This window comes from Lactuca virosa, chromosome 1 (assembly GCF_052849685.1).
Source record: "Lactuca virosa cultivar CGN04683 chromosome 1, Lactuca_virosa_CGN04683_v6, whole genome shotgun sequence".
Taxonomy (NCBI): Eukaryota; Viridiplantae; Streptophyta; class Magnoliopsida; order Asterales; family Asteraceae; genus Lactuca; species Lactuca virosa.
Window position 1 is genome coordinate 1,704,994 of NC_136426.1, and position 72,089 is coordinate 1,777,082.

The following is a 72,089-nucleotide window of genomic DNA, read 5'->3' on the forward strand; positions in this document are numbered from 1 at the left end:
GCCTATAAAATAACAGTTTAATGGGTGTCCACTCTCACCCACCGCTTCCTTGACTAGTGGAGGGTCGTTAGCCGAACGGGTAGGACAAGGACTATAATTCTCTCTTCATTAAAAGTATTAATGATAAATACTAAGTAACTAAACACTTATAAATTCCCAATCTTAGTTACTTAGGAAAATGTGAATAAGGTGCTAATCCATGAAATTACACTTTGCACTTTGTTTAAACCGTTAGTGGAGCGTGTGTGGTTAACCGGCACACTAACCTGGATTTAACAAAGTAGGCAAAGGGTAACTTAATATTTATGATAGTATCGGTAGAGCTCGTGTGGTTAACCGACACATCGATTGAGGGGTAAATATTAAGGGTACCAAGTATATTTGCATGGTTACTTCACACCTTGTTTTGTGATCCTCGGCATCCCAGTCACAAAACCTGAAGGGCACACTCGAGATTGAAACATGCCATTGAAAAGTTCAATGAATCTCAAAAGATCTAGGAGTTTCAAATCCAATTAAAAACCTAATTACATTATTTCGTTTTTCATGGTGGAAATTGGTAAATCGTCATTTACCTACCTTCAACTATTTTATAACTCGGATTACGACATCCCTCTTCCAGTTATAAATAGGTTGTTGGATCCTAGCCTTAATATTTCATATTGGGTGTTATATTAAGGACTTTAGATCAACTATCTTGAATATCTCCCAAAAGATGTCTAGTTCAGACATCTATGATCTTCCCAAATCTCTTGGAACTTTACTTCCTCCACCTCCTCCAATTATTCTCCCTAACCCACAAGTTCAAGGTCACTCAAGCCCTAATGGCAAGCAAGGTCTATGTGTGATCACATCTTAGAGATGAAGTCACATATTGACAAGCTGGGAGAGTTGGGTGTCAAAGTCTTGAGAAAGTTGGATGTTCAATCCCTTTCTAAGTCACATAGTGAGTTCCTTTGGGACTACTATGAAACAGACTATGACATGAACCTTAATGATCATATCCATTTGCTTGGTGCTGCTGAATCAGCAATGATTTGGAACGATAGTAAAGCAAATTTGATTAGAAGATCAACTTCCCAAAAACGTTATGGACAGTGACAATGGTGACACTGGAAATCTAGAAAAAGCATTCTCTTCCCAATGGAAAGGGATTGGCCATAGTCAACCCGGTTGACCAAATGGTAAAGAGAAAGGCTAAGTCTGAGATAGTCCCATTACCAAAGGGTCCATATGTTTATTTTGCCAAAGGAAGGGGCGTTGATTGCAAAGCTGCCAAATTTACCTAAGGATGTTAAAGTTAATAAGTTTGACTCTACATCAGGTAGAGCCCATTATCTAACTCTGTTAAGTTCTATTCTGAGATCCTCATTACATGATGTGACTGGGTCACGTGTTGATGTTTTAAGAATCAAAGAATAGAGAGAAATCTTAAAGGAAGTATATGTTGATTCTGATCGCGAAGGTGGATTTCGATCGCATCAGAATTTTGAGCAAGGAATAGATAAGAACAATTTTCCATGTGGATTGTAAGGATAAGTTTTTCCGCAAAGTTTTAAAATAAAAGAAAATTGTTTAATTTTATTTATTTGAAGTATCCTTACAATGACATTTGTGGAAAATTGTTGCTTATATGATTCCACTGACAGCAATATTGGAAAATGGATTTGATTCTTTCACTTGTGGTAGTGTCTAAATTTACCAAATCAGGAAAGTTCCTCATCGCCCAAGTTTCAATTGGACCGAAACTTGGAATCATGCAAGTTGAATAGTATGATGAATGAGAACTTTCAAGCATTGGAAAATCAAGACTAATTACTTGTTCACATGGATGTGTGAGTCAAGTGAAGGACTATATCCTCTCCCTTTTATTGTTAGTGTTGCAAGTTAGCAATGTTAATTATAGAAAACAAAAGTTTCAATTCGTGAGGCTGCAGGGATTGAAAAAGTTGTTTTGCTATAATTAAGGGAGAGGATATACTTCATTTCAGTTCTAAAGGCTTAGATTGAGACCTTAATCATCTTTAGTCAAGAATATATATATGAATTTCATGTTGGATTGGTTCAACTTAAGGAAATTCTATATATTGCATTCTCAAAATTCGATTATGATTACGGCATCCCTCTTCATAGTCAAATTTTGAAAACATGGCAAATAAAAATATTGTAGCAAAAGACTGGTCTAGAATCATGTCTTTATGTGAGACATCATGAATCGTGTACCATTTGCTTTGGGTACAGGATCGATTGCATGTGCTATAATATTTGTCATTTCTAAATTTTTCCAAATACCCAGAGGCATTAAGAAGGGAAAAGGTCTAGATTGGATATGACTAAAATGATTAAGCAATTGTCGAGGACAATCTGAGGTTTACCAAAGATTGGTTGCTCAGGGACAGTTGGAAGTATAGTGCTAATTTTGGAAGGACCATATTGACATATTCTGAAAAGAGGCATCTCTTATTCAGAAGTGATAGTCAAAATGAGAATATGGAGTTGTCTCCATAGGTGGAAGTTGTCTGTGTAAGATTAGAAAACTTAATGCAAGAAGCATGTCCAAAGCAATGTACTTTGAATATGAGACTTAGTTTCCATGGAGTTGATCTCCATTGGAATACCTTATAATGACTGTTGACAAGTCTTTGTGACTTTGTACATATTCATTACAGGAAGGTCAGTGCATATAAGTTTAAAATCTAAACAGATTTCGATAAATGATAGGAATTTGAAATTCTCACATTTTTCGATAAGCATTTGGGAGTGTGAAATTAGAATCATTGAAATTATGTTCAATTGGTTTATTTCACAAAGTAAGGATCATAGACAAACATAGAGTGCATACTTGGTGTATGGCAAAGCTATTGTTTAAGAAAAACATAGTGTACATGCTTGGAGCATGGGGCGACTAGTGTTTTTAATTCAAGTATAAAGTTGATAAAACCGAAACAATGAATAATGAGTAATCAGTATGGTGATAAATAAAAGTGTTTATTTATATTCATAGGGTTTGATACCATATTTGATTCATTTATTCTTGTGTTTCACTTTGCATGTTTTGACTTCCAGAATAACTAAGTCGCTCTTCCTGAATGATTAAGTTATTCAAACCATCCACAGTCGGTCATATGTTGGAAGTAGATATGAATCAAGACTGTCATGAGTTGGTTTGTAGAGGTCCAAGTTGGTGGACAAAGTGGTGCTACAACACTCAAGAGTGCTCATAAGTTCTGAGTATTGGATTCAACCCGCGCTCATTTGAATCACTTCATGGATTTTATCATGAGTGATCATGAGACGATAATATCTTATATTCTTCAAACCTAGAGATATGAGTTGTTACTATGAGTTGGTTGTACATTGATTGCACGAAAACGCATTCGGTAACTCGATGTTATAAAACGTGCCTTTGTGTATGATTCAACAAGTAGTAGAACAAGCCATATGAGTCGAAGTTTATCCATTCCTTTTACCTTCGGGATAAAAGCGATATATGTGGGCCCCTCGATGATTTAAAGATGATACATGTGAGTGCTTGGCCAAGCCAGGACTGATTTGATTTGTTCAATCAGTCAGTCATCATGAATCGGAAATCGGGAAACAACAAATGGACAGAGAGAATGATTGATAATCCATGTCTCAGTCCATATGGTATCTAGAATGGAGGAATATATGATCCCTTATCTAATGGACAAGTCATTGACAAAGGTCAGAGTTCATCGACAAGGTCAGAGTTCGACAGAAGCTTTTGAGAGCTACGATTGCTGATCGGTTCCTGAAGTCATACGCAATAATAGTTTTAGACTTATCCAAGTGGGAGACTGTTGGATTAATGTCTAATTCCATAACTATAATTGGTAAGACTTGACCCGACCCGACATGGTCCATTTGGGTTGCATGGCATCATGCATTTGGATAGACTATAATGAGAGAAATAACACTTAAGGTTGGTTAATATATTATAAGTTCTAATATATTAATAAGGTTATTTAATTAGTATTGATCAAGAATTAATTTGGAATTAATTAAGTGATCAAGAGGAGACTAATTAAATATATGGATTGATTGTGTAAATCATTCATTCTTATATATGTGGGCTTGTGATCCAAGATTCCTTATGTTGGACTAAGTCCATGGGGTGACCCATGGATACTCCATGGAGGTTAAAATCCATGGAGCATAAGAAATGGGTAAAGTTATGAGTTACATAGTGTAACCCTAATAGCCACCATATAAAAGAATCCCATGGCTCAAGAAATCGTGCACTAATGTGTGAATATGAGGGCTAGACGATTTCAAGGAGTGTTCCATTTCTCTCAAGTCATTCCATGTGCATTTGGTGTTGTGTGAACCATTTGAGGTGTCACACTTGGGGCACTAGGCACTCAAGCTTCATGGAGACAAGCTACATCAAACAAAGGTATGTATTCTATCCATTTGATTACCCAAGTATCAAGTATTGTATGCTAGATAGGGTAATACCTTGGAAAGTTTATAATTGCATGTATAATAGAGAAAACATAGATCCAAGGTATTTAGGGCTGCATGTACACTTAGGAGTGTTAGAATGCTCAAAACCCATCAAACTTGAGAGGTGATATAGACCATGAGATAAGGGTGAGAGGTGGACGATGTGAGAAGCCTTTTCCCAAACGATGTCCCCGTCATTCAGCAGAGTATGGATGACAACCACGGACTATTCTAGACAGTCCAGTGGAACACTAGCAGGCTCGCAACTTGTAGGTGTTGCGAATGATGTGTTCACCCGGTGTACTCTAAACCCTGGCGATCATGCCGACTCGGTGCCTAAACCTTGGCGATCATGCAGACTTGGTGCCAAAACCCTGGCGACTATGCGGACTTAGTGCCTGTTGTATAAACCCTGGCGACTATGCAGACTTAATGCTAAACCCTGGCGACTATGCGGACTTAGTGCCTGTTGTATAAATCCTGGCGACTATGCAGAATTAGTGCCTAAACCCCGGTGACGATGGACTTCATGCCGATTCCTTAGGATGATCCTTAGGAATGCATGAACGAGGAATAATTGATTCTTAGGGTAGATCCTTAAGAGTAAAGAAGATAATGGGGATGTGTAATTGGGTTGATTGTTTGATGTTTAAACATAATAATTATATTATTGTGGGTTGAAAACCCTATGTACTCACCAGGTTTCCCAACCTGACCCACTCAAGCTTATTTGTATCACAGGTGTCGATATGAAGCTACTTTACACTGAGAGATTTAAAAGGGATGTAGATCACTAGTGTAAATGAATGTAAGTTATGTTTATGCTTATGTTTCTATATTTACGATGACATCCCAAATGTTTTAAAATGAATAAAAATACATTTCTTCGGAAATGCTTTGATAATGTATTTATCATGTTTTTCTGGGAACAAATTCCGCAACATTTTTATTAAAAGAGATACTCTGATTTTTATAAAGCATAAACAAAATCGGTCTTTTCTGGCCGTGAAAATGGGGATGTCACAGTTGGTATCAGAGCATTAGTTTAAGCGAACTAGGAATTTGTAGGATTTCTAGACTTAAACTTAGAATGCTAAGCGATGATTGTGAGATGTGAGCACTAGCTTATTTAGGAAAGTATGCCTAATATGCTTTATGTGCTAAATGATTTATGCCTTATGTGTTGTTATTTGTTCGGATCTATGGTCTGTTGCCGACCGGATCTGGAAATCTTATGTGTTTAGGATTCTAAACGTACGACTACGATATTAGTAATCTAAATTCACCCTATTCGGTGTAAAGATCAAAATGGCAAGAACCCGCAGTGGAGCCGGGAATGCAAATGGGAACAGGAATCAACATCCAGTGATTGAGCAAATACCCATTATGGTAGCCGCTCCAGAGCCAATCACCATGGTCGGAGTACAAGCGATGATCCAAATGATGTTGGATCGTCAAATGGAGGAAACAAGGCATTTACTTCAACAAAATCGAGAGGAACTTACGGTGCCTATTGAACAGCCCGAGCTCAATGATGGGCAGTTAGAAGGAGGGAACTACAGTGGGACGGTTGGTCAAGCCAACCCACCGATAGTTAGACGAAACAATCAGGATGGAGCAAATAACGGACGTGGATGCAAGTACAAGGATTTCATGGCATCCAAACCCCCGAGTCTTTCTGGAAGCCCAACACCGGTGAAAGTTATGGACTGGATCTCCAAGATGGAGACAATGTTTGAGAGTTGCGAGTGTAGCAACAAACAGAAGACCGCTCTCGCGATCCCTCTGTTAAAGTCTGGAGTACTGAGCTGGTGGAAACTACTAGCTAACACGATGCCCAAGGGAGAAGCAAGCAAGATGTCTTGGGAAGATTTTGTGGTGCAACTGAAAATGCAGTACTGCTCTGAGCAGGATCTTCTAGAGATCAACAATGAGTTTCAAAATCTGAAGAAGGGAAGGATGAGTGTCACTGAGTATGCTGCAAGTTTTACGGAGAAGATGAAGCTTGTTCCTTACCTAGTTCCAACTGAGCTCTCCAAGGTCAACAAGTTTTCCCATGGATTACCAGCGGACTTTGGTCCAATGGTCAAGCAAGCAACCACTTTGAAAGCCGCCATCTGGGCAGCCAGGAATGTTGAGACTCAGATTAGGGAAAAGGGTCTGGAGAAAGCTGAAGTTGGCGAGAAAAGGAAGTATGAAGGATCTTCAAAATCCAACAAAGAAAGGAAATTCTCAAAGACTGAAGAAGGAGGAGGAGGAGGAGGTGAAGCTAAGTGGTGCGAGAAGTGTAAAAAGAAACACTTCGGGAAATGTAGCGAGGAGGTGACTTGCTACAAATGTGGAAAGACATGGCATTACGCCAGCAAGTGTACATCCAACAAGAGGGTGTGCTACAGATGTAACAAAGAAGGGCACGTTTCTAAAGACTGCCCGAAGAGAAACGAGGCTGCAAGCCCAGAAACGCCACCAAGGCCAAGGGCATTCCACATGCTCCTCGACGAAGCAGAGAACAACGCAAGGAATCGAGGATGAGGAATTCATACCCAAAGATCAAGTTAAGAAGTAACCAAGGGGATAGAATCATATGATGTAGCCTATTAGAGGCATAGTCTAGGGTGAACTTGAACACCTATGTAATAGTTTCAAGAAATAATAAAGCCTTCGTTTTGTTATCTGGTGTGTTAAACTGTTATATGATTTTCTTGTATGGTGAATTGGGGACTGCGAGACAATACTTGGGACGAGTATGAGTAGGTGTGAAAGGTAGTAGATGGATATACTACCGGAAGCACAGGACTCACGCTTGGATCAGGGAAAGTCACAAGGTTACCAAGAAGCTAGTAATTGATTCCGTTTTATTCAAGCATGTCGTTACCATCGATTCGGTAATGACTAAGAATATTGTTGTTATTCCGACCCTGGTGGTCATATCGAATTGACTCCGACTATGGTGAGTATGATACGTGGTTCAGAGAACCAAGTCCAATGTAGCATCTGACTTAAGCTAGAAGCTTGAAGTGAAAGACAATCAAATCGATCAGTAGAGGTATCGCGATAGTTGCTTGTAGCTAGGAATGCTACCTTTTAAGATGTGATTATATCCCATTAGAACATGAAGGAAGGTATAGTCTGTTCTAGAATTTGACTCTTAGAGACCTGAGTCTAAGCATTGCAACATATGATGATAGGTCATTAGAATATGACACATCGTTCCATTGTAATAATAAAAGTACTTATCTTAAGTTCGTATCCAGTGAGGATCGAGATTGTGACTTGAAGGTCATAATTTGGAGTCTAACGTCAGATAGGGAGCAAGTGCAAGATTAAGCACCGCCTACAGTCAACGAGTCCAAGAGTTAGATACTCGTTCGAAGAAACATCAAAGAAGTTACGATTATTACTTAGGATGAAGAGATAACGTATGGAGACATCATGTGAGCCCTGTTTCGTTGATGATTCCGGGACGTAATCATCCTAAGGGGGAGATAATTGTAACGCCCGTAGATCCGGGCTAGTCAATCTAGGAGATAATAGGGGTCGAAAACGGCTTTTCGACAAAATATTATTTAGAATAAATAATCTTAACAAAGTTGTAGAATATGTCTCAAGGGTTCCGTACATATAAAGAACGCCGGAATCCGAGTTATAACGAAGAAGTTATGACCCATCGAAGTTTCGCGACGGAACCGACACGACACCTGGAAGCGTAAATAGTGAATTTACTATAGAGCGACTTTTAGCCTTAGCGGCCTAAACGAAAGTCGTAGAATACGTTAAACCGAGAGCGTCCATAAAAAGAACGCCCAAATCTGACTTCGTATGAGGAAGTTATGATTTTTCGAAGTTTCGGCTTAGCGGTATACAGCCCGAAGTTCGAATATTAGATCGAACGGTTTTTAGCCGACAAAACCTAAACGAGAATCGAAGATCTCATTAATAGTAGCGTAACGATAAAAAGACAGACGAAAACGGACGTCGGATGAAGAAGTTATGAGATTTTAACGGACCAATCCTGTCCCGGCCTGTTAACAATATAACTTTTAAAATAAAGTCAAACTTTGCCGACGGAGTCTAAACGAAAATTGTACAGTACGTTCCCGCCTACGCGTGGATATAAATAACGTCGAAAACGGAGCTCGTACGAGGAAGATACGAATTTTAGAAGTTAAGGGGGCAATTTGCGAAGCTGATGCATGGATTGATGACGTGGCGTAAGTCCCAGCCGTCCAATGAGCTCGCTTCGGATTGTGACACGCCACCCCTCGCATTACGCCCAGCGTCTGAGATCTCGTACGCGCAGCGTACAGCTGGTCTCCTAGGCCCAGAAGCGAAAACGTCGCACCATCGAGCCTTCGCCACCTGTCGTTCCTATCTGAAGTTACGCCCTGCGTAACCTGCTGAACGCGCAGCGTAGTCCGAGCTGCTGGCCCTATAAATACCATGCGAATTCTCCCGGATTTCTCACACATTTCTCCACTCTTTCTCTCACTACTTTCTCTCTCTAGGGTTTCTAACCCCCCCTAAAGCCTAGGTGAACCCCTAGCACCCGAAGGAATCCCCGTGGCTCCCAGAGTCCCGAGAAAAAAAGGGTCTTTCGGTTTGGAAACGCTGCTCATAGCGAAGCCCAGTTTTCTATAAAACCCGTTGTAAGTGAGCTACGCCTACGCTATTTTTAATATAGCTTTTATTTAATTATAGAAACATTATTAGGACTTTAAAATAATTATTTGGGCTATTATTATGAGTTATATAGGGTGTTGTTTAACGCTTATATAATAATAATAATAGCTAGACTATTAATTAGTCACGGTTAACGTTAGACTAAACCCTAGTGGTATTGATACTAGGTTTTGTCAAGGGAAAATTGTTTTGAGATAACGAAGCGATGTCCAAGTTCCGAGTCACCACCTTTCAGGTGAGTGCATAGTTACTTTCATCTTACACATAGATACGAAGTATTTTATATAAATTACGTGCTATGTGTGCATATTATCTGTATACTTGCTATCTATGCTGGATGAACGATTTTATACAAGTTTTATATGATTTAAACTGTATATGTATATATGTCTACATAATATGTTGGGTAAAACATGGGTAGATGAAATATGAGTTAGATGATGAGTTGAGAGGTGATATAGACCATGAGATAAGGGTGAGAGGTGGACGATGTGAGAAGCCTTTTTCCCAAACGATGGCCCCGTCATTCAGCAGAGTATGGATGACAACCACGGACTATTCTAGACAGTCCAGTGGAACACTAGCAGGCTCACAACCAGTAGGTGTTGTGAATGATGTGTTCACCCGGTGTACTCTAAACCCTGGCGATCATGCAGACTGGGTGCCTAAACCTTGGCGATCATGCAGACTTGGTGCCAAAACCCTGGCGACTATGCGGACTTAGTGCCTGTTGTATAAACCCTGGCGACTATGCAGACTTAATGCTAAACCGTGGCGACTATGCGGACTTAGTGCCTGTTGTATAAATCATGGCGACTATGCAGAATTAGTGCCTAAACCCCGGTGACGATGGACTTCGTGCCGATTCCTTAGGATGATCCTTAGGAATGCATGAACGAGGAATAATTGATTCTTAGGGTAGATCCTTAAGAGTAAAGAAGATAATGGGGATGGGTAATTGGGTTGATTGTTTGATGTTTAAACATAATAATTATATTATTGTGGGTTGAAAACCCTATGTATTCACCAGGTTACCCAACCTGACCCACTCAAGCTTATTTGTATCACAGGTGTCGATATGAAGCTACTTTACACTGAGAGATTTAAAAGGGATGTAGATCACTAGTGTAAATGAATGTAAGTTCTGTTTATGCTTATGTTTCTATATTTTCGATGACATCCCAAATGTTTTAAAATGAATAAAAATACATTTATTCGGAAATGCTTTGAGAATGTATTTATCATGTTTTTCTGGGAACAAATTCCGCAACATTTTTATTAAAAGAGATACTCTAATTTTTATAAAGCATAAACAAAATCGGTCTTTTCTGGCCGTGAAAATGGGGATGTCACAATTTCACTAGAATAAAGGGGGGCACAAATGCACTAGAACGTGTATAGGCTCAACTAAACATTTGGGTCCTCAAAGAATAATCAAACACAATACTAGCATGAATCCTAATTGCTTTACCAAAATTTTCTAAATTAATCCTAGCAATTTTAATGCAAAATTTTCCAAACTATACCTAAATTAGGATTCTAATGTAAATAATATGATCAACCCCCTACCCCACACTTAATTTATGCATTGCCCTCATTGCATATTATGCATGATATAGAAAATGACAAAGTAAAGAGGGAGTTAGAACAAACTCCCCCGGGATAGTAGTCGCGAGGTTGATGTTCTTCATTTGAAGGTCCATCTTCAATTGACTTTAGACATGGGAACAGCTCATCCATGCCTTGGGTGTCATTTGTATTGTGTGGTATAGCTCCAATAATGCAAAAAAAGTCTCGGAAAATGCTCGGAAAATGATCTTCAAAGAATATAACCAATGGCCGTGTCAAATGTCATCAAATCATCAGCTTGATAGTAGAAGAATGTGAAACTCGTCGAGCAGGTATGGTAACTCGCCAAGTTGTAGCGTAATTGGCAGAAAAATCTTGGTTTTTAACTTGGACTCTTCGAGTCCATAAAGTGCACTCGGCGAGTAGACCGTTGAGTGGAAAAAATATAAATTCTGCCGAGGTCCATTTCTGATGTATGTGGGGAATATTAGACTAATATTTTCCCTCATTTTGCTTAAGTAAATAAGCTCCTAATAACTCCTCAATCAACCGGACTCAAAACTTGACTCCAAACTTCGTTTTCTCTCGCCTAGACTCGATTTCTCAGTTGGTTAGCCTAGACTCTAGACCCTTGCACGCATCCCTTAACCTCAACTGAAAAGTTCAAAAACAAAACAGAAATGATAGGAAAGGAAAACATTAAAAATTCCTACTTAATCCTAACTACTTAAAGTTTAAACATCAACCAAACAGACAAAAACAAATAAAAACAATTGTCTTTACAAAACCAAATAAATAGAAATCAAAAGATATCAATCTTCATCTTCTTCTTCATCCCCTCCAACTCCACTTCCTCCGGCTTGATTTCTCCTTTGACTCACCCTCTCTTCCCAACTTTGCACACAAGGATATTCGGGCCCGGGTCTTGGTGCAAGATTCAATTGTTCAAACAAATGGACAAATGACCCATGGTGGTAGTTCATGCTCCGACCAAGATCATCCTGGTACCTCCTCAACTCTGCATTATACCAGTCCATAGGCAGTTGGTCATCCACCGGAATTACCGGTTGGTCTTCTCGTACCGGCTCGTGCCTTGGTCGGACTCGCCTACCCGGTTCCTCGGGCGCTAAAACTGCATCATCATTAGGGATATCCATGTGGCCACCACCATAATCCTCGATAATCCTCGCCCTCCTATACAATGTAATGCTAAAAGGAGGTGTAGGAATCATTGTCAACACATTCGCGGCCCCTTGTTCCAAGATCCCATATGTCCTAGCCAATTTGATCACAAACATCCCACCATTAATTTTAGAGGTGATCCTCTCTTTAACTGACCCTTCCGCCAAGTATTTTGCCAAACAATAAGGAAAATTGCAAAACGTGTTAAGAGTAATGATACTCCACAAGTAGAAAATGTCGAGGGTCGGGACTTTGTCATTGTCCTTTCGCATATTGATGGTACTCGCGACAAGACGGTGGATCAAACGGTGAATGGGAGAACGGATGCTTCCCTCTTGAGCAAAAGAAGGAATATAAACCCGGTTAGCGATAGTGTTCCACCAGTTAGCAACAAGCACTTCCTCGGGCAGGTCTTTGTGGCAGTGTCCAAGGAAGGACTCGAAATTTTCAGACATGATTATATGTTGGTCATAGATCCCTATCCTCCATCCGAGCTCGGCTATACTACACGAGTGTAATTCCCCTCCAAGACAGAAAGTAATGATACTCGGATTGTAGTAATCACTACCACCTCGGAAGGAGATGGTAGAGAAAAATTCCCAGCACAATTCTTAATAAACTGGTTCTTGGATTCTAAACAGCCGGCTCCATCCATCACAAGTGATTGTCACCCCATTGTGCACAAAGGTCTTGACCAAGTACGGGGTCAATTCCTCCTCCAATCCCGCCTGGCCAATCCGATGCCAATTGATCTCATTAGGCACATAGATTTCCTTTCTCCTAAGTGTGTCCAACTTGTTCTTAGCACAGGCTAATCAGGATTTTGAAGTAATTTGTGGGAAGTTTAACCATGAGATGTCCCCATGGCCTCTTCCTCTTGAACTCTGGCCTCTCCTTGACATTTCTCTGCAAAACATCACAAAACAGAACAAACCAAGATGCCACAGAACATTAAAATATAAGAAATCTGGTAACTGCATCATGGACTCGTCGAGTCCAAGAACCGACTCGGCGAGTCGCATGAACTGTGCGAGTCAATCTTCTTAATCGGACAAAATTATCCATCCAAAGCCATAAATTAGTCCAATGGTTTGTCTAGGTATGTCTATTAAGCATTAATCCACAAACATTTCGTCTATAACAACCTAATTTGACCAAAAATCAAAACCCTAGAATTGGAGTAAACTCCAAAATCCGATTTTGCACAAATTATGATCATTAATATACCAAAGGTTGAAACTTTAACAAAATTAAACAGAAAATTGTTACCTTTTTGGTTAGATTGTGAGAAATCACAAGAAATTGGAGATGAAAGCTTGAGAGGAAACTCGCTCGTCGTGCGGCTGTGGCGGATGAATGAGAATGTGTTTTTACTATTAGGGTTAAAACCCTAATTTACATAATGTAATTATTTTTTCGGGTTAATACGTGGACTCGCCAAGTAGGGGTACCTACTCGCCGCGTAGATATGTGAGTCTGCAAAATATCGCGATTTTTCAAATGGACTCGCCGAGCAGTTAAATGGACTCGACGAGTTTTTCATTATGTTTGAATTTTTTTTTAGTTCTTAAATTTTATGCCACCATACCCCACACTTGAGCTTTGCTTGCCCTCAAGCAATCATTTTATGCAAAGAAGAAGAATGAAAAAGACAAATCCTAAAAAAAACGAAAATAAAATGAAAAAGAAAGGTAAAAAGAAAGCAAACTCTAAAATCGGGTTGCCTCCCGGAAGCGCTTCTTTTTGAGGAGTCGTTAGCTGGACTCCTTCCCGCGCTACGTTTCAGTGGTTTCCTCCAAATCTAGCCCTTCTTCAAGTCCTGCGTCTTTTGGGATTCCTTCTTCATATTTATGCACCCGATGCCCATTAACCTTGAAAGGGGTTCCATCTTTTGATATAAGCTCGATAGCTCCATGTGGGAAAACTTGTTTAACCACAAAAGGCCCATCCCACCTTGTTTTTAGCTTGCCCGGATAAAGCTTTAACCTTGAATTGAAGAGTAGCACCTTTTGTCCTTCTCTTTAGTCTCATGTCATGCCATTTCTTAGTCTTCTCTTTGTATATTAATGAATTTGTATATGCTTCATTTTTAAGTTCTTCAAGGGCATTCATTTGCATCAACCGGTTGGTACGAAGTTCAGCCAACTCAAAATTACACATCTTTAAAGCCCAAAATGCTTTATGCTCTATTTCAACCGGAAAGTGACAATTTTTTCCATAAACTAACCTATATGGTGTAGTACCAATAGGTGTTTTGAAAGCTGTTCGAAAAGCCCAAAGTGCATCATCAAGCTTATCTGACCACTGCTTTCTATTTGCTCCAACCGATCTCTCTAAAATTCATTTTAATGCCTGATTTGTCACTTCAGTTTGTCCACTCGTTTGTGGATGATAGGATGTCGAAAACCTATGGTGTACACCATATCTTTTTAACACCTTAGCTAATTTATCATTTGCAAAGTGAGTTCCCCGGTCACTAATAAGAGCTTTAGGAACTCCAAACCTTGAAAATAACTTTTTAAGAAAACGCACCACTACTCGAGCATCATTAGTAGGTAATGCTTGTGCTTCCGCCCATTTAGACATGTAGTCGACTGCCACAAGGATATATTTATTCCCTTTTGACATTGGGAAAGGTCACATAAAGTCAATCCCCCAAATATCAAATATCTCACAAACTTGAATATTATGTTGGAGCATCTCGTTTCAGGACGATATGTTCCCCGCTCTTTGGCACGAATCTCATTCTTTGACATATTGAGTAGCATCTTTAAATATTGTAGGCCAATAGAAACCAATATCAAAAATATTTTTAGCCGTATATTGTGCTCCACGATGTCCTCCAGTGGGCCCGCTATGACAATGTTCCAAGATTTCCCAACTCTCTTTCCCGAACACATATCTTCGTATCATCCCGTCCGCACAGCTTCCGAAAAGGTACGGCTCATCCCAAAAGTAATACTTTATTTCTGAAAAGAATTTCTTCTTTTGTTGTCGGGTTAAGTCTTTTGGAATGTATTCACTTGCTAAGTAATTAGCTGTATCCGCAAACCATGGTACCTCTCCTGCTATCACCAAAAGATATTCTTCGGGAAAATTATCTCTAATCTCGATTTCCTCTAATTCTTCCAAATACGGGTTCTCTAATCTTGATAAATGATCGGCAGCCAAGTTCTCCAGTCCCTTTTTATCTCGTATTTCAATATCAAATTCTTGTAGAAGTAAGACCCGACGTAGCAATCTTGGTTTTGCATCTTGTTTAGCAAATAAATACTTTATGGCAGAATGGCCGGTGAAAACAATTGTTTTGGACAAGACTAAATAGGGTCGGAATTTATCAAAAGCATATACCACTGCTAGCAACTCTTTCTCGATAGTAGTATAGTTTTCTTGAGTCGGGTTTAAAGTTTTACTTGCATAATATATAGGCTGAAAATGTTTGTCAATTCTTTGTCCCAAAACGGCTCCTATCGCTTATTCACTTGCATCACGCATTAGCTCAAAAGGAAGATTCCAATTTGGGGCTATCATTATAGGAGTAGTAGTCAACCTTTCTTTTAATAATTGAAATGCTTCATGACAATCTTTAGAGAAATTGAATGGAGCGTCCTTCAAGAGTAGTTGAGTCAAAGGCCTAATGATCTTTTAGAAGTCTTTAATGAAGCGACGATAAAATCCCGCATGGCCAAGAAAACTCCTTACCCCTTTTACATTTGTCGGAGGTGGTAACTTAGCTATTGTGTCAACCTTTTCTCTATCTACCTCGATCCCCATCCTTGAAACCTTGTGTCCTAAGACGATCCCTTCCTTTACCATGAAGTGGCACTTTTCCCAATTGAGTACCAGGTTTGTCTTCTCGCATCTTGCTAACATTAGATCCAAGTTAGATAATCAATCTTCAAAATAGGATCCAAAAACCGAGAAGTCATCCATGAAAACCTCTATAAATTTATCGATCATGTCATGGAAGATAGCCATCATGCACCTTTGGAATGTAGCAGGTGCATTGCATAACCCAAAAGGCATGCGTCGGTATGCAAAAGTCCCACTTGGGCATGTAAAAGTGGTATTCTCTTGGTCTTGTGGGTCGATTGGAATTTGAAAATACCCCGAAAAACCATCGAGAAAACAATAATATAGATGACCGGAAAGCCTTTCTAGCATTTGATCAATAAATGGCAACGGGAAGTGATCCTTGCATGTAGCATCATTAAGCTTTCTGTAGTCAATGCAAACGTGCCATCCGGTTACTGTTCTTGTTGGAATTAACTAGTTATCTTCATTGGTAACCACCGTCATTCCTCCTTTCTTCGGTACCACTTGCACCGGACTTACCCATGGGCTATCAGAGATTGAGTAAATGATACCAGCATCTAATAGTTTAACCACCTCCTTTTTCACCACTTCTTGCATGTTTGGGTTAAGTCTTCTTTGGCGTTGAACTACAGGTTTAGCTCCATCTTCTAGGTTAATCTTATGAGAACAATAGGCTGGACTTATCCCTTTGATATCGGTTATCTTCCATGCTATGGCCCCTTGTCTTTTCTTTAGCACTCCCACAAGGCTTTCTTTCTCATGTTTAGCTAGATCAAAAGCTATAATTACTGGTTTTTGTTGGCCATCTTCAAGAAATGCATATTCCAGGTGACCAGATAGAATTTTTAGTTCAGATTACGTGTTCTGTATGTTGAACACGTCGAGTCCAGTGAGGGGACTCGTCGAGTCCCAGGCTAAATTCGCGACTGATCGGGTTTTTTCGGATGGACTCGTCGAGTCGGTGGATGCTACTCAGCAAGTCGGGCTTTCAGCACTTATGATTAATTCATTATATTCAGCTTCCTCAAGCAATCTCTCTATCTCCATCAGGTCTCTTTCAGCATTAAATTCATCTTCAAAGGTAATGGTGGACTTGTTTGGTTTGTCTTCTTTCCATTCTTCCATTAATTCTTCCATCATATCAACCGAGAATGTCGTGTCATCACTATACCTTGCATGCTTCATTGCTTGATCAACTCCAAATGTAACTGAATCGTTTCCCACCCGGAGGGTAAGTTTAGAATCTCGCATGTCTACTATAGAACTCGCGGTGTTAAGGGAGGGTCTTCCAAGCATGATCGGGACTTGAGGGTCCGCTTCCATGTCTACTACTATGAAGTCCGCGGGGAACACAAACTTGTCACCTTTCACCAATAGATCTTCGCATATTCTCCTTGGAAATGTGACCGTTTTCTTTGCTAAGTGAATTGCCATTCGAATTGGCCTTGGCTCCGGAAGATTTAATTTCTTGAAGAATGAATATGGCATGAGGTTAACATTTTCCCCCAAATCAGCCAATGCATTTATAGTTGCTAGATTTCCGAATTGACAAGGTAATGTCAAACTTCCCGGATCACCCTTCTTCTTCGGTAATTTGTTCAATATGGCAGTTGAACAATTTTCATTTAAGACCACTTTCTTCACCTCTTCCATCTTCTTTCTATTAGTTAGAAGCTCCTTTAGGAATTTGGCATATTTAGGCATTTGTGCAACTGCCTCGATGAATGGCATATTAATTTGAAGGGCCTTTATGTGTTCCAGGAACTTTTGGTAATCAACATCATGCTTTTATTGTCTGGCTCGAGCCGGAAATGGCAGTGGAGGCTGATATGGCTTAACAGGAGGTTTGTTTTTCTGTTCAGATGGGGGACTCGTCGAGTCCATATTTGGGACTCAGCGAGTCGGATCGGGAATTTGCGATTTTTCAGTTTCTGCTTCTTCCTCTCGCACCAACTTAGGATATTCTTTCTGAATAGGGGCCAGAGGAGTTATAATCTTCCCACTCCTAGATGTCATGATGTTTATATGTGCGCCTTTCGGATTGTTTTCGGTAGTACTAGGAAGTCCACCCGGTCGTCTCTCATTAATTTGTAATGCAAGTTGGCCCAGCTGTTTTTCAATATTGAGAATGGAAGCTTGCTGGTTCCTAAGCAAGGTTGTTTGGTCTTTCATCATGATTTGGTGCTCTTTCATTAAGTTTTGTTGCTCCTTAACTGCAGCATCGGTATCGCTGTGCCTTTTCTCGGATGCGGCTGCAAATCTCGTAAGCATATCTTCAAAGTCTGACTTCTTTTCTTGCACCGGTTCCTCTTTTTGATAAAAACCTCTTCCTTTTTTCTTATACTTTTCCTCCTTTGCCTTCTTGTACTCATCATAAGGTAGCCATTCTTTCTTTTGTTTGCGCCAATCATCATCATATCTATCACCGCTTGAGTAACACACTTGTACTTTCCGGTTCCCGTTCTCGTCAAGGTCACAGTCTTTAGTAAGGTGGGGCCCTCTACAGTTTTCACATCCCACTCTAATGGCATGGATGGATTGGTCCATCTTAGTCATTATTCTATCCATACTTTCCAATTTTGCCATCATTGCTGCCATGTCATCCGAAATAGAATTCACCATCCCTCTAGTTGAGTCATTTCTTGGGTTATGATATTCTCTAGAGTGTTTAGAGAATTCTTCAATTAGCGCTTTTATCACCGGGGGTGGCTTCTTTGTGAGTGGTCCTTGCGAATCAAGGAGCTGCTTAGTTGTTACATTCACTCCATCAAAGAAAATGGAGACTTCTTGTTGACTGTTTAGATCATGGTGTGGGAAGTTCCTTAGTAGGCCTTTGTATCTCCCCCATGCCTCATAAAGTGACTATCCAACTTGTTGCTTAAAATTGGCTATGGTCTTCTTCAATTTTGCTATTTTTGAGGGAGGGCAAATTTGATCGATAAATTCCTTACGCATTTTAGTCCAAGTAGTAATGGATCCTGGAGGGAGTGATTTCAACCAATCTTTCGCGGCTCCCTTAAATGTAACCGCTAACATACGAAGCAAAACAGTATCACGAGTCACATTAGGAACATTGAAGTAGTCGGCTATGTCGTTGACCTTGTCAAGATGCTTGTATGCGTCTTCGTGATCCTTCCCGAAGAATGGGATTTCCTTTAGTTGAGCAAGTATGTGGCCCTTAAGTTCAAAGGTGGCAGTTGCGGGAATCGCGGGTTTCACGAGTCCTGGGCCAGTATCTTCGCGCATCCTTTTCTTCCATTCACCCATGGGAACTTCATCGATGTTAGCCATGGTGTTAGCTAGTTAGCCTTCTATGTCGCTTCCTTCTATGTCAGATTCGCTTCCTTCCCTTTCGGTTTCGTACTCGGTGTCTTCCTTCGTGTTGTTGGATTCTCCAACTTTCTGGCCCTTTTTCTTGCTAAAAGCTGATTTGAGGCTTTTAAATGGTGACTTCTTTGGTGCTGAAGATGATTCTACCGGTTTGTTCTTGTCCTTCCTAAGAGCTGATTTCGGGTTTGCGAGTGGTGGGATCAAGGGTGTGCCTGATCCTCGGGTCATAAAATACCTGAAAAAAAACAAGAAACACGCGTAAAAAGAACAAAAAACGAAATAAAAAACGAAACTGAAAATTTGCCTTGGACTCGTCGAGTAGCTTCGACTGCACACGACGAGTTCAACGGTAAGACATAAATTTTTTTAACAAAAATCCTAAAAACAGAAAAACTTAATACTTAAACCTAATAACTAAATTACTAAAGCAGTAACTTTGTGCAAGATAGATCTCACACAAAGGATCGATAACACTAGCAATTAGAATTAATTTTTGGACTGTTCCCTGGCAACGGCGCCAAAAACTTGATGTGTATATAAATGCACTAGTTTTAGTCCTACTTTTAAGATATAATTTAGACACACAAAAGCAGTGGACCTGTCAATTGGTGGTATAGTTGAATAAGCAGGGTATCGAACACAGGGAACGGTAATTAAACTAATGACTAGAATTAACTAAAACAATTAATAAAAGTAAAAGGTTTTCTCTAGTTTTGCAAGACTAGAAACTTAACAAATTAACTAACACGCAAATTAAGTAACTAACAGCTAAAGCAAGTAAAAACCAACTAAATTCAATAATAAGGAAGCTTATGTTTAGGTTCGATTCATTTACTCCTATGGTTGATTTTATGGAAAGTGCAATGGATTAATTGTTATTGGCTACGGATTAAAGTGATTAGGTTCACATTCGCTATTACCATTCCTTAGAAAACAGATTAATTTAAGCACTGATCAAGTGATTAAACTAATAAATTTCCTAGTTTATTGATTCGGGTTAAGTAAGACTTGTAGTTAGCTTATCAAATTACTAATTCAATTAACTTCTTGTTGATGGCTCGTCACACAAGCTCACACATTAACTTACCTATTTTCTACGTAACCCTAGTTTCACGTTCGCGATTCCTAGACATATAACAATGTTTTCACATAAATCATATGAGATAAGCAATTAAGAGATGTTCATGCAGCTTAATATACTTGTAATTAACAGAAAATAGTTGTTGTTAAGACATAAGGTTCTTTAACAAGCTTAACAAAACAAAACTCACCAAATTAAATTAATCCAACCATAAAATCAAGCCATATTCATAAAGTCATGTATCCTAAACAGAAGTTATGAGTTTTTAGCTCATATCTACAACAAATAACAACATAAATTCAAATTCTAATGATTCAAACATGGTTCAAAACAAAGATTAAGAAAAGAAGAATATTTATTTGCCTTTGATCTCTTCTAAATTGCTTCTTAGGTTGAATTCTCGAAAACTAAAGCTCCAAGAACCCTTCTGGCCTCCAAAAATCGTCCAAGGCTTCCCCCATTTGTTAGGGTTTGAATGAGAAGCGTTTCTATATATATATATATATATATATATATATATATATATATATATATATATATATATATATATATATATAATGAAAACAAGGGCGACTCGGCGAGTCCAGTGACCGACTCGACGAGTCCATCACTTAAAATCCGTGGACAGCAAGTCAGCGTAAAGAATCACGAAACTTCTGACCAACTCGTCGAGTTGATGGCCAAATCGTCGAGTACATTTGGAATCAACATTTTCTCAAAACACTAAAGTCGTCCTAAATTGTGTCTAGTTTTCAGAACATTTTGAATCTCGTCAATCAAAGTTACGGTTCATGAGATATGGCCAAAACACTGACGAGGGGTCAAGCTGTCCAGCAACATCCTTCTTTGTTCAAAATCCAAGATCCAAGCTTCCAATCTCCAATTCCGGTTCCTTTTTCTCCCGAGCACATATTTTAGGCTGAAAATACAATTTAAACAATATTAAGTACCTTTTGTCCATAAATTGCAAGAAATTAGCCAAAAAGTATTAAAATTCTACACAAAATATATAGCTAAATATGCACATATGAATCCCAGATCTGAGATATAAGTCACTTGGGACGTCCAAATCCCAAAGACCTTGGTCCTTCTCCTTGATATAAGAAATGAATTATCAAGTTAGAGACTTGATTACCAGAAAGTGATGAGGATGGAAGGAAATCCCAGGATCTACTATCTTCTCCTTGAACCTTCTAGCTCCTTCTCCTTCTTCTAGCTTCAAGAACACACCAAAGCACTCAAGAATGGCTCACAACTCACAAGATACTCTAGGGTTTCGTGGATTAGGGTTTAGGACTTGGAGGCTGGAAATGAGGCAAAAAGGTGGGGATTAAGATGCTTAAATAGGATGCAAAACCCCAAAATTAGGCTCTTGACTTGTCGAGTAGGTAGCTAAAATCCCGCGTCCAAACTCAATTCTACTCGACGAGTCTGGGGCTTCCAACTCGTCGAGTAGCTTTATAAAAATGAATAATTTGTAAATAAATGCGTACCAGAAACCGTGCATTACAACAACAGATGATGTTTCTACTATCGCTTGTGATTTTGGATAATCCTTTGTCCATTTCATCAATCGAGGATAACCCACGTCATATTCATGAATGATTTCAGAATTAACTTCTCCAAATTTCAAATGTTCATCATTATCCTTGGTTTTCGATCTCCCCCTGGTCATCATTAATCAAAGCATCTTCCACCTGAAGATAATCATTGATGGTTAAATTCTCCCCTGCAAACAATCATCATTAGAAAGATTATGCTCCTAAACATGAGTATTATTTATTTGATTCGCAGAAGAAGCAGAAACAACTTCACTTGAGGGAACTTCAGTGGTCGCAATATCCCCCCCCCCCCCCCCCCCCCCCGCGGAACTTGAGCATTCATAAAATTGACTTAAGTAGAAACGTCTTTATCAACATGAACTTCAACATTCTCTATAGCTTCATCAACCAATTTCAAAAATTCATCTGCTTAATTGTCTTCGATTTTAGATTCAGAAGATATTGACTTTTCATGTTCATCAAATATATTCAGAAAATCTTCATACAGTGATATGACAGGAATTGTCTTTGTACAAGATGAAGGAGATTTTTCACCCTATTAAACATCATTTTTCTAGAAATAATTTATGAAATTATCATCAAACGTAACATAATAGCTTTCCTCAATCATCTTTGATTTCTTGTTCCGAACTCTACATGCTTTAGATGTGAGAGAATAACCCAGAAATATTCCTTCATCAGCTTTAAATCAAACTTGTTGCGATGTTCCTTTGAATTGTAGAGAAAGAATCTATAAGCAAAAACATGAAAAAATTTAACGTTAGGCTTGTGATTATTTAAATTTTTATAAGGTATAATAAGAAATGTCTTATTAATATAAGAAAGATTTTGAGTAAAGTATGCGGCTCTGATAAATTCAATGTAGAAATATAATGGAAGATTTGGGAATGATAACATTGTCCTCGTAGCTTCACAGAGAGAACGGTTTCGCCTTTCAACTACACCATTTTGCTGTGGAGTGTAAGGAGAGAAAAAATTGTGACTAGTTCCCTTATTCGTCAAGAAATCTTCCAATGTTTGATTTTTTAAATTCAACTCCATTGCCACTTCTAATCTTCCAAACCTGCTTTCGCAATTGCAATTCAATTTGCTTCCCAATATCTATAAGCTTTTGCATTGTTTTTAACTTCTGTTTAAAAAAGAATACCCAAGTGAATCGATAAAAATCATCAACAATAACAAGTATATACTTATTACCACCAATGCTTTAAATTGAAGATGGACCACAAAGATCAATGTGTAACAATTCAAGTGGTTCGATGATCTTGGTTTTCATTATTGAAGAATGACTTTTTTTATTTTCTTTCCTAATTCGCAAATGGCACACAAATTATCTTTCTCAAATTTAAGTATAGGGAGAGATCGCACGATATCACCAAGAACAAGCTTCTTGATATCTTTAAAGTTAAGATGTGAGAGTCGTTTGTGCCATAACCAACTGTAATATCCCAAAATTTAAGACCAAAAATTCTATTTTCACAATATTAAAATCACCAATCAAACATGTTTATAAAACCATAAAGGAAAACGGAGTATGTCAATCAACATCCCAAATACATCAGAGTCAAGTAAGGCGGAAAATATGGTGTATGTGCGATGCGATCATCCTGAGCTCTTCCCTTCAATCTAGAAGTACCTGAAACATAAACTGAAAATCGTAACCACGAAGCTTAGTGAGTTCCCCAAAATACCGCATACCATACATATCTGCCAGCTCAAGGTTGTGCCGAGTTTATTTCAACCGTGGGTCTATTTAACTCCCGAGTCTATTTCAACTCATGAATCGGCCCAAGGCCGTACCAGGTCTATTTCACTCCTGAGTCTATTTCAACTCATGTATCAGCACAAGGCTGTACTAGGTCTATTTCCCACATACATATAGCAAACAGGCACACAAACATATAACACATACACCAGGAGTCACAAATACTACAAGCACATAACATATCCTAGTGTCCTATAGTATTGTGAACAAACTCACCTTAGTCTGCTGTCAGTCAAAAACTGATCGGGTTGCTGAACCGGAAAATCCCCGTGCTAATCAATAAAATAAAACCCCAATTAATAATTGGGCCATAAACCATAACTGGGAATCTAGTTCATTTGTCCAACATCCAGGGTAAAAGACCATTTTACCCTTTCCTCACTTGGCGCAATAACTGAGGCCCAACCTAGTGGCACCCAAAAGCCCAATATGGCCTAAATTCCTAAATGATACCCAAAGCCCATTATGGGCCTAAATCCTAACTATGGCCCAAAGTATGAAAGACTAGTAACCCAACAAGGCCCAAAACCCTAATAGTCCAAATATGGCCCAAATCACAAAAGTCAACGAAAGTCAATAGCTGATGAGTACGCCCAGCGTACTCAGACTTACGCCTTGCACATTCCACCTTTGGCCAGTACATGCTGCGTACGAGCTGGGTATGCCCAACGTACTCCACAACAAGCCCTACTCGCCATTAAGTGCTTAATTGGTTAATCCTCTGAGTCCACTTCTCAGATCTGATCCTAAATGATGTCTTAACACGTAAAGTTGGCAACTTCACTCCTTTGCATGTCTTAATGGGACCCAATACTCAATAAAACCCATAATAAGAACCCTTACTCATGCATGGTCCAATATAACACATCAAGATTGCATTTTTATGCACAAGGATCCTGAAAAATGCTAAGATCTATCATCCCTAGCTTCTGAAGTAGCTCATACTCTCAAGCATGACTTAAGAGACCTTAAAAAGCATAAAAGCAAGCCCTAACTAGATCTTTCAAAACGAACCATCAAGTTAAGAGCTTTATACCTTCAAAAGCTTTCAAAGTTGGTGATGATTTTGGATCCACAAGCTCTAGCCACACCAATGTAACTTCCAAGAGTTCTTCTTCCTTCAAGATCACCAAAAACACCTTCACAGTTCACTTCCAAGCTCAAAACATTCAAATGGAAATTAAGGTTTCATTCTTAGGGTTTAGAGAGGTGGAGGCTAGTCATAAGAAGGTCCAAGAGCAACTTAAGGTGTTTAAATAGGGCACAAACCCTAAAAATTAAGGTTTGAACTTGGTGACCGTACGCCCAACATACTTCCACATACACCCCACGTACGTGGGTGCCTCCGCGACCAATCTATCGAGCCAGTACGCCCAGCATACTCGGCTAGGGACCAAAATGCAAAGGTTTTAAGGTTAAGGGAAAAAAGGAAAAATACATGAAATGCAAATGTTACACCAACTATCTTCTAAAGATGCTTTTGCAAGCAAATAAATATAATGTCTTGCTTCAATGGGTTTCATGTTGAGTGAATACATTTCACCTTTCCTCTTAAATTTTAGAACAAGCTTTTTAGATAACTTATCAATGATTTCTGAACCTTCCTCATAAATATAAACTTTTAAACCAAAACCTACAACACGTTGAGAAACACTTATAAGATTATGTTGTAAGCCATCAACATATGTTACCTTCCATATTGTGAATTCACTATTAGAAATCATGTCATGTCCTTTGATTTCGCCAGTTGCACTGTTTCCAAACTTCACTCTTCCTGCATCCTTCAAACTATGAAACTCTTTTAACTGTAATTTCCTCCCAGTCATGCGACGCGAACAACCGCTATCAATATATCATTCCAAATCATATTGTTCGACACACATAACCTGTGAAAATATGTAACACCCCGGTTTTTAGGTATTTTCAAATTCATCCCTTGGTTTAATTATAAGTCAATTTGATCCCTAAGTCCAAGAATTATACCTTGAAGCCCTAGTGGCATTTTTGTAATTTTGTACTGGAGGAGTACGCTAAGCGTACATGTGTGTACGATGCGCGTACTAGGGCACACCCTAGTATGTTGGGCGTACACTCACGTACGTTGGGCGTACTCACGTCAGAAGGAAACCCGAAATTTTAGGGTTTGAAGGGTATTTAAGCATCATGTTGACTCATTTCCTTTCCACCTTTCAGCATCAATTCCTTTGGAACGTTTTATAAACCCTGTTAGGCGTTTTAAACCCAACAAATAAAGGGTACGATATACTCCAAAAGAACACTACAATATTGGACTAAAAGGTAGTACAAGGCAAGTAGGGTCGATCCAAAAAGACACAGGACAATCAGTCTATACCTCTTTGCGCAAGGTACTTTGGTCACCAACAGTAAAGAGGGGGTTTTAGAATGCAATGATTAGAACAACTAATTAAAAACAAAAGTAAGCGACTAAATAAGTGAATTAAATTCAGAAATTGTAAGGTCTCCAACTCTGTGTATGACAACTTAGCAATGCGATTCCAAAATGACATGATACTTGCTCAAATCTATCTAAGTTGGTACTTGAAAGTGTTAACAAGCTCTAACACTTCTCAATCACCACATTAATTAACCAAAACAAGCTCTTTGATTAACCCTAACCTTACTAACCTAATCTAAACAAGCTCTTAGAATTAGATTAAAAGATTGCATTAAGCTTTATGTGAATGTTCCCAACAACACCCAATACTCCTCACAAGCTCGGGAGTGTAAGAATGTGTGAATAAGATTTACACTAAATTCATTCAATGGAAATCAATTTAATGCTTGTTACTTAGTCCATATCACAAAACAATTATGGATTTTGCAAAATAGATAACTTGAATGACCTAACCCTAATTCAAATGGCCAATAAGAATCACAATTAGAATCAAACATTCGATTAAAGCAAAAGAAAATTTCACTAGATAGAAATTAAAAGCAAACATCAAGTCATATGATTGAAATCACAACCAAGAAGTCAAAACATGAAGTTGGAGAAACTAGGGTTCTAGCCACACATGGCTAGAACAAAATCACAAGTTGTAAAGATGGAAATGATGTGCAATTACAACTTACAAATAAGATAAATAATGTTTCCAAATGATAAATGATCAAATCCTTGCAAAAACCTTCAAAATTCCTTCACCAATAGTGCTCTGATATGATGTGTGTATGTCTAAAATAACCCAATTTCCGTCATATGAACAATAGGAAAAACTGCCAAAAGTTGGTTATATGGTCGAACACGGCCCGTGTCAAAATAGAAAAAATAAACACGGGTCGTGTTGAGTGGGAAATGGTCTGTGTCAAAATAGAACAAACTGACACGAGTCGTGCTTTTCTGCAATGTAAATCCAACACGCCCCGTGTACCCCTCTGACTCCGATTCCAAACTTCATTTTTTCAACTTTTCCGCTCTTCGCCCGATCATCCCAAAATCTTCACCAATGCTTCCCGGCACCTCCCAAAGGTCGTTCCAACCTTCGGTTTCCCTGAAAAGAACATGAAAGTGTGCAAATAAGTTTGTTCTAGAGACTAACATGAATATGATGAAATACAAGAAAAATGAAGAACAACTATAGTAAATAGATGCATAAAAAGGGACTAAAAGGTGTGCAAAAAGGTGCACAAATTTCACCTAACAAATCTCCCCAAGCTTAGACCTTTCTTGTCCACAAGAAAGAACAAGAACCGGAAAAACAGACGATTTCTAGATAGCAAAAAGAAACATATATTGCTGGTGATATGATGGGTGCCCAGCATGATGCGATGAGCTGGGTCCACCCATGGGAGGAGAATTTTGTGGCGCCGCCTCGCCACCCTCATCAGCCTCGTCACTTTCTTCACCTTCTTCATCTTCCTCACCGAAGGAGGAGACGGGGAAAAGATAAGGCGTGATTTGCCAGTCGGTGAAGTTGGTAGGCCGCATGAGGGCAAGGATGTTCCGGTTTTCGGGAGTGATGAGGAGCCTTGGGTCGTGGTTTTGGCCCACAGTCCAATTATGGTTTTCGTCCTCCGTCCGAAACATCCTCATGTACTCGAGTACTATCGTGGTAAGGTAGGGCTCACCGGGCAGAGGTTGGTGAATTCCGGGATATGGGGGCCGGACTGGAGCACTTTTATCAAACAATCTGACAATACCGCCACAATAGATTTTTCTGGACCGTGATGTGCTGAGGCGGGTGAGCTTGTTGCAAAGGAAGGAACCATAATGAGGAATGAGGTTATCATCCGGATGGGCCATAGCATAGAGTATTTTGAGCTCAAGAGCGCTAATGGTGCTTCTTTCTTCTCTAGGGACGACAAGCGAAGCAATAATCCTATGAGAGTTTTTCATCACAGGGTGGATGAGAGATGAGGCTTTAGTAGAACTTGAGACATAGGATATTGATGCGTAAGGTCAATCCACCACGTAAGATCATTGTATCCTGGTAGTGGGTCATTGGGGCCAAATGTGTTTTCTGTGGGGGCCCCAACAATGGCATTGATTTGGTCTAGGGATAGGGCATGATCATGGTTCATAAGCCGGAAATAGAGGACACTGTGGTCCAAATAGAGTGAAGACAAGAACTCGGTTGTCGGGAATTTATAACTGAGCTCGTGGACCTGCAACAACCCTTGCCATCCAATGTTCTGGAACAAGGTGTGGACTTGATTATAGATGTGAAAATCACAGAGAGATGGCACATGCGCAAATTTCTGAATGGTATGAGTGCGCCGGAGAAAGGCCTCAAGTTTGGCAACTTGAATTAGGCCAGAACAAACCACACCACCATGTGTCGGATCGGGTGGAGGTGGTGGCGGTGGTGATGGGGATCTACGACGACGGGCCGACGACTTAGTGTGTCTAGGTCGTTTAGAATGCTCGCCTTCCATATGCAAAAATTTTGGGGTAAAAAGTCAACCGGTCAACGGGTCAAAAAGTCAATTGTTGACGGGTCTAGTCAACACGAGTTTGGCCACCAAAAATTCGCGGGAAACTCAGTTTTGAATGATTTCCAAGTGATTGTCAAGTCTAATATGACCACAAATGCATGCAACTTGACGTTAAAAACACAAAATCCACAAGTGAAGAATTGGAAAGATTGTACCGAATCGTTGGTGGATATGTGTTGTTGTTGGTGAGAAATTGCTCTTCAACCTCCCCAAGCTTGCCTCTTGAAGATTTAAGCCAAAAAACACCAAAATCCTTAGTGATTTTCGGACCTAGGGTCTGTGAAAACCCCCAAATCCACCATGAAAGTGCAAGAAAATGGTGTGTGAGATGTAGGAGATGAAGTGTAGAAGATGAAAATCAAACCTCTTGAAGATTTAAGCCAAAATTGGTGAAGAATCAAGGGATTATTGAAGATAATCAGACCTTGGGGCTCTTGGGAGAGAGAGGCTGTTTGGGAAGTGTTTGTATAAGAATGACCCAAAAAAAATCCGATTTTTAGACTTAAAATACATCTGTTCTGCAGTGCGAACACGACCCGTGTTCTTTTAGTGTAAAATCACACGGCATGTGTTGGGTTTAAAAATGTTGAGAATGGCTGAACATGACCTGTGTTCGGTATAAGGCAAAAATGAACACGGGCCGTGTACTCCTCTGACTTCGAAATTTTTTTACCTCGCTTGAACACGACCCATGTTCTATATAAGGCAAAAATAAACACGGGCCGTGTACGGCTCTGTTTGCCACTTCCCAGTTTTTGAACCCAAAAATCCCCACTCGTTTAAAAGAAATCGCTTTGCATCCCGAGGTCTGTTTGGTGATTTGAAAACATGTTAAAATGCATTTGGAACATTAAAAACTAAAAACTTCAAAGAAATGGAAATGTTTTTTAAAGAAAAGACAAAAATACCCCCGGGTTGTCGCCCTTGTTTTAAGTTGTTGGCTCGACGTGGCCCCCGAATATGCTTCAGTCTTGGTACGTGGGGCTCCCAACCACTTCAATATCATCATTCTTCACCTCGAATCCCTCGTAAAACAGCTTCAATCTATGACCATTGAATTTGAATGTTTTTCCGGTTTGTTGGCTGGTGATTTCCACCGTACCATGGTCAAAGACCTTTGTTACCACGAAAGGACCAACCCATCTTGATCTTAACTTCCCGGATATCAACTTAAACCTCGAGTGGTAAAGAAGCACTTTTTGTCCTTTTGCAAAAGTCTTCCGGGAGATCATTTTGTCATGATACGCCTTTGTCTTCTCTTTGTAAATCATTTCACTTTCATACGCATCATTTCTGATCTCCTGTAGCTCTTGAATGTCTAGCTTCCTTTTGTTTCCCGCCTCATCTTCATTGAAGTTAAATTTCTTTACAGCCCAAAAAGCTTTGTGCTCGAGCTCAACCGGAAGGCGACATGATTTCCCAAACACTAGCCGGTATGGGGACATGCCGATGGGAGTTTTTTACGCGGTCCGGTATGCCCATAAGGCATCGTCCAACCTTACACTCCAGTCCTTACAGTTTGGATTGATTGTTTTCTCCAAAATGCTTTTGATTTGCCTATTTGAGACCTCTGCTTTCCCATTGGTTTGGGAGTGATAGGCTGTTGAGACTTTATGAGTCACCCCATACTTTTTCAAAACGGCTTCAAGCATCCGGTTGCAAAAATGAGTCCCACGATCACTTATGAGAGCCTTTGGAGTGCCAAACCGAGAGAAAATCTGTGCTTTAAGGAAATCCACAACAACTTTGGAATCATTAGTACGGGTGGCCTTGGCCTCCACCCATTTGGACACATAGTCCACCGCCAACAAGATATATGAACAACCAAAAGAGGGCGGAAATGGTCCCATAAAGTCAATACCCCATACATCTAATATCTCACATACTAAGATGGGGGTAAGGGGCATTTGATTCCTAGAGCTTAAGGACTCGAATCTTTTGCACTTATCACAATGTGCACATAACACATAAGAATCGTGAAAGATGGTAGGCCAATAGAATCCACTATCAAAGACTTTTCTAGTTGTCCTTTGGGGTCCGAAATGACCTCCACAAGCATAGGAATGACAAAAGTTAAGGATGGATTGTACCTCTTTTTGCTCAACGCACCTTCGGATCATTTGGTCTGCACAATACTTCCAAAGGTAAGGCTCATCCCATACATACCGCTTGGCCTCTTTCTTGATTTTATCCTTTTGCCAACGTGTGGAATATGGGGAAAATCGATTTGTTACCAAGTAGTTGACGATATCTGCATACCATGGTGCTTCTTTGGCTACGAATAAGTGTTCGTCTGGGAATGTGTCACGAATTGGTATACCATCTCTAGGTGATACAATGCGGCTTAGATGATCCTCAACTAAATTCTCCTTCCCACTTTTGTCCTTGATCTCAATATCGAACTCTTGCAAAAGCAATATCCACCGTATTAACCTCGGCTTCAAATCTTTCTTGGTAAGTAAATGCTTTATAGCTACATGGTCCGAATATATGATCACTTTGGTTCCAAGGAGGTACTGTCGGAACTTCTCTAATGCGAAGACAATAGCAAGCAACTCTTTCTCTGGTGTGGTATAGTTGATTTGTGCACTATCAAGGGTCTTGGATGCATAGTAAATGACATGCTGAGCTCGGTCCACCTTTTGTCCCAAAACCGCCCCAACCGCGGTATTGCTAGCATTGCACATGATCTCGAATGGAAGATCCCAAATTGGCAGTTGAATGATGGGGGCGGATGTCAACAAATCCTTCAAGCGATCAAATGCACTTTTACATGCATCACCAAACTCGAAATCGGCCTCCTTTTGTAAAAGTTGACACATCGGCACTGTGATTTTGGAAAATTGTTTGATGAACCGCCGATAAAAACCTGCATGACCAAGAAAAGAACGCACTTCCCGAACATTTGTCGGGTATGGTAAGCTCTTAATGACATCGATTTTTGCCTTGTCAACCTCTAAACCTTTTTGTGACACCACATGTCCAAGTATCAAGCCCTTGTCAACCATAAAATGACATTTTTCATAATTAAGGACTAGATTTGTGTCAATGCACCTTTGTAAGATTTTGGTGAGATTTTGCAAACATTCATCAAAAGAATTTCCATAAACAGTGAAATCGTCCATGAAAACCTCTATGATATTTTCAACATATTCTGAAAATGTGCTCACCATACATCTTTGAAAAGTCGCGGGTGCATTGCACAAGCCGAAGGGCATGCGTCTATACGCAAAGGTGGCAAAAGCGCATGTGAATGTGGTTTTCTCTTGGTCTTCCGGGGCATGGAGTTTGATGAAACCCAGAAAAACCATCAAGGCAACAATAGTGAGATTTCCCGGCCAATCTTTCCAGCATTTGATCGATGAATGGAAAAGGGAAATGGTCTTTGCGGGTGGAAGCATTCAACTTCCTATAATCGATACAAACACTCCACCCATTTTGCACACGAGTGGGTACCAAATCCTCTTCGGAGTTTTTAACAACTGTGACTCCGGATTTTTTTGGGACAACTTGCACGGGACTTACCCATTTACTATCAGAAATGGGATAGATTACACCTGCATTCAAGAGCTTCATGATCTCCTTTTTACCACCTCCATCATGGGTGGATTCAATCTCCTTTGGGCATCGCAGGTTGGCTTAAAGTCCTCTTCCATCAATATTTTATGCATGCATAATGATGGACTCAATCCCTTTATGTCCGCCATGGTCCAACCAATAGTCTCCTTGTACTTTTTCAAAATTCCAATCAACTCTTTCTCTTCTTCTTTTGCTAGCTTGGTTGAAATTATCACAGTAATGTCTCTTCCTCTCCAAGATAGACATACTTGAGATGGTCAGGAAGAGTCTTCAAGTCAAGACTCGGTGGTTGTACTATGGATAGAAGGAGTATCGGATTAGAACTTTTGAGCTTCATGCGGGGTGGCTCAACTCTCATAGGTTGTGCTTTTTCCAAGGAGTTGATTGCTTCAATTAATTCATCCTCCAAAGTGTACTTATCAGCCAGATTCCTGATCCCTGTCTCATTAAAATTCTTGCTCAAGATGGTGATTAGCACATCTTGGCTTGACAACTCAAAACAATCGTCAATACATGAATCAATAACATCTATGGAGTTTAAGGAATGAATATCACTAGGATAACGCATAGATTCAAAGATATTAAAGTTGATCACCTCACCATCGAACTCCATAGACAAAGTACCATTTGCTACATCTATTTTTGTTTTTGCGGTACTCATGAAAGGTCTCCCCAAAAGGATGGAGCTCGATTGTGGGGTGTTGTCATCACCCATGTCTAAAACATAAAAATCAACGGGAAATACAAGTTCATTGACTTGCACTAACACGTCCTCCAATACACCTTTTGGGTGTACCAAAGACCGGTCGGCAAGTTGAATGATGACTCCAGTTTTTGATAAAGGTCCAATTCCCATTGTTTTATAGCTTGAATAGGGTAAGACATTAATTGATGCCCCAAGGTCTAGCATGGCACGTGGCACAAAAAGGTTACCTATTTTACAAGGAACCGTTAATACACCCGGATCCTTGCATTTTTTTGGTAGCCGTTTTTGTAACACGACTGAAACATTTTCCCCAACTTTTACAGTTTGATTTCCTTTAAGCTTTTTCTTATATGTGCAAAGTTCCTTGAGGAACTTAGCATATCTAGGAATTTGTGTAATAGCATCTAAAAGGGGAATGTTGATTTCAACCTTCCGGAACGTGGCCATGATCTCATCATCTTCTCGTTCTCTTTTTGTACTTGTTAATCTTGAAGGAAATGGTGCTGGAGTTACTTTCACTTCAGTATCTATTGGCTTCTTTGAATTTGAAGTATTTTTCCTTTCCTCTTCTTTGACAGCTTCTTCTACCTCAATCTCCTTTTCTTCCTCTTCTTCATCCGGAATCCTTGGGCCTTCATAGCTTTTTCCTCCTCTCAAAGTAATAGGACATGCATTATGTTTCGGTTTCTTCTCGGTTTGGGATGACATCTTGCCTTATGATTCCATTCTACTCACGGATTGAGCAAGTTATGACACCTGTTGCTCCAAGCTTTTTATGGTAGCCTTGGTTTCTTGGTGGTGGCCAAGGCTTGAAATTTTAAGGTTGAAAGGGCGGCCTTTGTTGATGTTGAGGAAATGGTGGTCTTTGCTGATAACCTCCATGTTGATTTCCTCCCCAGCCTTGATTATTATTCCATCTCTGATCACCCAATGGCTGATCATATCCCCTCTGGTTTGACCCAGAATAACCTCCCATGACTTTCGCTTCTTCATAATCTTCATCTTGAAGTTGAGGGCACATGTCGGTTGGATGCCCCACTTGAGTGCAAATACCGCAAGGGCGGGGTGTGGGTTGCACACCTTTATCTTTAGCTAGCATCATAACCACTTTTGTAAGCTCGTACAATTGAGGTTCAATTTGAGGAGTTTGGACTTCCTTTACACCTTGGGGTGCATCCGTGTACCATTCTTCATCATGACTTGAATGCTTAGAATCTTCAGCCATATTTTTGATTAGATTGCGGATTTCGGTTGGAGTCTTGTCGGCTAAAGATCCGCCACTGGAGGCATTTGTTGAGAGAAAAACTTTGAGACACACTTGAACAAACGTTAGAACAAGTATATTGCGGAATAGTTAATCTCGAAGGATCTAAAAGCTCAACAATAATATTAATAAGTTAGAGTTAGATAGTTAGAGAGTTAGTTGCGGAAAAGTAAAGAAATGGAAATGACAACAATTGTTATATCAAGTATACACATAAGTTGATTCATAACGAGGAATGCATTCAAGCCAAGTTAATAAGTGAGATCAAACTTAGTGATTAAGTCACAAGAGACTTGCTCCGAAGAGAGATTGTAATCAGTTATATTCTAGTAAGATTTGAGAGTAAGAAGAGGTGTGTAATTAGATAGAGAGATAGAAAAGATAACTTCAGAGATGTGTATTCAGATTGATAGATAGTTAATAAATGAGAATGAGCTCTATTTATAAAGACTCGAGAAGTTACATCAGATTCACTCTCTAAGAGTAGCTATGCAAGGCATACTGGACAATAGAGAGTATTACAGAAAGACAAATAAACTAAGTAAGAATGATTGCGGTTGACTAGATGACTTCGGATGCTGTAGCTGATCAGGGAGCTTGACTGCGGTAGCTTGTTGGCTGCGGTAGCTGAAGTTCAAGAGGGTCACTTTTCATGATTCAACAATTTCCCCTAAGTGACCTCTTTAACTTTGGTTCAGCTATCAAGTTTAAGAAACTTGATCAGGATCCACCAAAACTTCCTGATGTTTTCCAACCAAGTGATCCTCCTTAATATCTCGAACTTGACTTCAGCAGTTGTGTGCTTTGATCTTTCGACTGCGGTTCGACAGATTTCAAGTTGCTTCCTGGTGAGGCGATTCATGGCAGTCATAGGAACAAAGTATTTGAATTTATCGGTTTTCCTTTTGAAAATGACTCCGAGCTCAGGGAAGTTGGTTGCACCTAAGGATCTTTCTTGATAGCCTTCGGTAAGCATCGGTGCAGGATCGAGTGGTGGTAGATTGATCTTCTTGGCAATGGTGGGGTAGATGTCTGCGTCGATTTTAGCAAAATCACAGACAATCTCCTTCAAAAACGTACTGGCCCTTTCAAGAGCTATCTTCATCTTTGGGTGCTTCTCCGACTTGTTCTGGAACACCTTAGCTATGAGAAAGACTTCTTCAGGATTCATGCAGTGGAAGTCAACTTGGGTGCGGACATAGTCGTATTCCCTTCTAGTGAGAGTGTATTGGATGAAGTCAGCCTTAATGAATTTTCGGGGCTTGTAGTTTTTGACTGCGGATGGTCTGTCATTAGACCAGATTTTCTCAATGGGAGAGGAATGCTTAGCATAAAATCGGCTAAGTCTCTCGAATTCCATTGGCAGTCTTTTGTGGTCTGGAAGGCTGCGGTCAAATTGCTCAAACACTGTGAAGTATTTGGCATTTGGGGAGATTGGAACATCCCAGTAGCCATCCGTGGGGGGTTCAACATATGTGAGGTATGGCTTGTAGTCATCATCCAGCTGTCTGCGGTGGGGATTGATCCAAGAGTTTATCAAGGATTCATCCATGACAGTGTCAAAACCGCATTCTCTCCATATAAGCTCAGCAAGTTTAGCTGCTTTCCAATCTTTTTTCCTTTGGGTGGTGGCAGGGGAGTCATTTGAGCTTGGAGAGGACATGTGATCCACCAGATTTTTGAAGTGAGGGGGAGTCTCTGGTTTCTCAGGAGTGATCTCCTTTTGAGGTGGAGTATGATGAGATGGTTGCGGTGAGGGTTGCGGTGTAGAAATTCTTTCTGTAATTATGGGGGGACTTTGATGTTGTGAGATGCTTTTGGAGTGATTGGAGTGATGGTCTTCTTCTTCTTCACTTCCCCCTCTTGAGGAATGCAACGCAGGAGCTTCCTCAAGCCATTTTCTGAGGCCATCAACTTTGGCAAAAACTTCCTGAAATTGGGCTTTAAGGGCATCTGCCAACTGTTGATTGTTGGGGATGGTGGAGTTGAAGAGCAGAATGTGAATTTCCTTGGTGAGTTGAAGGATTTCAGGACCATGGAAGTTGGTTTACAAGGATCGTTGCAATCGGTTGATAGTAGCTTGAAGGACTGAGATAGTGGACTCATATGCAGTGTGAGTCTCAGCTATCAGCTTTTGAGATTGGGAGGATTGATCCGCAATGGATTCTTGTAGATCTTTCTTGATTGCGGTCACCTCAGAGATGAGGCGTTCCGCAGCAGCCATGAATTCCTTGTGATCTGCATGACGATTGTTATCCAGGGACCGGATTCCCATTTCTACCTTGAGAGAAATTCTTTCAGCAGCCAATCTCTCACGAGTTTCCAAGCGTTTGATTCTTTCGATCAATGACTGTGGTCCGGGTGTGTCTTCTGGTTGTGGTTGAGTTGGCTTGACCGCAGCAAGAATTTGATCGACCTTTGCTTGGAGGCTCAAAAATTCTTTTCTTGTCACAACATTCTTCTTCTTTTTCTTTTTCTCTTTAGGCTTAGAAGTTGAATGGTGAGAGCCACTGGATTCTTTTTCTTCATCAAACATCATAAGATCATCATCAGAGGGAGAGGGGTTGTTTACCTCTTGTAGATCAACATCATCAAAACCAAAGGTGGGAGCAGAGCTGACTTCTACTGCGGTTCCTTCGTCTTGTGATTCTTGAACAGTTGGAGTGGGAGGGACTTTGGAAGCACCAGCACCTTCATGAGTGGACTGAGCCTTGAGGATTGTCTCATCCATCTCAGTCATCCAGTCTTGAACCTTCAGAATGGTGGCTACGGTATTGGCATTGTTAATTGTGTCTGCCGAATACTTAACCACAGCTTGGATTTCCTGTTCCTTTTGTTGTTGTTGCTTGATTTGTTGATCTTTGCATGCTTGGAATGACCTACGGAAAGCAGCATACTTCTGGATGTCGGCCTCAGATACCGGAGTGTAGTTTAACCATGAGTCATTAGAGTCTTCACCGTCAAATCCTTTGTATCGCACCGAAGTGTCCTTCGGGTCCACGGATCCTGGCACATTTGTGCTCACCGTGCCTAAACCACCCGTTACTGATGTAAGCAGAGTAGGATTTCCTGAGCTTCCTCGGTCTCCTTGACCCGTAGTCAAGTTTGGCCCCGGCTCAGTTCCGGCAAGCCCTGGAGACCTTAGAGCGAGAACCAGTGTTATCCTCTTGGGAATGAACTGGGGGGGAGTCTCCACGATGAGATGAAACATACTCACTTTCTGAGCCTGAGTGGTATTCGACTGTGGTGTTGAATGGGTCTGCAGCCACCCCAAGGACTACCAGAGCCTTTTGAGAAGCTGAGGTATCAGTCTGGTCACACATATGGCCAGTGGGATTGGTTTTTCTTTTCTTAAGGATGGCAATTGGTTGCGCATCCTCAGCAGAGTCACTGTCATGTGTGGGTGCGGTTGGTTTGGTTTTGCGTTTCTTTGAGGGTGTGGTTGGTTTAGGAGCATCTTTCTTAGGGGTTCTTTGTTTCTTGGAGACGTTGTGGGGGCCTTGATGAGTTGAGGCTAATTTCTTTCTTCTTTGAGAAAGATTGGAGAGAGTAGTGGAAGATGGGACTGCGGTACTTCCAGGGGTAATGATTGCGGATGGGGTTGGAAGAGGCGGGGTAGGAGGGTATGGGGCAATACCTTCCGTAGCCTGAATATGATCTGAGACATCAGCAGTCTCAAGACCAAGAGTGGAGAGAATGTGGGTTGGGAGTCTTCTAATAGGTCCAAAAACAGATTGATCAGAAGAGGGATTGTACCTTTTGAGATCCTTGGTGACAAAGAAGTCGATGTCGTTGCCCATGCTTATTCCTGCGTCCGCATGGAGGTCTGAAATGCAGAGGGACCAGAACCTTGCAAAAGTGAGTTCGGTAAGGTTCTCCCTTGGGCTCTCTTTGGGAATGTATTGCAGAAAATCATCCCATAGAATCTGACCGTAGTTCACGTCATGGCCAGTGAAAATACTCCATACCAACTCTAGGAGTTTGAGTCCTATATTATTCGTGCCTCCGGTTCTGCCAGATAGACTGCGGATGACAAAGTGGCAAACGAATTGCCAGACCGCAGGCAGTTGGTTTTTCTTGAATTCTCCAATGCCTTTGATTTTCTTCTGATATCCCATTTGGTAAAGTGCAGAAGTGATGTCCGCTATTGATGGAGTAAAAATCTTGATTGAAGGATGAACAAGAAGGTTAATGGCAGAGAGAAACTTTTCTTTAGACAGAATGACCAAAGAATCGTTAACTAGGTTAAGATGCACTTCTTGTGGGTTCTCGAGTGGTCGATAGGCTGAAAAAGCACATTTGAATAGGGTTGAAAGGGGAACAATTTCTGTAAACGAATCGAATGGGCCAAACAGGGGGTGATTGTTCAAGAACTTGATCATTAGCTTGATCGGAGCATTGTAAGATGAATGGTCTTCAAATATAGCTCTGAAATTGCTTGAAGCAATCGTAGGTGTGGGATGTCTTGAAGCAGAATCTGAACCAGTAGGGTTCACTGATCCAGAAGAGTTGGATTGTTTCTTGGATACACTGGATTTCACCATTGTAGCAGTTTGAGAGAAAGAGAAGAAACAGAGTACGAAAATGGAGAAAGGATTCAAGATTCAGAGAGCGTAAACTATTCTTGAGGAAGAAGAAAGGTTTTTATAGGGGCTTATGGGAGCGGGAAACGTTTTTTTATTTTACCCTAGGTGAAAGAGGATAAGGTAAAAAAATGGGGGTTCTTTTGATTTTGGGAGGTGAAATCTCAGCCACATGTTATGGAACGGTTTAAAAGTTTGAGATTTTACCAAAAGGGGTTTGCATTTAATGAAAAGTCAGACGTGCAACATCACGTCTGGTGATCGTGTGATGAGGGATTGTTTGATCCGTTGTGCAAAAAGAAGTTGTAACGGATGGGACGTGCTGGGTAAGAGGAAAAGATAGATTAAGGATTTGTTTATGGAAAAACGTTCTTTTTGTCATCATTCCTAAAATAGGTCTGACATAAGGTTTATTCAAAAAGGAGATGGGACAGTATCTCAAGGAATGTTTTTTATTTAATGTTTTTCTTATTTAATGAAGGATCATTAAATAGCACACCATGATTCAAAAAATTAATGAAACAGTTGAGAAATCATTAATGTGACTGCGGATGGAAACTTCATTGCGGATGGATCCTTTGTCATTGCGGATGGGTAGATGTATGACTGCAGTAGAAGAACTGAGGAGAGCACTTGTACAAGAAGTTAGTAACAACAAACAATAAGGACCAATGAAGAATAAATATAATATATGGTTGCGATATATAGACTGCGGTACACAGGATATACCAAAACCATCTATCATAAGTAACTTCAGTTACGAACGCAACAGAGACCAAGGATGGTCTGCGGTACCTATCAATTCAGAAAGAATTGCGGGTCCGGATTCATCATTACTAACATTTGTAAGAAACTGTTGAGTTTTGTAGAGTCAAGTGCCTTTGTGAACACATCAGCAATCTCTTCATGAGTATGGACAAAGATGAGTTCAATGTTACCTTTCAGGATGTGGTCTTTGATGAAGTGATACCGTAGTTCAATATGCTTGGTCTTGGAGTGCTGAATAGGATTGTGAGAGATCGCTATAGCACTTTCAGAGTCACAGTAAATTGGTATCCGCAACATTATGTATCCGTAGTCCGTAAGTTGTGTCTTCATCCATAGTACTTGTGAACAACAGCTGGCTGCGGCCACATATTCAGCTTCTGCGGTAGACAGAGATACACAACTTTGTTTCCTTGATGACTAGTTGACGAGTCTTCCACCCAGAAATTGACATCCACCTGAGGTGCTTTTTCGATCTAGTCTGCATCCGGCATGATCCGCATCTGTGAATGCTTGAAGGCTGAAATCATTGCCTGCGGGGTACCATAATCCAAGAGACTTTCTTCCTTTCAGGTATCGTAGTATTTGTTTGGCTGTGGTCATATGTGACACTTTTGGGTCAGCCTGATACCTTGCGCATACACCTGTTGCAAAGACAATGTCTGGCCTGCTTGCGGTGAGGTACATCAAAGAGCCTATGATACCTCTATAAGTCTTGTGATCCACAGATTCGCCTGAGGGATCAGCAGAGATCTTATATCCAAAGGCCATGGGGACCTTAGCCAAAGAACAGTTGTCCATAGATTATTTCTTTAACAGTTCAGTGGTGTATTTCTCCTGATGAATGAATATCCCTTGCGGAACTTGTTTCACTTGAAGTCCTAGAAAGAAGTTAATCTCTCTATTCATGCTCATTTTGAACTTGTTGGTCATGAGCTTAGCAAATTCATCCACCATTCCTTGATCAGTCGATCCGAAGATGATATCATCCACCTATATTTGTACAAGCATGAGGTGATCACCATTTGCTTTTCTAAATAAAGTGGGATCAATCACTCCTCTTTTGTATCCGGATGAGACAAGAAATTCAGAGAGAGTCTCGTACCAAGCTCTTGGGGCTTGCTTCAGACCGTAGACTGCTTTTTCAAGTTTGTAGCAGTGGTCTGGGAATTCAATACTTTCAAAGCCTGGAGGTTGCTGAAGATAAACCTCTTCTTTTAATTCCCCATTGATAAATGCACTCTTAACGTCCATTTGGTGTACCTTGACGTTCTTGTGGGCCGCGTATGCTAAGAAGATTCGGATGGCTTCCATTCGTGCCACCGGAGCATACGTTTCATCATAGTCAATACCTTCAAGTTGACTATAGTCTTTTGCAACTAACCTTGCCTTGTTTCTGACTACCACACCAGATTCATCCAGTTTGTTTTTGAATACCCATCTAGTACCAACAATGGTGTGACCATGTGGCTTCGGGATGAGTTGCCACACCTTGTTCCTTTTGATTTCTTCTAGCTCTTCTTGCATTGCGGATATCCAGTCTGGTTCTAGTAATTCTTCTTTGATCGTTTGAGGCTCGACTGAGGACATAAATGTTGCATAGTGACAATGATCAGATAAGTCCTTGGAAGATCGACTTTGGATACCTGCGGATGGGTTGCCAATGATTTGACCTGGTGGGTGGTCCTTCGTCCATACGTGTAGACGGGGTTGCAGATGATCAGCATCTGCGGTAGAGGGAATGTCTTCAATATCAGAAGATTCTGCGGTTGGAGATGACAGTTCCCCCTGGACTTGAGAACATCCTGCTGAGTCATCTTAGATTGTTGGAGCGAGAATGGAATTTTCTTGAGCAATTGGAAGAGGTTCCCCCTGGATTGCTGATGGGAGTTCCTCTGGAACCTGAGAGGGTTCCCCCTGGACTGCGGATGGAAGAGTGATAATCCTAGAGTCTGTTCTTGTGTCGATGTTCTCTATGTTTTCATCATCCGAGTCTGAAGAGACGTTTGATGGTAATGATTCTCTGCGGATGGGAACTTGAGCTATATCAAGTACTGGAACCTCGATGGTTGTTGCTTGATCCGGAGTAGAGCTTTCCCCCTCAACCGGCGAGGTGGAAGTATTTAGAGATGCTACTTCGGATAGTGATGGACCAGATACATCAGTGTGCTGCTGTAGATCTTCTTGAGACACAAGAACTTCGGATAGTTTGGCTGTTTCTACAGGGTCGAAGAGATCGTCATAGTTGACTTCAACAAGATTTAATGGACCCGAAGAGGCAGGAATATCACTTTCCAGGATTGTTGTGGTTTCAGTGGATGGAGGGGTGTTGCGGATGTGAGAGTCATCAAATTTCACATCAAAGCTTTCAATGATCAACCTTGTGCGTCTAATGAGAACTCGATAAGCAACCTTGTTAGTGGAGTAGCCAAGGAAGATGCCTTCATCAGACTTCGGTGCAAACTTGTTAAGCTGATCTCTGTTGTTGATCACAAAAAATCTACACCCAAAGATATGAAAAAAGTGAACATTTGGCTTGCGGTTGTTAAGGCCCTCATACGGTGTTTTGTTGAGACGTTTGCACACAATGCTTCGGTTTTGTACAAAGCATGCAGTTGCTACTGCTTCAGCCCAGAAGTAGAGAGGAAGGTGTGCGAAGTTGAGCATGGATCTGGCTGCTTCTACTAGAGTGCGGTTCCTTCTCTCTACTACCCCATTTTGTTGCGGTGTGTAGGGAGCTGAGAAGTTGTGAGTGATGCCTTTAGACACCAAGAAACTGTTGAGAAGATGATTAGTAAACTTGGTTCCATTATCACTGCAGATACGTCGTACTGGCAACTTGATCTGAAGTTCTATTTCCTTGATGAAGTTGATGAGAATCTGCGGTGTTTCTGACTTGAGTCTGAGAAAGAAAACCCATGTGAAACGTGTGAAGTCATCTACTATAACCAGTATGTATTTCTTGTGATGGAGACTGGCTACGGTGGATGGACCGCAGAGATCAATGTGCAGGAGCTCAAGTGGTTCAGAAATTGAAGAGTCAATCACCATGGGGTGACTTGCTTTGGATTGCTTCCCACATTCACATGCAGGACAGAGAGTATCATTGCTGAACTTGAGAATAGGGAGTCCTCTGACTAGTTCTCCAGAGACCAAATTGTTGATGTATCTGAAGTTGAGATGAGCTAGCTTGCGGTGCCATAGCCAGCTGACTTCGGATACAGCTTTGGATAGGAAACATAACTGCGGTTTGCCTATGATCAGAGAGACATCCAGAGGATACATAGTACCTTCGGATCGAGACTTGATCAAACATGTGTTTCTATCACTTGTCATTACATAGCAAAATTGATCATCAAATTCAACTCGATGGCCTGCCTTACATAGTTGGCCAACACTGATGAGATTGTGTTTAAGGCTTTCTACATAAGCAACCTTTTGAATAGAGAAGTTCCCCGTAGTGAGAACGCCATAACCTCGGATGATCCCATTCGCATTGTTGTCGAATGTAACATTTCCACCGTTGCAAATTGGCCTGAAATCCCGAAGGTATTCTAACCTTCCGATCATGTGCAAGGAGCAGGCACTGTCGATTAACCATTCTTCCTCTTGTTCCTCCTTGCACAAAGCCTGAGAATTACACGGTTAGTTTAGGCATCCAAACTAGTTTGGAGCCTGGGACAACAGATGAGTTTCTAAATGATGCATGGTCCGAGGTTGCAGGGACTGGTTTCTTGTTAACTTTTAATCCTAGTCCTGAGTGTTTGTGCAGTTTTGGAGTGTTGTGTGTTTTTGAAAAATTACGAGGTTTCTGACTCCAACTAGATTTGACATAGGATAAATCTTTTTGACAGCTACATTGACATTGACAGGTTGATATTTTGTCTTTTGTTCTGACACCACGTTTGGTCAGCGGTCTAAAGGATGAGTTAGGCTTGAGACCGGTCCGAGGTTGGTAATTTCTGACATGAGTGTTGTTGGGCTTTGAAAAAGTTTGTTTTGTAAAAGGTTTAGCACATGTAGATATTTGTGTCCTTTTTGTTGGATTTGGTAGAATACCCTTCCATTTGTTAAAATTTTGATGTGACTTTAAAAGTGTTGGAGTGGGTAAGATACATTTCTATTTCGGATCATCTGAGGAATAGACTTGAAAACCATTGTTTCGAAAAGACTTTACACTCTTTTGGGTTGTGTCAGATGAATTAGGAATGACTGTTGAAACTGTACATTCCTTTTTGTATGTTTTCTTGATGGGAGAGTTTTTCGAAAAATAGTGTGAGAAAACAAATTTTTCTGGACTTTTGGACTTTGGAAATCTGACATGCTTCTTGTTTTTCGAAAAAGTTTGTCTATTTGTGCCTCGGGAGCGAATTTCCTCTTTGAAAGCCTTTTTTGCTAAAGTTTTTGGGGAACCGCTGTCTTTGATGTTCAACTGCGGTTTCCTGGAATTCTTAGAAATATTTTGAAAACGTGGGCTTGAGTCATCCGAACTTGAAGATTCAGGGGTCTGAGAGCATTGACCCACTTCAAAGTTCTCTATGGGTAATTCATGATGAATTGGCTGAAGACTCACAGTTCCTTTTACTGAGGACTGCGGTAGGGATAATTTGACTATCGTAGAGTAAGTCTGAGCTAGGACTTCAGTGGGACTTTTGTGGGACTTCTGTGGCAATCCGAAATTTTTATCTTATACACTTATTCAAATCAATGAAGGCCAGAGTCGTTTTTGCTATCTTCTAGCACTATTTAGAGTCAATTAGAGTGTTTAAAACCTAATATAATCAAGGTAAGAGTCGGGGGATGAGTATTGTGTGTGTAACACCTTGCAATTGAGCCAAACAAACCAACACAAGGTGTGTGCGGCCGCACACCCGAGTGTACGGCCACACACCCATCCCAGCCGCACACTCTCACCTATATATAGAACACTTAGTCATTTTGAACACTTTTTCCACTTCTTCAAAGCTAGAACTCGTTTTCTCTCAAGTATCATCCAAAGTTTCACTTCAATCTTCAACCAAGTGAGTGATTCCTTCTTTGATTAGCTAATACTTGACCTTAACTAGCCTTTTCTCTTGATTTGATCCATGAAAACACCTATTTGGTGTTAGATCACCAAGAACACCAAGAACACACACTACTTTTGGGGCTTTTAACTACACTTTTAAGCCTCTAAATCGGGTATACACTTGCAATAGCTTGTTATAAGCTAAAGAACCTTGAAGTTATGCATGAAAAACGCCATTTCATATGATCTACAAGTGTGTACGGCCGCACACACCATGTGTACGGCCGCACACACCAAGTGTAGCCGCACACACCCTTTTAAGGGTCTAATATGGCAACAAACTCTCATTCAGGCTAGCCAATGGTCAAAACACCTTCCCTAGAACATTCCTAAGGCTTGGAAACACGTTTTGGCACATTCCATAGGGAGTGTGCGGCCGCACACACACCCTGGCCGCACACCCTGGCCGCACACACACCCTGGCCGCACACACACAAATATTGTGCATTTTGACCATACACTCCCTTGTATAGCCAAATACCCCTTATATACAATCATGTATGGTGGTAACACTTAATTCTAAGTGTTATTATGTCCCTAAGGCGTGTCCCTATCACCTTTAGTGGTTATAGACATTAAATATATTCATATATGTGAAATTATATGTTAAATAGGATTCGTTTGTGCTCAAGACTCCAATTGACACCCAACAATCCTATATCGATCTTTCATTCGAGTTACTCACTACAGGTGAGTTCATACCCCTTAATTAACCTTTTAAATGTTTTTAAATGATTTTATGGGGGGGAATACAAGTTGAACTATTATAGTTATTATATCAATCATATGTGATTAATAACTACCAAACAAGTGGATTTCTTACTTTTCAAACTGTGTTATCAACTGTTTTACTTCAAACTGTTTTGCAAACTCTTTTACATATCAAATACTTTTATTAAACTCTTTTAAACTTATATTCTGTTACATGTGTATCTATATAGATATAGTTATATAAGTAGGATTGAAAGGACTTAGGACTGATAGCTCACCTTACTTCCTGTTCCTTGTTTGGTTGTGGACTTAGGGTATTCAGGTTATTTGTCCGAAGGTCGTTTGAATCCTAGTTATATATTATGTATATGTATATAGATATAAAAGTTCCTTCTTTCATTCAGTTCAATACCTTTGGGTAGCAAAGGTATACACACATGTTCATACATTCAAAAAACATTACTAGTAAGCTATAATAGGTATAGTTTAGGGAGATACTAATACTATTACTAGAACAGTGAAACATACAAAGAGTCAGTTCATACATGATTCAATACTATACAGAGAGAACATAACATACAGATAGAGAATACTATGATGAGAAACAAACAATACCATACAGAGAGAACATACATACATGCTAGACAGGGAGAGAAAACACAATACAGCTAGCACATACATATACTAGAACATTACTACAGTTATGTGAGCCACGTAACGGGGCATGGCATTACTTGTCATGACCGTTTTGTATCCAGAATCTCCTTAAGTAGGGAGCGTATGATTTTGTGTATAGATCTATACTGGATTGACTATCCTACACCTTGCTGCTCGCTACAGTGGGACTTGCAAGTCTACGGGTGCCAAATGTCATTTCTTCCGACGTCTTACATCGTCGTGTTTATAGTCGGTAGCAGGATACAGGCCGATCACATGGTACTTTAAATAACAATTGGTTTAAGGTAGTTAGTACAGCAGTAGTTACTTAATACAACACTACAGTACTATTTCATTTTCCCATTGCATTCAATTTGTGATATTCACACAATAAACAGTAATGTAAAAACTATATTTTTAGTTAATGATAGTCAGAGTTGGGAAAATACATACTCTTACAAGAGACACACACACAGATACTAGATGCCTTGGTAGAAGGCTACTTTTAGTAGAAAACATAGGGTTTTCTAGGAGAGTTCAAACAATTACAAAGTTTTACAAACTTATACATTACAGACTTACAAACACTTTCATACAAATACAAACACTAAAATACTTATGATCTCACCAGCTTTAAAGCTGATAAACTCTTTCAAAATAACTTGTATTCTCAGGTCACCAGTAGACAGGTACCGGTGCCAGGTTTTGAGAAGATGGAGCTCGTTCAAGACTCATCTTTTATTTTGATTCGTATTTTTGGTGTCTATATAACTTGACAGAACACACCTGTATTAAATTATATTATTAATGCAATACTTTGCATTGTTGTGATACTGAACATGACGTCCTCCACCCCCGAACGTTTCCGCCGTTCCGGTTTTGGGGTGTGACAACTTCTGACTAGAGTGTGAGACACTGCGGTCTGAGGGCAGAGATGGAAAGTCTTTCGAGACTTCGGGGCCCTCAATGACAATTTCTTCATCAACTACGGATGAGGTTTGAGAATTTGGGTAAATGGTGCCACAGATAGGAATTTGATCACTTGTGTGACCCGAAACCTCAGGCACAATTTCCTCAATGACATAATTATTGCTTAGATTATGAAGTCTACCGAAGTGAGTTTTGATGTCTTCGGGAAAGGGCTTGTCATTGACTGGGAAATGAAATTCTCGGTCTGGAGGGACATACAGTCTGTCTTTGTTGAACCGGGGTGAGGAATCCATTGCGGCAGGATATCCATTTGACCAACCCCAATTGTATGTATTGTCCACGGTTCCATTATTTACCAAATTTTCAATAGCTTCACTTTCATTGAACAATTTTTCGATTAAGAGATTTAAGCATACAATTTCACTCTGAGCTAAATCTCTCTGGTTCAAAGCTATCTCTAATTGTGTTTCACTCAACATTCTTGCATCTTTCTCTAACTCTAGATCCTTTTCTAACATAGCCATTTTGAGTCTTTTGTTATCCAGTCGTCCTCTCACATGGAACATCTCTTGGGACGCAATGTTCTTCTCATCTAAGGCTTTGTTATAGTCTGTAAGGACGGCAACACAAGTGTCATTAAGATCATCTATTTAGGGTTGACAGTCATGCATGCTATAGTTTAGAGTTTGGATCATGAGTTTTACCTGTTCGACGATGCTTAGAGTTCCATCCTTTGCCATGTAGCAGTAGTTCTTTTCCAGCTTTATAGATCCATCATCATCCGCAGTTGCTAGCATGCAGATTTTCCCTTTTCCTTTGACATTGCTGATGGCTTCATCTTCGTCTCCGGATGACCAAACATGATGGTCTCTTTTGACATGGGCTACGTATGCCCTTGCCTTTTCCTTATCTTCCAACTCTTGAGCCATTCTAAGGTAGAATGCTCTGTCTTTTACTACATTGGCCTTACAATCTCTTGCAAAATGATTCTCTTTGTTGCATTTGTGGCGAATCACAACATCAGTCTTGTCTTCTGAGGGAGTACCGGAGTTAGTGGTTTGAGTAGACTGAGGTGCTTCCTTTGGTTGAGTATTTTGAGATTGCGGTGGTGGATGAGAACTTTTGGGATATCGAGGATGGTTATTCTGCGGGTTGAAATTACGATTGAATGGAGGTTTGTTGAACTGTTGATTCTTGCGGAAGGAGGGAGGTGGTAGACGTTTGAACTGTTGGCTAACCAGAGCATTAGCCTTCTGAAATTCTTCTTCATCGTCATACTCTGAGTCAGCTTCGTATGACTGCGGTGGAGTGTCATACGAGGGAGAGTAAGATTTATTATGTGGAGCTTGTGCTATGAGAGCAAGTGGTCCTCCGAAGTCAGCACATTCTTTGAGTACGGTGGATTCTTATGCTTGCAGTTCTCCATAGAGCTTGTAGAGTGACAAAGAATAAATATTTCTATCGCCTTGGACTATCAACTTAGCCGTAGTCCAATGTCTTCCCAAACCATTAAGAAACTGAAGATTTGTTTCATGGTTACTGCGGATGGTGCCCGCATTGGATAACTTGGTGACTATCAGGTTGAACCTTTTGAATGAGTCTTCCAAACTTTCGCCAGTATGAGCTTTGAAGTTGTTGAATTCATTGAGTGCGGTTGTAAGCTTCTTGTATTGTGCTTGTTCTGAGCCTTCGTACAAATTCTTGAGAACTTCCCAGATCTCTTTTGCTGATTTGCAATTTATGATAATATCGAAGTTGTCAGGAGCAACTCCACAGGAGATTTCATAAAAGGCAACAACATCATTTTCCATTTTATCGAGATCATCCTTGGTGGGACGGTGCATGACTGGTTGACCTCCTCCTAGTCTGGTTGTAGCGCCGTCAGTTTGGACTGGTGTAAGAACTGGGACATGTGGTCCTTCTTCTACGGATCGCCATACGTCTCTACCAAGTCTCCTTAAGTATCTTTCCATTATCTGGGACCAGTGATGATATTCATTTGCTACCAGTATTGGGGCTCGATTAGAACCACCAACACTGTTGGAAACATTCAGAGATAACGATTGTGCCATATTTTCTTTTTGAGTTTTTTTTAAGAAATGAGCTTCAGTGGTATAGAAAGCCCTTTGAAAATCAGAGTTCCGTTTTCAAAAAGCAACCACTATGGCTCTGATACCAATTGTTGAGAGAAAAACTTTGAGACACACTTGAACAAACGTTAGAACAAGTATATTGCGGAATAGTTAATCTCGAAGGATCTAAAAGCTCAACAATAATATTAATAAGTTAGAGTTAGATAGTTAGAGAGTTAGTTGCGGAAAAGTAAAGAAATGGAAATGACAACAATTGTTATATCAAGTATACACATAAGTTGATTCATAACGAGGAATGCATTCAAGCCAAGTTAATAAGTGAGATCAAACTTAGTGATTAAGTCACAAGTGACTTGCTCCGAAGAGAGATTGTAATCAGTTATATTCTAGTAAGATTTGAGAGTAAGAAGAGATGAGTAATTAGATAGAGAGATAGAAAAGATAACTTCAGAGATGTGTATTCAGATTGATAGATAGTTAATAAATGAGAATGAGCTCTATTTATAGAGACTCGAGAAGTTACATCAGATTCACTCTCTAAGAGTAGCCATGCAAGGCATACTGGACAATAGAGAGTATTAGAGAAAGACAAATAAACTAAGTAAGAATGACTGCGGTTGACTAGATGACTTCGGATGCTGTAGCTGATCAGGGAGCTTGACTGCGGTAGCTGAAGTTCAAGAGGGTCACTTTTCATGATTCAACAACATTAAGAAGCCTTCTTTCCAGTGGAGTCATTCCTTCAATGAAGTATTGGAGGAGCTGGTATTCGGTGATTCCATGCTTTGGACATCAGACACAAAGTTTCTTGAATCTCTCCCAATATGTGTGAAAAGCTTCTCTCTTATGTTGCTTGATTCCAATGATTTCCCTTCGTAGGGCTGAAGCTTTCATCCTTGGGAAGTATTTGTCCAAAAAGAGTTGTGCGAGATCTACCCAAGTAGTAACCGTCCCTGGTGGGAGGTCATAAAGCCAGTCTTTTGCTGCGTCTTGCACCGCGAAAGGGAATGCCCTAAGCTTGATTTGATCCTCCGTGACATTTTGTGGCTTCATGCCCACACACACAACATGAAATTCTGTCAGAAACTTGTAGGGATCTTCATTTTCCAAGCCTCTAAAGGTAGGGAGTAGGTGGATGAGTCCGGATTTAAGTTCAAGATTTGTGGCTGCCGGATATGTGATACAAAGAGGTTGTTGTGTAACCTCTTGTCTCGACCATTGACGAAGGGTTTGCCTGGGTGGTGGATTTGGAGGTGGATTCCCTCCATGGTTATCTCCCATGGTATGAGTAGTGGTTGAAGTTTCTATGGGTATAGTGTTTGGGATATTATAAGTAGGTGAAGAGGGTGGAGTGGTATTTTTGGGTGAGGATGGTTGTGGTGAGAGTGAGAGGCTTTTCTGTTTTGGATGTGGATACACTTGAGAGGGGTATGTCCTCCCAAATGTTGATGACTGGAGGGTTAGATGATGAAGAAGTCCCGGAGCCCGGTTGCTTCTTACGAAGCTTGGCTTGCTTCCTTAACTTCTTTGCAGTCTTATATATCTCCAAAACAATCGGCAGTGGTGTACCTGTACAAAAACATCTTGACATAAACACTTAGTAACACCGTGTCCCCGACAACGGCGCCAATTTGTTAGGCATGTCAAACCCAGCAAATAAAGGGGTACGATATACTCCAAAATAACACTACAATATTGCACTAAAAGGTAGTACAAAGCAATTAGGGTCGATCCACAAAGACACGGGACAATAAGTCTATACCTCTTTGCGCAAGGTAATTTGGTCACCAAGAGTAAAGAGGGGGTTTTGGAATTCAATGATTAGAACAACTAATTAAAAACAAAAGTAAGAGACTAAATAAGTGAATTAAATTTAGAAATTGTAAGGAATCCAACTCTATGTATGACAACTTAGCAATGCGATTCCAAAATGACATGATACTTGTTCAGTTCTATCTAATTTGGTACTTAAAAGTGTTAACAAGCTCTAACACTTCCCATTCACCACATTAATTAACCAAAACAAGCTCTTTGATTAACCCTAACCTTACTAACCTAATCTAAACAAGCTCTTAGAATTAGATTAAAAGATTTCATTAAGCTTTATGTGAATGTTCCCAACAACACCCAATACTCCTCACAAGCTCGGGAGTGTAAGAATGAGTGAATAAGATTTACACTAAATTCATTCAATGGAAATAAATTTAATGCTTGTTACTTAGTCCAATTCACAAAACAATTACGGATTTTGCAAAATAGATAACTTGAATGACCTAACCCTAATTCAAATGGCCAATACGAATCACAATTAGAATCAAACATTCGATTAAAGCAAAAACAATTTCACTAGATAGAAATTAAAAGCAAACATCAAGTCATATGATTGAAATCACAACCAAGAAGTCAAAAAATGAAGTTGGAGAAACTAGGGTTCTAGCCACACATGGATAGAACAAAATCATAAGTTGTAAAGAGGGAAATAATGTGCAATTACAACTTACAAATAAGAGAAATAATGTTTCCAAATGATAAATGATCAAATCCTTGCAAAAAAACCTTCGAAACTCCCTCACCAATAGTGCTTTGATATGATGTGTGTACGTCTAAAATGACCCAATTTCCTTCATATGAAAAATAGGAAAAATTGCCAAAAGTTGGTTATATGGTCGAACACGGCCCGTGTCAAAATAGAACAAATGAACACGGGTCGGGTTGAGTGGGAAATGGCAAGCAATCCTCAACTTTTCATTCCAAAGTACAATGCTCATTTGGGTCAACACGGCCCGTGTCAAAATAGAACAAACTGACACGGGTCGTGCTCAGTGTAGTCAACAGCCCCTTTTTCTGGTCAAAACGACCCATGCTCCTTTTGCAGTGCAAATCCAACACGCCTAGTGTACCCCTTTAACTCCGATTCTAAACTTCATTTTTTCAACTTTTCCGCTCTTCGCCCGATCATCCCGAAATCTTCACCAATGCTTCCCGGCACCTCCCAAAGCGCGTTCCAACCTCCGGTTTCCCTGGAAAGAACATGAAAGTGTGCAAATAAGGTTGTTCTAGAGACTAACATGAACATGATGAAATACAAGAAAAATGAAGAACAACTATACTAAATAGATGCATAAAAAGGGACTAAAAGGTGTGCAAAAAGGTGCACAAATTGAACCTAACAACCTCTAATCTTTGAGTGTGCCTTTTTGAGCTCTAGTGTGTGCTTTCTGGTGTGTTCTTGGTGTGCTAGAGGAAGAAGAAGATCCTTGGGGAAGCTTTGGTGAAGGAGCAACTTGTAGATCTGGGATTTCTACCTTCGTGAGAAGCTCCAGAAGGTATAAAGATTTAATATTGCCTTGTTTTCTTTTAGATCTTGCCATGGGGGAAATCTATGTTTTTTGGTCCCTTTTCTTGGTGTTAATGAGTATATGCTACTCTAAGACCAAATGATCTGTCCTTTCTGAAGAATGGGGTGCAATAAGTCATAAAAATGCTATCTTGGTCCTTTTTGTCACACCCCCAAACCAAGGATGGCGGAAACGTCCGGGGGTGGAGGACTTCATGTATAGTATCACAACAACGAGTATAATAGTGCTCAAAGTAAATACAACCATCATAAATATAATTGAAAAGGTTACACCGTAGTATATGTTTACATGTTTCAAAATCAATTACATTATGATGACAAAATGATCTGTTTGACGATTTTAACGTCCCATCCTCAAAGTGCTGATGTTTTCCTGTTTCACTGATTTCCTGAGAATACAAGTAGTTTTGAAAAGTGTCAACAATTAAGCTGGTGAGTTCATAAGAGTTTTGTTTGAGGAAGAAACTGTTTTCCTTGTAAAAGCGATAGAGTATGATTTCCAGAAAATCCAATATTTTCTTAGTTAAGTGTGAAATGAATGCTCCTATGTTATGCGATAATGAACCCTAGAACGACCCGTAGATTTCCTCCTATAATCGCCTAGCGTATATAAGTTATATAAAATTCAAGTTAAATAAACCATTGAATGTAATGAGTCTGCCCTAGGTCCACAACCAAACAAGGAACAGAAGATAAGGCGGGCCCACCAATTCTAAGTCGATTGTGACTAGATTCTTATATAGCTCTAGCATATACACTTAGCAATCATAGCTGAAATCTAACAATTCTAGATGAAATATAGTTTTAACATAAATATGTTTCCAAATAAAATCCTATATTTTCTTTATAAAAGTTATGTGGTCCTAAATCCTAGGACCGAAAGTAAACAAGTATTTTCCATACTTATAGTGATTCATGCAAGTTTAAATCGACGTAAACTCGTTTATTTTAGAAGTAAAACCCTTTTTTCAAAGTAGAATTTTCCATGTAAACTTGAAAGATTGTTAACTACCTATGTGAGTCGCTATAACCATACTATGACGAGAAATAACCTGCACAACGTTTTTCAGACGTTAAGATACTATGACTCTTGTCACCCGTAGACCTGCAGGTCCCACTGTAGCTAGCAGCGAGGTGTGGGGTGTTAGACCCAATATAGATCTATACACAATTATCACGCTCTCCCTACAAGAGACTCTGGTTATAACTTACAGGAATTGGGATCCCGTACTCGAACGTACGGGGAGAGAATTGCCTCACAACCTAAGTTAACTAGTTTACACATAGTTTGATACTAAAACCTCTTCCGTGGAGGAAGTAAAATCACTTTTTCTGAATAAATTAGTGATATGAAATCCTTAAACTATTACTATTATAGTTTATCACGTAGGATATGAGAAACCCATTTGTTTTGAGAGTAAAACCTTTTTCATGTAGTAAAATCCATAAACTATGCTTATTGAAGTTTATTATATGTGTTTGAAATGAATGAGTAAACCTTATCATGAATGACTAAATTTCAGTTTATGATGATAAACTAACAAGATAATACATTCAATATTTAGAACTTATGGTTATACACTTTGCTCGACATATTACAAAGTGTTATGAAAGTTATAAGCTGTTAACTAGTTTTTAACCGTTCTACACGGTTTTAGAAAAATCATAGAAACATCATACGAAGTCGAAAACTGAATCCGTAAATTCTGAGAGTTCATAAAATCTGTCTAGTTTGTTCATAATTTTTATTATGATTTTTGGAAGTCTTTAACTTGTGTTAAAATGTTCATATTCACAGACTGGTCCGAATTCGTTTTTGAAATGATATGCAGTTTTGTAAAAATCACCATAAATCGTAGAGAAATCGTATGGAGGTGTGCAAATAGTCATTTTAAAGGTATGAACCTGAAATATTTTCACCTAATACTGTTTTGAAAACTAAAATATTTAAGTTGACCAAAACAGTCCGTGAATGGAGTTGAACTTTTCTGATGAAGGCTGTTAAATGAGTTTTGGTTGTGTTCTTGGTGTTTTAACTTGTATTCCCCCCTTAAAACTTAAGAAAAACATGAAAAGATAGGGGTATGAACTCACCTTATGTGTTCTTAGAGGATGGATGTTGGAGAAGAGAAGTGTTCAACTCAAGAACACTTAGAAGATGCCTTGATGAATCGAGAACCTATCATGAAGGTGACGATGTTTGAGTAAGATTCCTATGATTTTGAGTAGAAGGATGTGTAATAATCATAAGAAGAATGAATTATACTTACCAAGAGTGGAAGAAAGCTTGATGATCAGCCTTGGAAGTCTCGAAATTGAGAGAGAATGGTGAGAGAATTTGGAGTGTGATCCTTGGAGGAAAAATGAGAGAATGAAGGAAGTGTGAGGAGAGAGGGTGGGTTGTCCAGCTCTTAGGACGTGGGAATGGCTGGAGATTGATGGAAAAGTACAAGGAAGTGACTAGGTATGGTGGGGAGGGGTGTGGGTTGGTCATGGAGTGGGTATGGGTGGTTGCTTGTGTCATAAATCAAAGAAAAGTCAACACTCCACCACAAGATCTTACTTAATAGATTTTATTCTTAATTAAGGATTTCCTTAAAAATATGCTGAATTTATGAATATATGGGACCTTATTTGTCAAAATATAAGTTTGGGTGAAAATCCCCCGTTAAAATAATTAAAAACGGGATTAAAACGGAGTCGTGGTTGAAAACCAGGTGGAAAGTGGCAAATCCGAAGTCAGGGCTTGGTTTCGGGTCTTAGCAGCCTTAGATCCGAAGTGGTGGTTTGGTCGCTGAAGTGGATCCGAAGGGGAAGGGGCTGCGGTCCGAGCAGGTACCGCAGGCGGGTTCATCAGGAGGGACCGAAGGCGAGTTCGGATGTGGTGCTCCAGGTTTGATGACTGCGGTTCGGTGGCTATGGTTCGGTGGCAGCGGCTAGATGGCTGCGGCTAGATAGCTGCGGCTACTCAAGGGGACACCGGTCTTGCTTCTTGGGGCTTCGGCTCAAGGAAGGTTTGGCCCCTATAGAGGGACTTCGTCCCTAGAAGGCTATTTTCCAAGGTATCACCCATTTTCGAATGGTTTTTCACCAAGTCAAGTGTCGGGATGCCCCAAATGATTACAAAACTCAAAAGAGGTTTTGAGAGAGATTTGGGAGAGATTTCACATTCTTGGAGAGATTTCTCATACAGAGAGAGATTTGGGAGAGATTTCACAATCTTGGAGAGATTTCTCATACAGAGAGAGATTTGGGAGAGATTTCACATTCTTGGAGAGATTTCTCATACAGAGAGAGATTTGGGAGAGATTTCACATTCTTGGAGAGATTTCTCATACATAGAGAGATTTGGGAGAGATTTCACATTCTTGGAGAGATTTCTCATACAGAGAGAGATTTGGGAGAGATTTAACATTCTTGGAGAGATTTCTCATACAGAGAGATATTTGGGAGAGATTTCACATTCTTGGAGAGATTTCTCATACAGAGAGAGATTTGGGAGAGATTTCACATACTTGGAGAGATTTGGGGGAGATTTCACATTCTTGGAGAGATTTCTCCTACAAAGATAGATTTGGGAGAGTTAGAGTGGAAGAGATTGGGAGAGACTTCTTTTGTGACCTTTTTGAGTGTTTGGCTCCATAATTCAAGGTTTGTAAACCTCGTTAAGTCTTGTTATGATTGTTATATGCTCTCGAGGGGTATGGAATAATGTTTTATCGAGTAGATTCATCACTTGCCCTGATTAGGGTTTAGAATTTTCGAACACGTGAAAACTCTAAGTGATACTTTGTATTAAGATTACGAGTTGTTCAATAAGAAACATAATGGAAACCCTAATGTACAAGGGTTAGATGAGTTGACCGGTTTGACTCGTTGACTTTGGTTGACTTTGACTTGGCCAAAAATTGACGGTTGTCACATCATCCCCCCGTTAGAAAGAATTTCGTCCCGAAATTACTGTTTCGACTGGGACTTCAAGAATTTGGAGGAAAGATGGGGGAACTTTTCGTAGTATAAGGAATTGATATGGTGGGGAACAACCCGCTTGATGTTAAATGACGACCTTGGAATTTCTTATTGTAACTTGAGCTGAGTCGATTTAAAAGGAGTTATTGTTTTTTGAATGATAGTTTATTCTACGTGTGCCTTTATGCTCTCTGCTTCATACTTGGTATTACCACTATGAGTATCTTATAATGTAGTTAGCGAGTTCCAGTATTACGAATGTTTCAACAAATTGTAACGAAATTTGCATTATAAGTCCTACCAGTTCTTTTATAATCGCTTGGTGTAAACTAGTCGTATATCATTAAGATTGCAAGGGCATTCGGATGGGTGACCCCTCCTTAAGCCCACAACCAAACAAGGAATAGGGAATGAGGCGGAATCACACATTCTAAGTCCATAGAATCTTAATGATATAAGACCATAATGTTTACACTAGCTATCATAGATTCACTAGTAAAAACCCTGTGTTTTTATATAGAAGATAAGACTTATTCGGGTTTTGCCGTGGTCTCGAGATGCTTTAGCCCTTCACGAATTTGTACTAAGTCATAAGTGATAATTTCTCCTTGGAGCGCCGCATAGGGTCTGCTTTAGTGTTTCTCATTGATTAGATCGGTAGAGAACATATGGGTTCGGTTTACACGACTAGACTTATTCGGATGATAGGGCGTTCACTCGCACTCCTAGGTAGCCTTGTCCCGAAGTTCATGGTAGGACTCGTACCTGGTCTATCTATCATTAACTTGCGCATATAGGTCGTATGTAATTAAGGTTGGTAAGACAGTTGGATGGGTGACTCTGCCCCAAGTCCACAACCAGACAAGGAACAGAAGATAGGGCGGAAACACACATCCAATGTCCGTAGAATCTTAATTATATATTATCTTCGGGTATACACTTAGTAGTGATAGATTAACCGTACTCATCCCAAGCTTCTGTGCTTGAATCTTATCTGCTGCATTCATGACATTCCCGAAGGGTCTTCTGAAAATACTTGTGGAAGGGTTTCGGAAGGTATAATACTCCTCTGGTGAGTGTTTTGGGGTTTCGCAGCAAGAGATGACCCGGAGATCCGTGTCGGATTTGTGTTTATGGGAGACGAAGGTCTCGATATTTAGTGGGTTAGGTGAAGGGTCCTTTCGTAGTTATTTAATTGGGGAGGGGAGGACTATACCAATCGCAATCGAATGATGACAACAGTATCTTTTTAGGTAAAACATGTGTTAAGCTGTATTCGCAAGAGGTGTTCGTTAGAGTGATAGAGTATCTTGTTTTTCTTTTCAGTGTGTTCCGTTTTGTTCGATGTTATTATTTCCGCAGATGATTCATACCTCAGCAGCTAGCACTGGTAGTGAGTGTGTTTTGATAGCTAGTCATGATACTTTATATCATGATCCCCGACCGGTCACTCTATGATCGAGCGGTATATGCAAGTCGCGTGTAATTTGATACTGGTGAAATCGTAGAGTGAGTGGTTCTACCCTAATCCCACTGCTTAGACATGGAACAGGAGTCAAGACGGAACTTTTCTCTTTAAGTCTTTAGTATTTTGATTATAATTAACCCCGATGTATGCACAAAGTCATCACAGCTTACAGGTAATGATCCTAAGGTCATATATGAGTGTCTTTGATTTGATTTGAACGAGAGAGTATTTTAACTACTTTTAGAAAGTCGGTAATTTTAGCAAGCATACCAAATTCATTACAAACATATGGTACTTAAACGTTTTGTCGTTGAAAATATTACAAAAGTCCTAATAGGGTTCTCTTGTTGCTCCTGCTGGTTTGTTCATCACACTCCTCCTGCTCCCCCGTCATTCTTCTCAGTTGGACATTCTCTCTTGAAGTGTCCCGTTTCACCGCATAGGTAGCATACTGGGCCTACCCTGGTGTTGGTGATTGAAGGGAGGTGTTGGGTTTGGTTCCTGCAGAAACGGGCAGTGTGTCCGTTCTTGTTGCAGGTTTTATAGTGCATCACCCGGAAAACCCCATTGTGATGGAAGTTACACTTGTTACACTTTGGGAGTGTCCCCATATATGGTCTGACCGGTGCTTGGATGACAGATCTTGTGGCTAATGTCGGGGCATGAGTCGTGACTGATGTTGTAATGGCAGGGGCAACCACGGATTGCTGTCTTCTAGCAAATGTTTTAGGTAGGTTACACTTCTTTTCGTTCCAAAACTCTCGTTTCTTGTTCTTAGGTTTGTGGCCTGAGGCGCCTTCATTGGTAGGCACCTGCCGGTGTTCCTGATTGTTACAGCGATTTGTATCGTCGGTACCGCTTCCATCTCTGCTGGCATTGTTAGCATTGAGTTGTGCCATGACGGCTGTTACGGCCGCCGTGACTGCAGCTTGAAAGGTAGCAGGATCTATCTGCAGGATTGCTGCCTTGCTTGTCAGCTGGTTACCTTCTTGTGAAGACATACTCCTGTTGCATGGAGGGAAACAATGTCGTGAGTAGGGATGATTATCTCTGATTATACCCTTACCATTTACATACACATATATAAATTTCTCACTTTACTGAACTATTCTCAGTATTTCTGCTAACGCCCCTGAGACGGAGTTATGGTAGTGGGTAGAAGTAGGTTTTGTACGGGCGTTAAGGTTTACCCATCATGTTGCTCGTGCGAGAATAGGGGTAGAAGAGATAATTAATAGACGTCTAATCCTATAATTACTTATAGGGGTGATCCTTATCAGCCACGTCTATAATCACATAGTGCATACCAGTTATACATAATCTGAGATAGAATAGACCTTCGAATAAATGACTCTACTCTAAGTCCACAACCCAACAAGGAACAGGAAGTAGAGCAATAGTCATAGATTCTGAGTCTATAACATCTTTAATCATGTATAAACTTAGCGTATGCACTTAGTCATTATAGACCTACTAATAGGGGCCTTTAGTTTTCACATAAGTTGGTTATAGTATCACCAAATACTCCTATAGCATTTTAATGTTTGCCTTATGTTTTCGATGTTTGTTTGTAGATAGAGTTGGTAAGTTTTTAGACTTGTTGCAACACCACAACCATTCTCGGGCATATGTTAATCACTTCTGGGTCAGACATAGTTGATCAGGCTATGTCATTCCCAGACCTGACCATACATCCCCAAGCCTACTTGTGCCGTTCAACAATCATTACTTTTGTTTTGTTCAAGTATAGTGATGTCCTTAATATGTATGCATGCATGTATACTTTTAACACGAAACTATTTATTTCTAAAAATATAGTTATTTGAAAATGTTAAATCAGAGACCTTAGTCCCAATGCATTTATAGTTTGTATATCTTATGTGGTTCGATATACTTAGTTCACTATAAACAATGCTCTGATACCAATCTGTCACAACCCCAAACCAAGGATGACGGAAACGTCTGGGGGTGGAGGACTTCATGTATAGTATCACAACAACGAGTATAATAGTGCTCAAAGTAAATACAACCATCATAAATATAATTGAAAAGGTTACACCGTAGTATATGTTTACATGTTTCAAAATCAATTACATTATGATGACAAAATGATCTGTTTGACGATTTTAACGTCCCATCCTCAAAGTGCTGATGTTTTCCTGTTTCACTGATTTCCTGATAATACAAGTAGTTTTGAAAAGTGTCAACAATTAAGTTGGTGAGTTCATAAGAGTTTTGTTTGAGGAAGAAACTGTTTTCCTTGTAAAAGCGATAGAGTATGATTTCCAGAAAATCCAATATTTTCTTAGTTAAGTGTGAAATGAATGCTCCTATGTTATGCGATAATGAACCCTAGAACGACCCGTAGATTTCCTCCTATAATCGCCTAGCGTATATAAGTTATATAAAATTCAAGTTAAATAAACCGTTGAATGTAATGGGTCTTCCCTAGGTCCACAACCAAACAAGGAACAGAAGATAAGGCGGGCCCACCAATTCTAAGTCGATTGTGACTAGATTCTTATATAGCTCTAGCATATACACTTAGCAATCATAGCTGAAATCTAACAATTCTAGATGAAATGTAGTTTTAACAGAAATATGTTTCCAAAGAAAATCCTATATTTTCTTTATAAAAGTTATGTGGTTCTAAATCCCAGGACCGAAAGTAAACAAGTATTTTCCATACTTATAGTGATTCATGCAAGTTTAAATCGACGTAAACTCGTTTAGTTTAGAAGTAAAACCCTTTTTTCAAAGTAGAATTTTCCATGTAAACTTGAAAGATTGTTAACTACCTATGTGAGTCGCTATAACCATACTATGACGAGAAATAACCTGCACAACGTTTTTCAGACGTTAAGATACTATGACTCTTGTCACCCGTAGACCTGTAGGTCCCACTGTAGCTAGCAGCGAGGTGTGGGGTGTTAAACCCAATATAGATCTATACACAATTATCACGCTCTCCCTACAAGAGACTCTGGTTATAACTTACAAGAATTGGGATCCCGTACTCGAACGTACGGGGAGAGAATTGCCTCACAACCTAAGTTAACTAGTTTACACATAGTTTGATACTAAAACCTCTTCTATGGAGGAAGTAAAATCACCTTTTCTGAATAAATTAGTGATATGAAATCCTTAAACTATTACTATTATAGTTTATCACGTAGGATATGAGAAACCCATTTGTTTTGAGAGTAAAACCTTTTTCATGTAGTAAAATCCATAAACTATGCTTATTGAAGTTTATTATATGTGTTCGAAATGAATGAGTAAACCTTATCATGAATGACTAAATTTCAGTTTATGATGATAAACTAACAAGATAATACATTCAATATTTAGAACTTATGGTTATACACTTTGCTCGACATATTACAAAGTGTTATGAAAGTTATAAGCTGTTAACTAGTTTTTAACCGTTCTGCACTGTTTTAGAAAAATCATAGAAACATCATACGATGTCGAAAACTGAATCCGTAAATTCTGAGAGTTCATAAAATCTGTCTAGTTTGTTCATAATTTTTATTATGATTTTTGGAAGTCTTTAACTTGTGTTAAAATGTTCATATTCACAGACTGGTCCGAATTCGTTTTTGAAATGATAGGCAGTTTGTAAAAATCACCATAAATCGTAGAGAAATCGTATGGAGGTGTGCAAATAGTAATTTTAAAGGTATGAACCTGAACTATTTGCACCTAATACAGTTTTGAAAACTAAAATATTTAAGTTGACCAAAACAGTCCGTGAATGGAGTTGAACTTTTCTGATGAAGGCTGTTAAATGAGTTTTGGTTGTGTTCTTGGTGTTTTAACTTGTATTCCCCCCTTAAAACTTAAGAAAAACATGAAAAGATAGGGGTATGAACTCACCTTATGTGTTCTTAGAGGATGGATGTTGGAGAAGAGAAGTGTTCAACTCAAGAACACTTAGAAGATGCCTTGATGAATCGAGAACCTATCATGAAGGTGACGATGTTTGAGTAAGATTCCTATGATTTTGAGTAGAAGGATGTGTAATAATCATAAGAAGAATGAATTATACTTACCAAGAGTGGAAGAAAGCTTGATGATCAGCCTTGGAAGTCTCGAAATTGAGAGAGAATGGTGAGAGAATTTGGAGTGTGATCCTTGGAGGAAAAATGAGAGAATGAAGGAAGTGTGAGGAGAGAGGGTGGGTTGTCCAGCTCTTAGGACGTGGGAATGGCTGGAGATTGATGAAAAAGTACAAGGAAGTGACTAGGTATGGTGGGGAGGGGTGTGGGTTGGTCATGGAGTGGGTATGGGTGGTTGCTTGTATCATAAATCAAAGAAAAGTCAACACTCCACCACAAGATCTTACTTAATAGATTTTATTCTTAATTAAGGATTTCCTTAAAAATATGCTGAATTTATGAATATATGGGACCTTATTTGTCAAAATATAAGTTTGGGTGAAAATCTCCCGTTAAAATAATTAAAAACGGGATTAAAACGGAGTCGTGGTCGAAAACTGGGTGGAAAGTGGCAAATCCGAAGTCAGGGCTTGGTTTCGGGTCTTAGCAGCCTTAGATCCGAAGTGGTGGTTTGGTCGCTGAAGTGGATCCGAAGGGGAAGGGGCTGCGGTCCGAGCAGGTACCGCAGGCGGGTTCATCAGGAGGGACCGGAGGCGAGTTCAGATGCGGTGCTCCAGGTTCGATGACTGCGGTTCGGTGGCTATGGTTCGGTGGTTGCGGCTAGATGGCTGCGGCTAGATGGCTGCGGCTACTCAAGGGGACTCCGGTCTTGCTTCTTGGGGCTTCGGCTCAAGGAAGGTTTGGCCCCTATAGAGGGACTTCGGCCCTAGAAGGCTATTTTCCAAGGTATCGCCCATTTTCGAATGGTTTTTCACCAAGTCAAGTGTCGGGATGCCCCAAATGATTACAAAACTCAAAAGAGGTTTTGAGAGAGATTTGGGAGAGATTTCACATTCTTGGAGAGATTTCTCATACATATAGAGATTTGGGAGAGATTTCACATTCTTGGAGAGATTTCTCATACAGAGAGAGATTTGGGAGAGATTTCACATTCTTGGAGAGATTTCTCATACAGAGAGAGATTTGGGAGATATTTCACATTCTTGGAGAGATTTCTCATACATAGAGAGATTTGGGAGAGATTTCACATTCTTGGAGAGATTTCTCATACAGAGAGAGATTTGGGAGAGATTTCACATTCTTGGAGAGATTTGTCATACAGAGAGAGATTTGGGAGAGATTTCACATTCTTGGAGAGATATCTCATACAGAGAGAGATTTGGGAGAGATTTCACATTCTTGGAGAGATTTCTCATACAGAGAGAGATTTGGGAGAGATTTCACATACTTGGAGAGATTTGGGGGAGATTTCACATTCTTTGAGAGATTTCTCCTACAGAGAGAGATTTGGGAGAGTTAGAGTGGAAGAGATTGGGAGAGACTTCTTTTGTGACCTTTTTGAGTGTTTGGCTCCGTAATTCAAGGTTTGTAAACCTCGTTAAGTCTTGTTATGATTGTTATATGCTCTCGAGGGGTATGGAATAATGTTTTATCGAGTAGATTCATCACTTGCCTTGATTAGGGTTTAGAATTTCCGAACACGCGAAAACTCTAAGTGATACTTTGTATTAAGATTGCGATTTGTTCAATAAGAAACATAATGGAAACCCCAATGTACAAGGGTTAGATGAGTTGACCGGTTTGACTCGTTGACTTTGGTTGACTTTGACTTGGCCAAAAATTGACGGTTGTCACACTTTTGGCGCATGCATGAGGTCTTTAGTGTTTAAGACAAGCTAGAATCTTGATGTTGGGCCTTATTAAGACATGCATGACCATAAAGTTGGAAACTTTATCGTTTGGAACACCTCTTTGGACCTAGATATGAAATTTGGATGTTGGACTGAATGGAATAAGTCCTTAATAACGTTTTGCATGGCCACCGCATACGCTGGGCATACCAAGGCGTACGTTGGGTGTAGGTGGTCAAGGGAACGTTTCCAGTCAATGCAGTGTATGCAGAGTGAACAGCAGAGTACGCCCTGCGTACTCAACCTGTTGGGTTTTCGAGTTGGGCTTCAATGTTTTGGGCCACCTTTTTGGGCTTGAGTGTTTGGGCCCTTATTGGTCCATCTTTTTATGAGTATTTTGGGCCAAGTGAAGTGTTGGACCTAGGAGTAAGGCCTAAATAGGAGTTGGGCCCAATTTGGAAAATTGGGCCAATTATGGGCCTTGTGTGATTATTTTTGTTGGGCCTTTTGGATCAAGTTTTGGGCTTGGGTCTTTGCCCATCTAGGGAAAGGTTAAAAGTGGCCATTTACCCTTAGTGTGATTTGTTAGTCAAGGATTGTAATCCAATTATTAAATGGATGTTTATTTTGTTGTGTTAGTACGGGGATTTTAGTGAGCTAGCAGCCGGAGACTTTCAGTGTGATTTAGCAGTGTGAGGTGAGTTTTCCTCACTGTACTTGCGGGTCGAAGGCACCAATTTTGGCCCTTGGATTAATATCATGTTGTGCATGTTATATTGTAGTGATCTGTTTGATCAGTATCCTGTTAGATATAATGATGTTATGCTTAGTGATCTATAAGATATGTTTATTTGTTTGTTAGCTGGTTAATAGTTAGGTTATCTGTATTATGTGCACATGTTTGGTTGGTGGCTGAGGCTTCACTAATTTGTGCGTAAGCCAACAGGCCGGGGCATTCCAACCCGATGGTTGAGAGCCTAGGGTATTCCATCCCGAGGATGATTGGACCCGTAGTATGTTGGCATTCCAACCCGATGGTTGAGGGGCATGGGGTATTCCAACCTGATGGTTGATTGGACCCATAGTATGTTGGCATTCTAACCCGATGGTTGAGGGGCCTGGGGTATTCCAACCTGATGGTTCATTGGACCCATAGTATGTTGTTATTATGTATCTGTTATTTGTTCTATTGGTATTTTGGGGGAACTCACTAAGCTTTGCGCTTACAGTTTTGGGTTATGTTTCAGGTACCTCAGATGATTGTGGGAAGGCAAAGACTTGATCGTGCACCTCCTCATGTTTTGTTTTGTGATTTTGGGAAAAAATATGATGTTTAAACTGTTTTGAAAACTACAATCACTAGTACAAAAATGACCTACGGTCACACTTTCCAAAAAACGGCCTGTGACACTTTTTCTTAAAAGTATGGCCAAAAGTCACTAAAAAAATTTAGAGACTATTTTTGGATACATTTAAATTAGATTGTGTGGCCATTATATAGACAATCAAAAATTTTACGACACTTAATTATACCAAATGTGACAAATATTAGTCACACTCGAACACTGAGGCCATAGGTCACAATCAGCCACATATATCGATTAAGATTGTCACACTTTTTTTATGAGAGACAGTAGATAAAATTATCGTCACATGAGTTAGTTCTCTGTGTGTCTATAACATGTTGCCTTTTTAGCCACATAACAGACAAAGTAGCTAAAAGGTGACAAATATTGGTCACACTAATTATTTCTGTGTCCATAGGGCGGTTCTATATTAGTTGTATTTAGTTTACGCAAAACATTAAAAGAAGTTACTATTGGTTACTTATGGTCATGTACCTTTTATTATGTGTGTCAAAATATTATGAATTGGCTTTAAGAATAAACAAATAATGTGTGTGTAGGTAGCATTTAGTTACGTTTACAGCTATTATATGTGTCTATATGTAAATATAGTCATAAAAGAAAAATAATATCTTATCGTTATAATTAGGGGTCGTTCATTAAATATGTTACTTATGGCCATGTACCTTTTATTATGTGTGTCAAAATATTATGATTTGGCTTTAAGAATAAACAAATATTGTGTGTGTAGGTAGCATTTAGTTACATTTACAGCTATTATATGTGTCTATATGTAAATATAGTCATAAAATAAAAATAATGTCGTCTTGAATAAGAGTTATAAGAAAGGACCAAATTGCCCTTTTTTCATCTATTCTTTAATTGCACCAGATAATACACCATAATAAATGAAAAGATTACAAATTATTTTAACAGAATATTATGATAAATAAATGAAATGAATACAACATAACTTGTGTAACATTGCATAACGAAAGTACATTGCTATTACATGCAGTTTATGTTATAACATGTGTAACAATATAACAGTAAAAAACCGAAAAAAAAATATGTTTGAGTTATAACAATATTACACCAGAATAGTTTGATGGTATAATATGGTAAAAAGATATTAACTAAAGTACATCGTCATTTTTTGTCATTTTCTTATTCTCCACATAACGCTATGCTCAAGGTTTGGCCTTTCCCTTCTACAAACAAAAAATAAAGATCATTAAGTGTTAAAAGAAGGAGAAATATTATAGCTACAAATGTAATTAATGACATTAAGAAACACGTACCGTACGTATAAGAATACCGTGACAATCAGTACGAAAATAATCATTTTCCTTCTGCAAGTCAAGTGTGTCTACACGTGGCAATATGTTATCATTATGAGGAACAATAGTACTAAATTCTTCATCTACATCTTCATATGTATCTCTGTAATTTTTGGGAGGTGTCTTGAACACAATAGACATTTTTTGATCGAGTGGGTCTGTCACGTAAAAAACTTGTTGTGCTTGTGAGGCCAATATGAAGGGATCACCTTTATGGCCTAATCTTTTTAGTTCAACTAGTGTGTACCCCAATTTATCCCTTTTTACCCCATTTCTATTGTCAACCCAGTCACACATGAAAATTGGAATTCTTTTAAAATGATAATCTAGTACCCATATCTCTTGTAAAACACCATAATAAGTGTTTTTGGCATATGTTACAACTTCTTTACTGATGTGTGTGCCAGTTGCAACAACACTAACCCCACTGTTTTGGTAAACTTTACCTTCACGAGCTTTTGTACGAAAAGTATATCCATTAATAGCATATACATCGTATTTAATAATGTTCTTATTGGGTCCATGTGAAATCCATCTCATTGTCTCTGTTATACTTTCTCTACAGGCCCCTAACTCTCTCTCTCTACCTGAATTGTAATTAGATTATGAATTTAAGAAATCAAGAAAAAAATAACAAAGAACACAACATATTTGACAAGAATATACCTCCTTTCGTAACCAATGACCAAATGTTTTACTATGCTCTTGTTCTATATGTGCCTTTCGTTTAGTAGGGTGTAGATGTTCCAAAAATTCCATGTGTCGTCTGTCAATACGTTAATGTTAATATTATTATAAAAAAAAAACATACATGTAAAAAACCTTACTTGATATATGGGAGTACTTCAGATGTATTTTGCAATACAAAGAAAAGTGCTTTGCTGAATAGTTCTGCAGAAACTTCTACCGATTTAGCAGCTGATAGAGGAGTACCGTCCGTAATAGAGCTACTATATACACCTTTATGAATTCCACAATTGTTATGATTGTCAGGTGGAATACCAACAGTATCCATCCTTTTAAGGAATTGACTAAAAAACTCAATTGTCTCTTCTGCAACATTCTCTTCTGCAATGCATCCTTCTGGTCTATTTTTGTTTCGCACGTGCCCCTTAATAACCTTCATAAACCTTTCGAATGGGTACATCCATCTAAAGAATATTGGACCGCATAATTTTACTTCCCAAGTGAGATGAACGGTTAAATGAATCATCACATCAAAAAATGATGGTGGAAAGTGTTTCTCAAGAAGACATAAGGTTACACATAACTCCTCTTGCAACTTATCGAGCTCATCCACTATGATTTCTTTGCTACATATTGATTTGAAAAAGAAACAAAACCTTGTAATAGCAACTCTGGTGGGTGGATGCATAATAGATCGAATTGCTATGGGCAAAAATTGTTGCATGAGCATGTGATAGTCATGTGATTTTAGTCCGATCAACTTCCTATCCTTTAGACTCACCAAACTAGAAAAATTAGAACAATACCCTTGAGGAACCCTTAAGTTGTATAAAGTCTCACAGAATTTGTCTTTTTCCTCTTTTGTCAATGTACAACCTGCTGCGGGAAGTGTTGTGTTGTTCCCTTCTATCTGAGGATGCAGCTCTGGTTTTAAACCATAATGAACCAAATCCAATCGAGCTTTATAACCATCTTTCGTCTTCCCGGGAACGTTCAAAACAGTTCCTGTTAAACTCTCACCTACGTTCTTTTCCACATGCATAAAATCTATACAATGTGGAACCAAATTGTCGGGCCAATACCTTAGTTGTCTATACCATATATTGAATTTCTTCTAGTATGTATTATTTTGCTGGCCCACATCTGAAGTACCCACTTGGTGTGATTTTCTCTTTTTTTTATTCATCTTCCCACCTCTTCCACTTGTTGATTGTTGGATTTCTGCCTCCTTGCCCTTATTAACCTTTCCCCATTTATTAATTATAAATTTTACCCTGTTATATATCTCCTCCCCATTCATAGGTTCTGGAGAGGGTGAGAACTCTTGTTGTCCATTGAATGCCTTCTTTTGTCTTCTGAACGGGTGATCATACGGTAGAAATCTTCTATGACCATCATAACTCTGCTTATTCGATTCAGGGAGTCTAATGCAGTGTGTCTCTTCACCACACACAACACAACCTTGAAAACCGCTGTATGGGCAACCACTTAATGTACCTAAAGCAGGATAATCATTAATAGTCCACAACACAACTGCGCGTAGTTTAAAATGCTCTTGTGCATTGCATCGTATGTTTCAACTCCAAAATCAAATAATAATTGCAGATCATCAATAAAAGGTGCTAGGAACACATCAATATCGTTTCCTGGTGTTCCCGAAATCAATAACGAAAGCATGATGAACTTTCTCTTCATACACAACCATGGTGGAAGGTTGTAAATGACAGTTAAAACAGGCCAAACACTATGACTCCTATTTCCTCTGTTCACATCAACCCCGTCCGCCGAGATGCCTAGTCACAAATTTCTTGGTTCGCTAGCAAAATCAGGATATTTGTCATCAATGGCAGCCCATGCTGGTGAATCAGTTGGGTGACTTAAAACGCCAACATCCACCTTTCTTTCTGTTGCGTGCCATGTTAAATCTTTTGCAGTTGTCTTAGACTGAAAAAGACGCTTGAAGCGCAGAATAATTGGAAAGTACCACAAACATTTTGCAGGAATATTGTTGTAAATTTTATTTTTTTGTTCATCAACCTTCCATCTTGATTTACCACAAGTAGGACATGCTGCCAAGTCTGTGTATTCGTTTCTGTAAAGTATACAATTGTTGACACATGCATGTATCTTAGTATACCCTGAACCCATTGCCTTAAATGCTTTTTTCGCCTCATATGTACTACTGTACATTTCGTTTCCTTCTGGTAACATGTTTTTTTTATCAAAACTAATAATTCTGTAAAGCACTTATCTGATACTCCATACTTACTCTTCAAGTTGAGTAGTTGAATGATTGTAGATAACTTTGTGAAATTATGACACCCTGTGTATAGGGGCTTCTCGGCATCCTCTATCAGTTCTCTAAACTTATCAGGGTTCCTAATAAAATTTTCTTCTACAACTTCAACCATCTCTACTGTTTCTGCAGCATCTGTTGGCATTTCTGTGTTCATGTTCGTGGAATCTACATCGTTTGACGTATCCATGTCAAAATTATGTTCATATACATAACTTCTTGGTGGTTCTTCTGTTTCTCCATGCTTATTCCAATTTGTGTATGTTTGATCAATTCCATTCCTGAATAGATGATCATCTACCACATCCACCGAATGAGATATATGGTTTACACACTTAACACATGGACAGGGAATTCTTATCTTTTTTTTGGTATCTGCAGGATCCATATGTTTAGAAATCTTGTAATTCTGCACTGCATATTTGATAAATTCTGCAACACCTTTTACATAGGTTTCTGATGTTCTGTATTCTCCCATCCAAGACTTATCCATATTCAGCTTACAACAGCGTCAACAAGCAATATACGTTTCCTGTTTATTGACCCATTTTAACAAATAGTTGGTGTGCATAAACAAAATAGATCACATTACTAATAAATCCAATATCTTGAAAGAAAAAAACTTGTTAACTCAAAATAAAATATAATTACACACATCATGACCCAACGAGATAACAAATATTCATATTATGAGGGTAATTGTTTTGTAATTTCCTGTATTAATTAAATGTAGTATTTGTACCTGTATGAATTTGATGTTGACGCATCAATTTCTGGTTGAAGAATAAACGTAGTTGCAGTGCCTTTGTAGTTATCAGAGATTGAATCGATAGGAATTCATATTGTCTAATTTGGGATATTTACGCAATGAGTCTGGATGATCAGGAGCATGTAGAGAAGTGATAAAAAAGTGGATGATCAGGGACATATCGAGACATTAAAAAAAAGAAAAAAAAGTGTTGGTAATTGGGTTCGAACCCATGACATTCCAAAATATACCAATAACTACATTGACAATTACCAAGTGGGGTATATGGTTGTTTGCAAATAATTGCTTTACGAAAAAACAAAAACATTAACCAAAAGAGAAAGGAATCCACTAAAACTGATCTAATACAAACACAGTTAGCAGGAAATTATATATTTTTGTTTGTTTTATCATAATAACAATTAATGGACGGATATACCCTTGCTATAACAATCTTAATTAACATATAAAACATATAATATATAAATGACTGTTATACCCCTGTGTTAGCATAAATACAGGTTACAACTAAGTTTCAAAGTACATTGCCATCTTAATAAAAAATTAACTAAAACAGGGCCAAATATGCAAGACATGGATATAATTAACATATAAAATATAGAATGATAACTAATTACCATTTTGCCCATAAGACAATTATATTAAAAACAACATCAAATCTGGACATATAATATATAAAGGACTGTTATACCCCTGTGTTAGCATAAATACAGGTTACAACTAAGTTTCAAAGTACATTGCTATCTTAATAAAAAATTAACTAAAACAGGGACAAATATGACTCAGTTACAAGTTATGCAAAACATGGATATAATTAACATATAAAATCATAATAACAACTAATTCCGATTTTGCCCCTAAGACATTTATATTGCAAACACTATCAAATTTGGGCATATAACATGTAATAGACTGTTATACCCCTGTGTTAGCAAACAACATTGCCTTTTTCACAACATAATATATCAAAACAGGGACATAATATATAACATCAAATGTAGACTTACTATATAATCAAAACAATATCACCTATAGACATAATATATAACAATTCATTAAATAAAAGAGTTTCATATTAAGTACAAAAGTAGAGTATCATATTCACTCTATATTAATCACAAAAAAAATTACAACATAGTTCACCTAGGCTATGTTTTTCCATGCTATGACATTTTCTTTCGCCATGTCCATAGCATCCTCCATTTTTTCTCTTGGAATTCTCATGTTTAGCATATGTTGGATGTATGCTATTCCATCATCAACCGAAGCCATTGGATGTTCTGTTACAAACATGTGAATAATCTTCTCAACACGTTTGGCTGGAGAGTTCATCAAAAAGTGTGGGAAATTGTTTGAAACAAACACAGGCCTATGTTCAACATAGAGATGTTCAATCTTTTTGAATTGGTGGGCCCTAACTAACGTCTTGAATGGTTCCAAACATTCATCATTTAGTATTGGAACCATTGACAACCCATTGTGTTCTTCGATGGGCATATGATACCAGTTCCCCAAACTGGTATACCCAAGGCTTCTAGAAAAACGCCCAAACAACTCCATGTCTAACAAATCGATGTTCACATAAGAAATGAAGTGAAACTTGGTCTGTTGATACGCCTTCCCTGGGTAGTCTGTAAAGAACCCGCCATGGACAACGCGAATGGTGAATCGTTTGTCGTTTGGCTTCCCGTATTCAACCACCGGTTTGTTTTTTGGTGGTTCTGCGCTTACACTCCAGAGATTGAAGTTCGGACGGGCCCACGGACCAGCATTCATCTTCTCTTCTGAAAATCGACGTATTTTTTTTCAAAGAGGAAGAAGGAGTAATCGAAGTTATCGTAACGTAATGAATATGTGAGAATGACGAAATTGACATAAGCGAACGGTTTATAAGGATCATCAGTCGGAGGTGAAGGGACGTCGACTGAGGCCATCACTTCTCCGATTAATTGAAGGCTACAGAGGTGGATTTTGAACGACGGCTATTCGGCTACGATAATGATTACACATTTTTGTATTACACATTAATATATCTAGTATTTACATTAATATGTAATATATTCATGTAAAAAACTATCTACAATATTAATTAAATATAATATCCATACTAGCATTGTTTTTTTATCAAACAAATAAATAAATTTATATATAAATTTTTAATAAATATGTAAAATGAATTTTTTAATTCAATTGATCATGTATGGGTGTTGGTTGTGGGTTTGGACCTCATTTGGTCATGTATGGGTGTTGGTTGTGGGTTTGGACCTCATTTGGTCAGGTATATAGTGTTGGTTGTGGGTTTGGACCTCTTTACGTCAAGTATGGGTGTTGGTTGTGGGTTTG

The 72,089-nt window shown here is 39.3% G+C and overlaps 5 protein-coding genes across 5 annotated transcripts; all 5 read right to left on the reverse strand.

Annotated features, from left to right (window-relative positions):
• Window positions 1–14,640: 14,640 nt before the first annotated feature.
• On the reverse strand, window positions 14,641–17,445 carry LOC145169256 (uncharacterized). The gene is made up of 3 exons (XM_079087822.1): window positions 16,710–17,445; window positions 16,234–16,520; window positions 14,641–15,327 (listed from the first exon to the last, which is right to left on the reverse strand). The coding sequence occupies exons 1-3, from the start codon at window positions 17,443–17,445 to the stop codon at window positions 14,641–14,643; spliced, it is 1,710 nt and encodes a 569-aa protein (XP_078943948.1).
• Window positions 17,446–29,370: 11,925 nt separating this feature from the next.
• Window positions 29,371–29,850, reverse strand: LOC145169263 (uncharacterized). The gene has a single exon (XM_079087834.1). The coding sequence runs from the start codon at window positions 29,848–29,850 to the stop codon at window positions 29,371–29,373; it is 480 nt and encodes a 159-aa protein (XP_078943960.1).
• Window positions 29,851–32,195: 2,345 nt separating this feature from the next.
• LOC145169283 (uncharacterized) lies at window positions 32,196–33,398 on the reverse strand. Its single transcript, XM_079087851.1, has one exon. The coding sequence runs from the start codon at window positions 33,396–33,398 to the stop codon at window positions 32,196–32,198; it is 1,203 nt and encodes a 400-aa protein (XP_078943977.1).
• Window positions 33,399–65,821: 32,423 nt separating this feature from the next.
• Window positions 65,822–67,723, reverse strand: LOC145169291 (uncharacterized). The gene is made up of 4 exons (XM_079087864.1): window positions 66,822–67,723; window positions 66,693–66,760; window positions 65,973–66,581; window positions 65,822–65,865 (listed from the first exon to the last, which is right to left on the reverse strand). Exons 1-4 carry the CDS (start codon window positions 67,721–67,723, stop codon window positions 65,822–65,824), a joined length of 1,623 nt encoding a protein of 540 aa, XP_078943990.1.
• A 755-nt stretch (window positions 67,724–68,478) lies between these two features.
• LOC145169295 (uncharacterized) lies at window positions 68,479–69,470 on the reverse strand. Its single transcript, XM_079087874.1, has 2 exons — window positions 68,951–69,470; window positions 68,479–68,882 (listed from the first exon to the last, which is right to left on the reverse strand). The coding sequence occupies exons 1-2, from the start codon at window positions 69,468–69,470 to the stop codon at window positions 68,479–68,481; spliced, it is 924 nt and encodes a 307-aa protein (XP_078944000.1).
• Window positions 69,471–72,089: the final 2,619 nt, after the last annotated feature.

Bases quoted from the DNA above. Each gene is read 5' to 3' on its own strand.
- LOC145169256 (XM_079087822.1), bottom strand. From the start codon at position 17,445: ATGCCATTCATCGAGGCAGTTGCACAAATGCCTAAATATGCCAAATTC. The intron at 16,521-16,709 runs GTGCTGAAAGCC...CATTTCTTGAAG, and splicing joins ATATAATGAATTAATCATAA to ATGGCCAACAAAAACCAGTA. The intron at 15,328-16,233 runs GTAAGTCCGGTG...AAACATTTTCAG, and splicing joins CAATCTCTGATAGCCCATGG to CCTATATATTATGCAAGTAA.
- LOC145169263 (XM_079087834.1), bottom strand. From the start codon at position 29,850: ATGTCCCCATACCGGCTAGTGTTTGGGAAATCATGTCGCCTTCCGGTT.
- LOC145169283 (XM_079087851.1), bottom strand. From the start codon at position 33,398: ATGTCATCCCAAACCGAGAAGAAACCGAAACATAATGCATGTCCTATT.
- LOC145169291 (XM_079087864.1), bottom strand. From the start codon at position 67,723: ATGCATGTGGAAAAGAACGTAGGTGAGAGTTTAACAGGAACTGTTTTG. The intron at 66,761-66,821 runs GTAAGGTTTTTT...ACGTATTGACAG, and splicing joins GAAGTACTCCCATATATCAA to ACGACACATGGAATTTTTGG. The intron at 65,866-65,972 runs GTATTCTTATAC...TTTTGTTTGTAG, and splicing joins TTTTCGTACTGATTGTCACG to AAGGGAAAGGCCAAACCTTG.
- LOC145169295 (XM_079087874.1), bottom strand. From the start codon at position 69,470: ATGGATAAGTCTTGGATGGGAGAATACAGAACATCAGAAACCTATGTA. The intron at 68,883-68,950 runs GTAAGTATGGAG...ACATGTTACCAG, and splicing joins TCAACTACTCAACTTGAAGA to AAGGAAACGAAATGTACAGT.